Source organism: Gavia stellata, chromosome 4 (assembly GCF_030936135.1).
Source record: "Gavia stellata isolate bGavSte3 chromosome 4, bGavSte3.hap2, whole genome shotgun sequence".
Classification (NCBI taxonomy): domain Eukaryota; kingdom Metazoa; phylum Chordata; class Aves; order Gaviiformes; family Gaviidae; genus Gavia; species Gavia stellata.
Window position 1 is genome coordinate 15,446,646 of NC_082597.1, and position 61,300 is coordinate 15,507,945.

Here is a 61,300-nt window from a genome sequence, read left to right on the forward strand (position 1 = left end):
CCTGGTGAACAGAAAACAATAGGACCATAAAGTTCCTAAATTAAAGCTCTCAAGAGGCAGCACGGCTGCATTTCTAAATCAAAACATTTTCTGTGTCCCATCCTCCATCATAAAAGAACACAAGAAAAACATTTCCAGTATAAACTACTACTCAAGTAATGTGCAATGTTGGTATGTTACATGTCTCCCTTGTTGTGGTTAGTCTTTTCGTGATAGTTCAGTGTGATAGGTCGGGCAGCAGAACACTGTGCTGAAGTTTTGAAGGCTTTCTGCTTAGAAAGTTTAGATGCATGAAAAATAGTAATAGTTGAATGTTAAAAAGCAGATTACATATTTACCCTTTGTTTCCAGGCTAACTTTAACTTCACTGGTTCAGCTGTGCTCCTGTATGAATATACTTGTGCCTGTACAGAGGATGGTAGAAACAAACAGCTGATGATGGAGAAAATGGTGAGACTTTTTTCTTTTATCAGAGGAGTCGTTGGCTTAAAGTTAACCTTGTAGCTATGGCTATAGAGCAGAAACCACATCAGGGTCCCAATCATCTTTTCAGCCACTCGTGTGCAATTCTATTTACTTCAATAGGAGGTCTGCATGTAGAACTGATTGGACAAGTGGGTCTTAGATAAGTACGGTGAGCTTTACTTCCATCAATAGGATTATAAATTCGTCAAATCTGGAGTCAGGAAGGAATTTCCCTCAAAGGCATAATGTCAGCAACATAATCAGGGCAAGGGAACAATCTGCTAGCGCACAGAGAAGGAATTATGTTAGGACTGGGTGGGTGTACGCTACACAGTCAATTTCTTTCCATTCTAATGGGCACATATTTTGGGACTGAATTCTTCCTGGTTTTTGTTGTTTCCTCCCCACCCCACCCCCACTGAAGAGCCATTCAGAAGATGTTCATGCAGAAGTGCAAAAAAGTCACTGAGACTCTATATGTATGTATAGAGGATTCCCATGTGCAATTATTCGCCATTCTTATTTCAATATGTATCTTGCTGTGTGTAACTTCTTTTTCAAAAATAAATGATGAGTCAAGAGAGAAGACAGGCTGAATAGCAAAAGAAGGCATTTGTAAAATCAGTATACAACATAAATAAAGAACTGTGGACTGGGTCAGAATGTATCTGTTTCTGGCTGTCTCCCTTTGAACATAATATAGGAACAGGTGTCTGTTTTATTACAAAGATTAGCATAGAGCTCATTCACTGTGGGAAAGGGCTCTATGAGATTTAGGTGATATGACTTACCCAGAAAGGAGGGATGACAGCAGGGGAAAAAAAGGAGAAAATATCAAATTATGGAATCATATTTTTACCTGTTTATAATATAGTTTGGACCAGTCACCTGACACCCCACAGATGTTTGGTTTGTTTCCTTTTCACCTAGCTTTGAAATACCCCACTTACACAAGAAGACATTAACTTTTCAGACACAAATGGAATACCTTTGTACAGAATAAAAAGTTAGCTAGCAGCAATCCTGTAAACATGATATTGTCATCTTTCTGAGAATAATTCAAAATTCTACCTTCAGCAAAGGGATGTTAGAAGCTTTTGCCCTAATTTCTGTACCAGTTCCTTTCAGCACTGCTTTTCCCACCGTGTGGTAGCATGCTCTCTGAACTGCACTTTCTCAGAAATCAGGATGTGAGCCAACTTCATGCTGCTCTTGCACAGAATAGAACAAACAAGAAATAACACATAAGGCAGAGGAGGGAAAAAAAGATGGGTGGTGGAAAAAGGAAAAAGAACAAGGTAGTGAAAGGAAATTCCCAATTAAAGGAGAGTTCTTATTAATATGCAAGTCCAGCCTTCTCATCCTCTCGCCTTTCATGGTTGTCTCTTGTTCCTTCAGTTCCCACCCCCATTCTGCATTTCTTTAAGTATGATACACTTGTGTAGGCATACAAACAATGAGTCTGCCCTTCTCTTGTTCACTTAAAGAATTTTCTGGCTACCAATGTGCTTTTTTTTCCCCCTCTGGTACATAAACAAAGCAAAGAGGACAATTCTCAGCTTGGTTTTGAGCAATGCAGAGAACAAACTTACAGATAGGAAGTATTAAGCAACAGTAACTAATAAGCTGGGTTTGCTTTTAAAGTCAGGAGAACTGTTGGCTCATCACTGCTTGAGTATAACCAGTTAACATTAATAGGAACAATGCACACTTTAAACAAGAAAAGTAGTCTTGTTATCTATCTCAGTAGTGTAATGAGAAAAAATAGCAGGAAGCATGAGTTGGGATTTCCAGAAAAAACAGGAGGTCAGAAATTCCTTAATTTAGACTCCTGGCTCATTCACTGATTCATTGTGCTCTTCCTAAAGCAAATTACATGACTCACCTGACTCATTTTCTTCATCTATAAAATGGTACAGTGTATGCCAGCTGCACAGAGTTAACATTGGTAGAGAATTCTTGTTTATCAAGTTAATTGGGGTTACTAATAAAAGAAGAAAGATACAAAGGACAAAGCAGACCAGTATAACACCAATTTGACATGAAATTAAAGACCTACCTATGCCTAGAAATAGCTGCATCAACCCAGATACGTATTGTACGTAGTCTAAAATAGGGCATGAACTGGCATGACTTAACTCGGATCTGAAATAGGATTAAAACAGACTGTGGCAATATTTTTATGATAATATTTCTTCTAGTGTTGAAGTACCCAGATTTCCAGAATGACTCATTCTACCTTCTCCCATTACTTCCAACAGGCTCCCAAACACCCCTTCAGTTAAACTTCCTCCAGTTTCCTGGGTCCTTGTCTTAAATTTCTTCATTAGCCCCCTCTCCTCCTGGTTCCTAGCTCTTTACCCAGCTTGCCCTTCTCATCTCAACCTCCCTCATCTCCTTCTTCCAATCTATTGCCTTTTTTTTTCTCTCTTTAAATTGGATGGTTTCTTCCTTCATGCTGATTGAAGGTCAGCAAGGGAAGAGAGGATCGCTGAGAGATTAGTGACTGCTCTCAGTTTCCTGATCGAGCACAACACAAGTAATTATAGGGAAAGTTCTTCAGCAGTGATGCAGCAGTGGTTTGGACTCATGCCTACTGTTTCTGAATGGCAGCTGTGCAGTCTGGTCATGTGTGTGAGAGATTTATCTACTAAGTGAGCGTGGAATATTTTGAGACTTAAGTATTCAACTTTCATGTCTCTATCCAACATGTGCAAAATGCTGTTATACAAAGTCTCATAATTTGGCCAAATTTGTGAAGATTTTCATAGGGATTGCAAAGGCACATCTTTGATATTAAGACCTCTTTCTATGAAATCTCAGCTGCGTACTCGAAGGTTGGGTTTGCCAGCCAATGAGATGAGAATCCATTAGAAATCAGATGCAGGGCTTTCCCAGTTTCCTTTTCTCTTGGCTAGGACTACACAAACAATAGTCACAATGAAAACAACAAGGGACCAACTGTAAGCTCAAGCTTAATGTAAGAGGAAGCAATTGACTCATTCTCTCTTGAAGAATAAAGCCTCTTTCTTCTCCACAACCTCCCCTGTACTTTTACTTGATACAAGATGTTTTCACAGCCTTCAGAAAAATCAGACACCAGCTGACTAGTAGGATGATGCCATGTTATGTCAGTAGTGCCCCAGATGTCCTTTCTTCACACATCCTTCAGTGTGACATCGCCACAACACCCTCGCCAACACCTTTGTGGGAAACTAACAGCCATTACCCTATCGCATCTCAGCAAGGACCAGTGTTCCTTTACAAACTTTCTGGTTACAATGCATTCTGAAATAAACTTCTATTAGTGGAACGGCCAGTAAAGAAGCACTGGCCAAACTGGTTTGTCTGGTTTCACTTCAAGAACTTCATCTTGACAGCAGAGTAAGCTTGTCCTGTTTTGTAGGAAGTAAGCATTTGATAAACAATGGCTCAGTTACACAGGCAACATGGATTAGCAGCTACAGTTATCAGTACACTATTGTTTACCATTAAGGCACAGAACAGTGCCGCTTTTGGTTAATTAGTCTTGACTACGTACTGGAGCCAAGGAACGACTGTGATAGAGGGGCATTTCCAAGAAGTATCTCAGGATTCTTTTAATATGATCAAAACAACATTCTTTAAAAAGTATGAATTATTTCATTACTCAGCATGGAATATTTCATCCCATATTATTAAAATTTTATAAAGTTAACAGTAACTGGATCTTACAAAGTGAAATGTCAGCCAGCTTCAATAGTCACTGGCATTACCAGCCTGGTTCATAACATGTGTGAACTAGCAATTCAGTTTCATTCTCTCTGGATATGTCCATACCATATCTATACCATGTAAACCAGCAAAATTAATTTTTTAAAAGCAGAAAATGTTACAGCTGATCGTTAAAATAAAAGCAGAACTGGCTTGTCTTGTTAGCCAACCAGGATTTCTTTCCAGCCTTCACAAAGAACACTCATACATGAACTTTGTTACTTTCAGAGAACTGAATAAAGACTGATTATCCACCTCCAGGCACGTGACATCCCCTGTGCTCCTACTATAAGATGCGTGACATCAAGTAACAGTGAAAATATTATAAACAGTCAGCTATGTTCATTCAAAGCACAGAGAATTAATCCATTGCAATTTGGCCTTGTGCACTGTTTCTTAGAAATTAATTCAGTGGGATTCATTTTTCAGGTTTGATTTAATCATGTTTTACACCCACTTTGCCATTCATTGTAGTAACACAAATGACTGTGGTAGGAAATATTCACATGCTTTTGCCTTCAGAGCTGCAAAATACAATAAACGTTAAGAATGTCAATATTGTCACCAAAGAGTGTGTCTTCATTGCAGTATTTACTGAAGCCAGGCCTTTAAAGTAACTACACTGTAAAACTGCATTCACACAATATGTCCATTTATTTACAGTAACTTCTAAGTATCAAGATTTTTACCCACCTTCCAGAGCACTCAGTACTTTACTAGCTGGGCTGCCCTGATACAGAGAGGGATTAAGCACAAAACTAAAGGATTATGTCTGTTTCAATTCCTAGTGAGGAAGAAATCCAGTGTAGGACAATGACTTTAACCTATTTTGAAAATAAGGGCTTTTATTCCCTTCAAACACTCGTTACAATAGGCATATAAGTCCATTTCCTAAAATCTCCTCCTCTGTCCTAATTTACGCATGATTCTTAAAGTAAGAACTCAGTTGCAGAAAACAGCAGAAAAAGCAGAATGGCAAGAAACAATTGCAAAATGGTAACAGAATGCACATCTGATTAGTTGATGGTAGGATACATCCAAATCTATTTACCCATATTCTCAGTGCTGTTTGCATTCAATGGAACAATGCACTGTACCATTTCTGAATGCACTGTACCATTTCTTTGGGGACAGAAGCAAGAAATGATACTGTGAACTCATTATGGTGCTAAATCCAGTGCATACACTCACAGCATGCCTCTTATCACTGAAAATCCAGGAGAACAGAGTATGCCTTTTCTGTCTCTTACTTTGAATTGTAGTTGAAATCCATGTGGAAATGTGATGTTGTGAATGGTTTTGTCCACATACCAATTTATCTAATACTGTTCTGGTAATAGTATCTTTGTCTGCCCTGTTCAAAACTTTGAATAAAGCTCTCTGTCTCTTCTTCCCCCAAAATGATACATAGTTCAAGATCAAGAATTCTGTTGCAAACTAAAGTACTTTATGAAATAGTACTGGGAATCTACCTGCAAATAAGAAAAATATACAAAACACTTATTTTCAGTGAAATTAACAATAATCTCAATTGTAATGGAAATCTGCATTGCCAGCATGCTATTCTGCTTTTCTCTATAGTTAACCTCGTCCTCATGTAAAAGAAGTACATCTGTCCAGGTGGTCTTCCATTTCAGGAGTTTATGGTTGGCTATTACCCTTTAAAATCTGGAATTGCTGAGACAGCTGGAGAACCTCATGATGTGAAGTATGTGTCCCCTGTATATCACATACAGCCTGGTAAAGATGTGGGGGCTGCAGCTTATTGGACATGAGAGGAAAGAGCAACTCAGGAAACTACACTTGATTTTGTAACTTGTGTATTCCAACTTTCCAGTTGTTCTTTAAATTATTTGCAACCACTTTTTCCTTCTTCCCTTCTCTTTCAGTAGAACTCAAGATGCACGTTAGGCCTGTGTCCAAGGCTTATTTGCAGCAGGTTATCCTTAAATCTTTGTTGTTTTGGTTTTGCTTTAATCTTTGATGGATCAGGGTCCTTTTCACCAATAAGTATCTGATTTTGCCCACAGAGAGAAGAAAAGAGAAAAAAAAAAGTATTACCCCTGTAACACTTTGTATCATACTAAGCCTTAAATTAATATTTTATGTGCTTACTGTGCTTTCATTTCATCTCTCTTTTCTGTTTAGAAACAGTTATATCCCATGCTGCCAGTCTACAGAGCCTATAGTATTTCATATTAATGCATTCTGACACAGAATTTGTGATGGATAGGAGGCCCTTGCTGAGGGACTGAGGCTGTCAGATAAAAGGGATGTTTACCAGTTATGGTTTCAAACAGCAGTGCCATGAGAATATATTAATCAGTTGGAGGTCCCAGATTGGAAGAAGAAACAGTTTTTCGCAGCATCTGGTAGAAGACTATTATAATCTGGTGAGCAATTAGCAAACCACTGAATGGAGAGAGCCAATAAGCTGTAGAACATGTACAGGAAGTTAGCTCTCTCCAGCAATTTCATTGACAACTGTGATTTTCTCGTATTTCAATCATTTGTAAGACTCATCAAGCAGGGAAAAATATATAGTTGAACATTACAAGGATGTTGAATTAGGATGCCAAGGCTAGCTAAAAATAAATCTGATTCTTATCTTTTTGGCTGGAAAGCACACTGTGAACTACAAGTGGCAGGAGACCACACACTGCAAGCACACAATTATTTCTTCACTTAATACAAGCAGGACTTGGCCATGGACGCTCCCTGGAACAGTGCTTTAATGCTAGTACCTGTATAACACGCACAGAATTCAGTAGGTATAGATAAAAAGATAGGCACTTGGTTCTTGCTAATCCTCTAATCCCAGTTTTGAATAAGTTTAATAGTTACCAGTTAAACCATGGCTAGAATAAATCATTAATTGCGTAGGTAAATTTTCCTCAGTTGGAATTTATATTGGATCATATGTGCACATACTCACTAGAATAAGGGGCCCAGGGAGGAAAAGGAGACAGGGCAGTGATGCAACTCCTGTCCTTGACCAAAGGAAGGGTCATACTATGCTGTCTGCTGTCCCCCACACTAACACCTGTGTAGGTTATACAGTAGCGATGCTGTAATTCTATGCATAACAAAGAACAGACCTTTTACCTGATGGCTCTGTCATCAGTTCTGTTTCTACGTTAGTCCGTCCTTTGATAAATCCATGGTCTCTGTCCATTTGGTTGTTTCTGAGGTCTGCTCCATATCTAGGTTACCACTTCACTACCTCTGCTGCAGGAGTTTCCCACAGTATGGCCCTTTTTGCCTCAATCTAAAAGCTGAGACAAACTGTTCTGCCTCAAAAGCTGTCCAGTGTGATTGTGCCAGTAGATGCATTTGAGGGTTTTAATTTTCTTTTTCTGGCAGTGAATTACTCTGTGCTTGATCCTTTCCTCGCAAACTTACAAAAAGTAATCATCTGTAAGAGTGTGCCATCTAGAATGATTTTCTTTGCTGTGCTCACCCCAGAGGACTACTAGAAGCTTGTGCAAGTATCCAGCTAGCTCACAGCATGCTGAAATACAGCTGCCCAGAGATTGTCTTTTTGCATTGCTTGATTGAAATACCTGTACAGAAATGGAGAAGGTCATGTGAAAACAGGGATGCAAACTGCTGTATGGTCCCTCATACTCAGGAGCTAAATGGAAAATTAGTAAGTAGACAGATGAAAATAGAAGTTGTATTGAATTGTGCCGACCCCCAGAATAGTTTCACAGTGCACACGCCATAATTCATGTTCACATCACAGAACAGGTGGGATGGATACCAAGTAAACAAAACTTGAGTTTAATTTATCCCCTTAGCTATGCAGATAAGGCTAGACTCAGAGGACTTCAAGAACATTTCCTAATATGACTTTTTCAGGAAGAGATCACAAGGTATAAAAGTGTAAGCCATGTTTCCTCTCGTGTCTTATTTTTGGACATCAGTGGCCTTGTGTAACTCTTAACTTTTCCTCTTTCTGAGCCTAGTAATTTTACTTTTCTGTTGTCAGGATCAAACACGCCTTCCTGAATTTCTTTTAAATACCCACTGCAGACAAAGATACAGGTGCAACTTGCATAGGCAGGTCTGTGTTAGCTTTAAATGAGCCAGCCTGGGTACTATAGCAACAGTCTGTTACTGGTGACCTGTGGTTACTCTGTGCTAAATTATTGAATTAATGAATTAGTAACCTAGATAATCAGCAGGCTACACTGCTGGATAAATGCAAGCTAACTAGTTAGCTTAAATTTGTTAACACAAGCTGTAGTTACACAGGATCTGCAGAGTTGAGAACTGTTGCTGTGATCTTAGACCCTAAATTACAGTCTTTCATGTAGCAATACATTGCAGTCGTATTGGCCAGTAGATCACTGTGTGCACAAAACAGTAGATCACAGTATCCACAAAACAACAAGTAGGATTGCAACCTTGGACTTCAGCAGGGCTAACTTTGATCTCCTCAAGAAACTGCTTAGAGAAATCCCATGGGTTTGGGCTCTAGAGGCATAGGGGGTCTCAAGAGAGCTGGATGATATTCAAATCCCATTTCCTCCAAGCTCAGGATCGGTGTGTCTCTAAGAGCAAGAAATCAGGCAAGGGAAGCAGGAGACCTGCATGGTTGAGCAAGGAGCTTCTGAAAAAGCTCAAGTGGAAGAAGGAAGTTTACAGTATGTGGAAGAAGGGACTGACCACTTGGGAAGATTACAAGAATGCTGTCAGAGGATGCAGGGATGAAACGAGGAAAGCCAAGGACTCCATGGAATTAAACCTGGCAAGGGATGTCAAGGTCAACAGGAAGGGTTTCTTCAAATACATCGGAGGCAAAAGGAAAACTAGAGAAAATGTGGGCTCGCTGTTCAATGAGGCAGGTGCCATGGTGACAGATGATGCAGAGAATGCGGAGTTACTGAATGCCTTCTTTGCTTCAGTCTTTACTGCTCCAGCCAGCCCTCAGGGGTCCCAGACTTTGGAAGTAACAGAGAAAGTCTGGAAGAAGGAAGACTTTCCCTTGGTTGAGGAGGATCAAGTTAGAGACCAAATAAGTAAACTGGACATCAACACGTCCATGGTCCTGATGGGATGCACCCGCAAGTGCTGAGGGATCTGGCTGAAGTCATTGTTGGAGCACTCTCCATCATCTTTGAAAGGTCCTGGAGAACAGGCAAGGTGCCTGAGGACTGGAGGAAAGGCAATGTCAGTCTTCAAAAACGGCAAGAAGGAAGACCCAGAAAACTACAGGCCAGTCAGTCTCACCTCCATCCCTGGAAAGATGATGGAACAGCTTGTTCTGGGTGTCATCTCAAAGCATCTGGAGGAAAAGAAGGTTATCAGAAGTAGTCAACATGGATTCACCGAGGGGAAGTCATGCCTGACCAATCTGATAGCCTTCTGCAATGGCATGACTGGATGGATAGATGAGGGGAGGGCAGTAGATGTTGTCTACCTTGACTTCAGCAAGGCTTTTGACACCATCTCCCACATCATCTTCATAGGCAAGCTTAGGAAGTGTGGGTTAGATGAACGGACAGTGGGATGGATTGAAAACTGGCTGATAGATAGAGCTCAGAGGGTTGTGATTAGTGGCACAGAGTCTAGTTGGAGGTCTGTAACAAGTGGTGTTCCCCAGGGGTCAGGACTGGCTCCAGTCCTGTTCAGTATATTCATTCATCAGTGACCTGGATAAAGGGATAGATTGTGCCCTTAGCAAGTTTGCTGATGACACCAAACTGGGAGGAGTGGTGGACACACCGGAAGGCTGCACTGCCATTCAGCGTGACCTGGACAGGCTGGAGAGTTGGGCAGAGAGGAACCTTATGAAATTCAACAAAGGCAAGTGTAGGGTTCTGCACCTGGGGCGGAATAATCCCATGCATCAGTACAGGTTAGGGGCTGACCTGCTGGAGAGCACCTCTGTGGAAAGGGACCCGGGAGTCCTGGGGGACAACAGGATGACCTGCAATGTGCCCTTGTGGCCAAGAAGGCCAATGGCATCCTGGGGTGCATCAAGAAGACTGTGGCTAGCAGGTGGAGGGAGGTTATCCTCTCCCTCTACTCTGCCCTGGTGAGGCCATATCTGGAGTGCTGTGTCCAGTTCTGGGCTCCCCGGTTCAAGAAGGACAGGGAGCTGCTGGAGACAGTACAGCAAAGGGCTACAGAGATGATTAGGGGACTGGAACATCTTTCTTATGAGGAAAGGCTGAGGGACTTGGGTCTTTTTAGCCTGGAGAAGAGAAGACTGAGGGGGGATCTTATCAATGCTTAGGAATACTTAAGGGGTGGGTGCCAGGAGGATGGGGCCAGTCTTTTTTCAGTGGTTCCCAGTGACAGGATAGGAGGTAACGGGCACAAACTTGGTCATAGGAAGTTCCATCTAAACGTGAGGAGCAACTTCTTTACTTTGGGGGTGGTAGAGCACTGGAACAAGTTGCCCAGAGGGGTTGTGGAGTCTCCTTCTCTGGAGATCTTCAAAACTTGCCTGGATGCATTCCTGTGCAACCTGCTGTAGGTGAACCTGCTCTGGCAGGGGGGTTTGGACTAGACGATCTCCAAAGGTCCCTTCCAACCCCTATCATTCTGTGATTCTATGATTCTATGATCACTGAGTTGATCTGAAATTCAGGATCCAGAATCCCCAGCTATTTCTCAGCCTTACATTGACATGAAATCCAGCCACACACGACCTTCTCCACCACCTGGTTTTGATGGGTGAAATAAGAAAGCAGCTGTACCATGCTCTGGTCTGGTCTCCACTCTGGAGGAACTAAGGGAACAGAGTTAGAGTACATTGTGCAGCACAACACTTCTGCAGTTTAGACAGGACTTGAGAAAGTTTAGACCATTTTAGATTAATAATGAGTTTGTTGAATACTGTGTGTGTAAGAATTTTTTTTTCTTAATTTAATCACTGCTTAATCATGCCTCCCCAGCAGACAGTAAAAGAGCATAGATATTTCAGATTCTTTCCCTGTTTTTCTTAAAGTAGCATATCATTAATTTCCTGTTTCTTAAGAGTTATTTTTGTGGGGGGTTTCTAGGCTTGACCTCTGGCTAAAGGAATAATCCCTATTTGTATACAGCAACAATTCACCCCACATATTTAAGCACTTAGAATTTAAAAACAACTCTATTTTTATGACATTCATCCTTTAAGGAAGGTTTAATTTCATTAATGAGGTCATGCTACGCAAACTCTTAACTTCTGTTTGCAATATCTGAAACTTTGCAAAACAGCTATCTCAAAAGTTTCATGTTTGTTATCATGCTGCATTTCTGTTTGTTTTCTAAGCAATAAAACAAAGACATCTATTAATGAAGACCAGACACTCCGTTAACCACAGACATAGTTTTTTATTCAAGTGGTGTTTAATTAAATCGGAAAATCATGCTTTTGTAGGGCCAAAGGTGTTGAATCTAAACAGAAATGTATGTCAAATTGCTCCCGTCTGCATAAGTACTACAGCTTGCAACACAGTCATTTTAAAATGCCAAGAAATGCTAGCACCAGAACATTTGCAAATGTCAGAAATTTTTAGTTAGATTCTTTTAGTTAGATTCTTTTAGTTAGATTTTTAGTTAGATTCTTGAAAGTTTTAACTTTCAATAACTTATTCAACTCATAACTCATTTAACCTCTTTCTAGATATAATATTAAGCTTTTTTTCCTGAAGTGGAAACTTACTTATTTGTACCAAGTGCAAGCTATCTAAAACTCTAAACTGATTAAAATATCTAAATGAATCATCCAAGAATCATCCCTAAAGCTACTTTAATTGCTATTTTACTCCTGGTTTAATTTTTAATAGGATTTGTATTACTATTTTCTTAGCATATTTTCTAAGAAAACAAGGTTTGTATTTCTATAAGGGTTGGTCCCCAACTGATTTTTTTTAATTCATTGTCCAGTTTCACATGAAGCTGGCAGAAGGTTAGAAGTCTCAAAGTTACTATGAGGGTACTAAGAATAGACTCTATTAATGTCTCCATTGACAGCAAGGGAAGCAGAACTAAGGAGCCTTCTCTCTTTGGCAGGAGTTGCTGCATCCTCATCGGTGAGTTAACCCTTTCTTCTACTGTGGTCCAGGCAACAAGCTGGAAAAGGGCAAACAGAGGGCAAAGGTGGCATCTAGAATGATGCACAAATGAATTAGAAATATTACAATGTGGGAGGAAGGCATCCAAGATACAGAAGTGAGCTGAGGGTATTGGAAGGAAGTGCAGGAGGCAAAGAGGAGGAGTGGGAGAATATTTTGATTGCATCATGGTGGGAAGATGTAGGGAACACAAGATACAAATTTATCAAAAAACAACCTTCATTGGTTTTATTACTCATGAAGCAAGGTAGTGGTTTCATAGGCCAGCATCTTAGTAGTTTTTAATGGAACCTATCGGCATCTTAATTGCCAAGGTTGTTTGAAAATGGGACTTCTGGCTGGGGTTTCTACATCTTTTTTTTTAAATGTACCTGTTGAACTTAGACTATCTCAAGTTGGAAGGGACCCATAAGGATCATCAAATCCAACGCCCTGCTCCTTGCAGGACTACCTAAAACTAAACCATATGACTAAGAGCATCGTCCAGACGCTCCTTGAACTCTGACAGGCTTGGTGCCACGACCACTTCCCTGGGGAGCCTGTTCCCATGACTGACCACCCTCTCAGTGAAGAACCTTTTCCAGTCTGAACATGAATCAGTATTTAAAATTAGAAGAGATTGGTATAAATGATTGTGCAATTTGGACACTGTCTTGGGATTTCCATATCTTTTTCAAACTTGAGAAAACATGATTTGCAAATCAGAGTTCTGGCTTTATGAATTTCATAAGTTGAGTGATCAGAAATTCGTTCAAGTATCATCACATTTATTTTCAGCTAATGAACATATTGTGATTTATAAGTAAGAGAGGTTTTAAAATGGGCATTGAACTTTACACCTTGATTCTCATTGAGGGATGCAAGAAAAATTGCAAGATTATGACTCTAAGATAATACTTTCTTGTTTGCACCAAGTTCAGATCTTCTCATTTATTCTTTTCCAGACTAGCTGAACCACATTCTTCCCAATGTCTATATTCTGTTCACATTTTTACCAGTATGTCTCAAATATATTTGAAGTCAAATAAATACAGATCTTTTGTGGGTATTCTTAGCTCGCAAAGTATAACTGTCTCTATGTCAGTTATGTGAACTGTCAAGTCTTACAATATAAAATCAGAATTTGGCATCTTGTTCTTTAAAGCAAATCATGGGTTTGTTAGTCTGAACTGCAACTTTGCTTAAGGCGCATTGTTTCAATTGCAGCCATGCAAGCTGCCTGCTTGTTGAGTGTGTATTTACATGGCAAGTCGTACTGAGAGAAAAGTGAGCATGCTTTTATCAATAAGCAGTTATTGAGCAGGGTGGTATTCATGCAACTTGCCCTTATCATGTTTGCAGTTTTTGTAAAAGTTATGAAAAATCCTGAACCTAAATTCTTTTAACTTGGGTACAGCACTGTGTGCTGGTTACCTTAAACTAGCTAGAGCCAATTCAGTTTTCCTCAACCTACCTGGGGCAGAGCTCTTTTAAAAATCTGTCTGCAGTGTGTTGTAGGGCATTTTTTCTTAGTATCACATCAATGGCAAATACTGTACGCTGCTAGAGGATGCAGCTGCTGTCCACACACTACGTAAATGCATTGCATAGAAATAGACACTTAGTATGGATTTTTTTTTGAGAGGATCTTTTCTGATTGTATCCTAAGTGAGTATGTGATTGAACAGCTGTGTAGGGGATGCTTCAAGATGCAGGAAGAAGCTTTTATGGTTTATTAGACTATATGGTTGTCAGCAAGAGAGAAAGCATTGGAAATACAGTGCATTTGTACAAGATAGTCCATGTTGTAATTGACAGTCTATCCTCAACTGTATTTCTGTAGCAGGAAAACTAAAACCAAGAAGATGAGTGGAATTATTATTTGTAGACCAGTGATGGCTAACAGTGGCATGAAAACTTAATGGTCCCATGCGAAGAACAGGCTATCCACAGAGGAGTGTGTTGTGCATAGGAAAGTCGCTGTACAGAAATGGGCCACCTATGGCTGCTGTGTGATGTTGCAATGTAGCAGTGAGCCACAGTGTTTCTGTGAAGGTTGTTTACTTAGCATGGCTATCATGATTTTCAAATGGGATCTTCATACTGCACTGGAAAGAGCTTTTCACATTTTCATGGTTTGTAAAGGGCAATTCCGGACCCTTTTGTAGGGAGGAGTGTAGAGCCAAATAGCTGCTGATTGATGCCTTCTGTTTTGTGCCTGATTAATTTTATGGATTACAGTGAATAAAAAGCTAATTTGTCTCCTATAGCATATATTGATATAAATGTGATCATTTTTCTGCACTACCTAACTTGGGTTAATGGAATGTTGCTTTAATGTATTGTGTTTCTGGAATGTTCTGACTGTATCAATAATGTCTTTGTGTGGCCTGAACTTCCTATTCATTACAAATGGGTGAGCAGCAATAAGTACTTCAACAAACAGATATTTCTTAAGCTGTCAAACTCAAAGCCTGAGTAACCTAAGAAGGAGTGCAATCAGACCTGCCAACTGTAAACACTTTTCTAAAATGCAGAATGGCTTACAAATCAAATAAAACTGAAAAGTTAGGCTGAACTGCAACTCAGTTGTAGTTTATGAAAACATTAATACACAAAAGAATGAAGGCACCACCAGTGCCTGATACCAACTGCCTGCTTTTCTGCTTTTTTTCTCTTTTCCCTTCCTGCTTGTTTCATGCACAGCGCAACACACTATGGGCATACAAAGGGAAAGGGCTGCAGGGTTCCCTGAGTTGTTCCAGTTAATTCCCTTCATGTTTGACCGCTAACTCCCATGCATAGAGATTAGAGAGAGACTTGAAGAGATTTTAATGTTTTACTACGACGCTGAAGCAGCAGCAGTGCAAGAAGTAGGTGTTCATTGCTCCATGCAGAGGCCTGAATATGCACAGCTACTGTCCCTGTGAGTTTGGCCCTTCCCTTAAGTTTCTACCTGTAAGAAATTCTTCTGAAATTCTTGGGTCTGCACACACTTATACCTGAATTTTAAAAGATAATGTCATTTTCTTAGTTACTTTTCCCCCGTAATCTCCATTCTTGCAAGCTGCTTTTTCTGTTCCTTTCTCTTTTCCTTCAGTAATTCAGAATTCTCTACTGAACTTTAGACATAATGGTATGTGCCGCGCATTTCCATTTGTTCTTCTGTGGCAGCATGTGCGTACTGAGGCTAGACAGGAAATTGCCCAGGCTCTCCAACCTGGAGTCACAGATCACAATGACAGTCTGACCATTTTTTGTGTGTATGTCATAGAAACAGACCCCACCACCATCTTCTACAGAGTAAGACCATCAATCACAACTGTATCGTGTTAGAATTCTTACCCTGACCCACAACCACCGGTAGCAGGCAAATATTAACAACAGAAAAAAGTCACAATATATTCTTTTGTTAATTTAGATATTATTTTTATGAAAGATGTCTTATTCTAGGAGAAAGCAGTATAACTGTCAGTGAAACAGTTATCAGGGAAGAGAAAATAAAGAGCTGAGCTTATTAGTCAAGGCTGTCTGTCTTTCATATGCATATTTTGGAAGCCCCAGAATGGTAAAAAGGTGTCTTTTCAGTCTTGGAAGAGGAGAGTGTCCTTTCAAGGATACAATGGTGCTTTTCAGAAGACCAGTGACTGTGCAACATGTCTGTCAATGGAAGGCTCCTTTCAGAGCAAACCTTGCTCTACCACTTTAGGTAGCTATTGACTAACATTACTGATTGACTAAAATTCTTGTTGCATAAAAAATCTGTAAATATCACCTCTTTAATATGAGTAAAAATCAGGGAAAAACCCAGATAAATTGCTTAAGCAACCACTTTTTGAATAGTGTCTGTTGAACCTGACTCCTCTCTCACCACAAGTTAAGGGGAGGAGGGAAGAAAACTATCTGGACTTCAGCATTGAGGGCTTTCTTGTCTGACTTACCCCAGCTGAAACTGTGACTGGCCAATGGGACTTCAGCCAAAAACACTTCACCTCGCCTTCTCTCACCCCTGTTTTTCCTATTCCACTCCAACACAGAGTTTCCACAGAAACAGAGTAGCACGAATAGTACAGGTTTTGGGTGCCTTTCTGCAGAAGTAAATGTTTTTTTAACAAAAGAGTCTGCATATAGTGTTGACTAATTAACATGTCATTTTGGTGAAAAGCTTTGTTAGAGTTTAGATTCAGAGATTATCTGGATACTAAAAATTGCATTTGGAATTCCTCTCAATATTTTAAACCTTGTGTACTAACTCCATGGATTGTCTGACTATCTGGCAGCAGAAATACGAAACTAATATTCTATCCCTTGGTTTAGGGCTTTTTCAGATTTCTTTTCCCCCTACTATTCATCAGCAACATTGGCAAGCGTCTGACCCAAGAAACAGAACCAAGCAAACCACTGTATCAGCCCACTATACGGCTTCCAATGAGCCCCCCAGCCAAGCTTAGATTCAAAGCAGAATCCTCCCTAACATTGTACTTATTTCATAATTACAAGGTAATTTTGTACACTGAAAAATACACTGAAGATGGTTGCTCTTAGGAAATAGTCCATGTTCCCAGCTGACCACCAAGCAGGTACCTGAAAGATGGAGTTCACTGAAAAGTGTACTCTGAAGTTGGCCATTGAGCCAGCCTCCTGACCTCCTTACAGACCTTCCAACTGCCTGTAAATAATTTCCCTGTCAGAAAAATGTTGTCATGCCAGTCACTAAGCTCAATGATTAAAAATTGGCAGGTACCTCTTGCTCCATATAACAGGCAAACTTTGCTGGGATATTTTCAGGATTCTGGTCCTCATCCTTAGCTACATAAGAGAGCTTATTTGTGTGCTTCCAGTACCGATGCACTGGCCCAGTGAATGCCCAGCTAAACAAGCTGCTGTGAAATGACACCGTGCTGGAATACGTTCCTGTTACCTATTTCTTATTTGAGATCATGAGTGTTTACTGTACTCCTTCTAGACAGTAGCCTGAAGTCAGTTGTGCTCCTTCTGTCAAGTAGCCAGGAGGACCAGGGATTACTTTCACCAGTGCTAATCAGTTTGGACAACTCTCTAAGTGAATGAAGGATCAATAGTACCTCCAGGCAGCAGGAAAGAGAAGGGTGATAGAAAGGTAGAGGAGTGCCTGTATTCTGGATTTTATCATCCACAAATTACGTGAAGAATTAGGCATGTAAAGAAGGAATACTACAGTGTGGCTACAGCCTAGAAGCAAGCCAAACATAGGCATCAGGATTTTCTGTATGGATGATGGGGAATGAGATTTTAAAGCCGTTCACAGCTATGAGTAAAAAAATACTGTAGGTATTGCCATAATCCATTTTAGTTTAATGTCTGTCAATCTTTGACATGAATGTTGTGACTTCTAGTGTTTTTAGTGAGCAGATCCAGTCGTACTGAGGACAACAGGCATTTTACCAGGAGCTTAATAGGGGACAAAATTTCACACCAATAACAGTGATCAAAAAAAAATCCATGGAAACCCAAGTGTGACAGCAGTCACAGGCAAAGCAGGCAGGCGTATAAAGAGCACATTCTGCTACCCTGCAGGCCTGCGCTTGAGCAGCATGAGCTGCCAGGATAGCTCATGTTCTCCCTCCACCTTTGCAGCCTCCCACTTTTCCTCCTGCGTGTGAGGCAGCAGCTTTGCTGGAGGAGACGGTCCCACCCAGCACTGCTCTGCATCCTCACTCTTTCGGCCCTTGTGAGCGCAGTGGGAGCAGCCAGCCCTGCTGTCAGCTCATACTGCAGGCTCTGCATCCTGTCTCGGCTGTTTCCCTCCTTCCATGCACTTGGCACTAGCCCAAATACACAGAAAGGTCTTTCAGCCCTTGGAGGTGAAAGGCCTTTCAAGATAATTGTGGGTGGGGGCAGAAATATATAATTATTCCCCCAGCTCACATTCCTATTTCTTGTAATACGTGCTCTTTACTGTCTTTGAAAAAAATGGACACTGCCACTCAAAGATGCTTGATCTGTAGGCGATAACATCCTGTTTTGTCTACGCTGCTACAAAGCTTTACAGCATCCCTGAATCAAACTTCTAACAGTGAAACAAAAGTACAAAAAGAAAATATATTTCACAGTTTCCTCCCAATCCTATGGTTAAGGTTTTACTTAATCTTTTATAGTCACATACATTCTTAATTTAAAATTACCCTGTACAGTACGGTACCTGACAATTTGTTTACAGCTACCTTTATGTCATTAATTTTTTAGAGAGGAACAAACTTGGTGAAAGAAACCCCAGTCCTCTCTACCTAAAATTCTCATTGTCTGGCTAGATAAGATGCTTTTCCACCTTTCTCCTATTGTAGACTAATCGACCAAGGGACTTGGAGAGATGAATTTGAAAAAATAAGCAGCTTTTCATTTTAAAACTAGAATAGGGAAAGGGAAAAGGGGAAGAATCAACTTAAAGGTGATGGTCTATTAAAGCACTATAAACCTTGATAATTTGTGTTCTCTGAAAACCATTTTTTGACGTTATTTTGGAAATCTGTATGACTCTTTTTGGACTGTTTCCAACATTCTTCAAAGAACCTCCTCACTGAAATTACTCACCTTGTGCATTAAGTCCTCTATCTCAAAAAAAACCCATTTTTTTTCATAATATCATACTTTCAGATTTTGCATGCTAATGAATTGTCACCTCCACTTTTCGCTTCATGCAAGGCTTCAAAATAAGCATTAGAAATGCAAACAACCTACATATGAAAAATACATTAGGCTTTTAATAGTTCTTTCATTTTAATTCTCTGTGGTGCTATTAGTGACAGGTAAAAAGCAGATCAGTTAAGTGCAGCTGGTGCAAAGAGGTGTAAAATTACAACTTATCTGCCTGATTGTCTGTGCCCCTGGGAGGCATAAAACTAAAGAAGAGTGAATGCAGTTATTGCTGCTCTATTTTATTAGTTTTTTCTATGGAGTGGGAACAGCTCAACTTTGTAACTTTGGGTTCTTGAGGAGCATCTTTGGAGGAGACTGACTCAACATGCTTCTCACTTGTGTTCTCTTCCTAGCCAGATTTATGCTCCCATCTGCCAATACGTCCTATCCTGATTTCCCCTCCTGGGGAGTCTGAGAGTAGGAAGACATTATAAACTTATTACAGGCCATAGCTATGGTCAGTCATAATTTTTTTCCACACAACAAACTTCCTTTAGGTTGCATTAAAAGTTTCTATGGGAATGTACTGATATTCACATTTTAATTGAGATTAAAAAAATATTTTAATGATACCGCCTGATGGGTATATTAGACCATTTATAATAGAGTATTTTTGATTGTTAAACCAAACAGAGGAAAAAATAAAGCTGAAGTTGCAGCCGTATCATTATTTTCTTATTATATTTTACACTATACTTCTGTATGTAAGAGGAGCACTTTACCAATGGAAAGAGAAAGTGGTGATGACTGCGTGCCCTTTGCCAGCCCGCACTTGGAAACCATGTTAGGGGTAGACTGTAACAGAAGGTGACTGAGCATGCCATCTTTTAAGTACTGATGGTCTCCACTTGCCAGAATAGCTCAGTTTTATCTCAGAAGCACAACTAGAGATTCCCCCCTTCCAGCCCCTGGACCATAGGAAGGATGGTCTCAAGGATTTTGTCTGTAGATTCTCAGACACGGGCAAATAGTTCTTTAATATGTCAGAGACTGCTTACTGGTATTGAGAAAGGTGTAATAAACTTCGCTGAATATATTAGAAAACTTGAGAAATTCTTAGTAGTGATATTATTAGCTATTTACCTTGTGGTAGCACCTGCAGGTCCTTCAAAATGCTGGTTCTTCGCTGTATGAGGTACTTCATACCACTCCAAATTCTATTCAATCCAAGCTGATGGTAATGGATGATAGATGAACAGAGTCAACAGGGAGAACTAACAGTAGGGTAATTATCATACCAAACACAGCTTGTAACATACAAGCTACTTAATTACTGACAAGGACTTTGTAGACAGGGAGGTACTTAATATAGGAATTTGGAGGAGGAAAAGTAAGTATTTTAGGGAACTTCTCCTGCACAAGATGAAAGAAGCAAAAAGTTACATGGGAAAAAAAGTTGGACCAATGCTTGGTAGAAGTCTTGCTGAAGGATCCCCCCAACCAGATATTTTTAGCCGGATAATATGTTTTTGCCTGGGAGAGGTGAAGGAACTACCTTTCAACATCTACATACCGTGGCTATAGTAATTGGTCAGATGACAGCAATGTTCAAATGACACATAGCTCTTTTTGTATTGCACCTACCACCAAGAGACCCTGGGAGTTGGGCAATGGTAGTCCTAGCTCTGGATTCCTCAGTGATGCTACAGTCTTCAGAAGTACCATACTCTGCCTTGTCGATCACTAATGTCTATCGCTGTTTCCAGTCCACTGTTGACCTGTTCACAGGAGCACATTAAACCCGTTCCTGATACCCCTGTTGGTTTCTAGTAGGTTACTTAAATTCGAAGTGTAAAGGGTGGACAGGGGGTAAACTAAAGCTCTGGGATAAAGACCCAGCTTTGATCCCCTAGTACTTGATAAAATAAATCTCTATGGATCCATCTCTGCTCAGAAGTAAGGATAGCCACAAATCTTTGCTCCTTGCTTTCTAACTGCAACATGCATTTCCTTGATGTGGTCTTTCATAAGCTACCCATAGAGCAATGCATGCGTACGTGTGATTTTTTAAATCCAAACCAAAGCACTCCATTGTGTTACCTCCCCTCTTGGAGCAGAATAAGAAAGTAAGTATAAGGGATGAGAAAATAAGTCACCCATATATGCGTAACAGTTTAAGTCTCATGACATATGAGTGTGATGAACAGAATGCAACTAGAGAATGAGAAGTATGAGAAACTAAAGAATGGCATTAATAGCCTGGCAAAGAGGAAGTCTGAGGCTGGCTAGGATTAAGGTATGACATAAAGGCTCTTAAAAGTAAAGACAAATTATACATGTTGACATTAATGAAAGGACGTTCTTTGCACCGCTGCTTAAAATAGAAAGGAGGGTTAGAAGATGACATTCTGACAATGTCAGAAAAGACTTACAGTACAGATCCAGCCTGGTTATATTTAGTTTTAAAATGGTAGCATGATTTGCATAGATATGGTGTGGGTTTTCAAATGGTACTCGAACATGCCAGTGTCCTGGGACTAATGTTCAATTAGCGCAATCTGTTTCAAATGTTAGGGGAGCTCAGGAAAGCCATTATCTCATATGCATCACTCTCTGCTTTGCCTATAGCTATATTTTGGAAATTAAACTTTTTCTGTAGAGTTGCTGTTCTTTTGGAAATTCTCGTCTGCTTCCCCTAGATGCTTCTGGTTTTTACTGTCAAAGGAGGCCTCAGCAGGCCACAGGCGATGGAAGCCTGTGCAAGAGCAGCCCCTGGATGGGTACTACCTCCTCCCCTCCCTCCCGCCCCCACCTTGCCCTCGCTGGAAGCAGCCGGGGCCGCCGCTCCCCGCCATCCGCCCTCGCGGCTGGCCCGGCCTGGGAACTCTTTCATTAAACACGATTACGCTGTCGCAAGGCGCCCCGCTAATGACACCCCGCCGTGAGGGCACCGCCTTCCTCCCGCGTTAGGACTCGACCCGGCGCCCCCGCGGGCTCCAGCCGGCGGCCAGCGCCGGGAGTTATTCGCCGCTTTCCCTCCGGGAGGCGCGGCCGAGCCCCCTACCGCAAAGCGGCGGCTCTGCGGGGCTCTGCCGGGGCACGGAGGCGCAGCCGCCGGCAAATGGTTGCGGCGGGCGGGCGGCCGAGAGCGATCCCCGCCGGCCGGGCCCTGCTGGGCCGGGCCGCTCTGGCGGCGGGGCTGGCCGGGGGCGGGCGCAGGCGAGAGGCCGCCTCCGCACACGCGGAGCTGGGGCGGGTCCGCGCCGCTCGCGCCCGCCGCCGCCGTCTGTTTCCCCGCGGCGCTGGCGCCTGGCCCGTCCTCCCGTGCCGGCGTGCGGGTAAGTGGCACCCCCTCCCCGGCTCCTGCCTGGTCGCGGGCGGAGGCGCGCCCTCCCCCGGCAGCCGCTGCCGCTCAGGGCTCCTCGGCGGGCGGGCGGGAGCCGCGGCCTCCGCGGCGGGGCCGTCTCTCAGCTCCCGCTCCCAGCCCGGGCGCGGGGCCAGGGCGGCGGGCGCGAGGGGGGGGACGACTCGGCCTCGGGGCGACTTGCGCCGGGCTTTCCCCGGCCCGCTCCGGGTCTCCCGCGGCCGGGCAGCAGCCGCGTGGCGCCGACACCCCAGCGGCAGCCCTTTTCTCTCGCCTCTTCCTCGTCCTCCGGCCTGCCCCAGCCCCTTCGCTTGCTCTCGCCCGGCTCCGGCAGCCGCGGGGCTGGCGGCGGCAGAGCTGGGCCGAGGGACCTGCCGCCGCTCTTCCGGGCCGGGCCGGCCCGCCCGGAGCGCTGCCTGCTGCGGCTGCCCGACCCGCTCCCCCTGCCCGAAATCCCCGCCTATGTGCCGAACCGCGGCTGGCTTCCCAGCCGCACATGGCTGGGAGGCGCGTCTATGCACCCAGGCGGGTTCCCCGCTGCCTCCTGCGCCCGCCTGAAGGGGTTGCTTTCGGCCGCTGCTGTATCATCGTACCCTCTCGTCGGTCGCCTTTTAATCCGATTAGCCTCGTCTCATGAGAAACCAGCTTCATACCCAGCGCTGGCGTGCACCTACTCTTTTATTTATTCTTTTAAGTGGGAAGTACCCGTAGCCCCCACCAGCCTGTGTGTCTGCCTGACAGGTACCACACCAGAAGTAATCGTCTAGCGTTTCTTGCTGGGGAGAATCAAGCCCTTTATTTGTAGTAGTATGTTCAGTCTCAAGTAAAACATGGTGTCTGTTGAAATTGCTGTGGAGTTGCTGTTTGTGCCAATTCTGGCTTTTATGTAAACACCTGTTTGCTAGGAAAAGGACCAAGACAGTTGAGCAGCTGTCAAAAAATAATAGGTGCCTCTCACTAGCATTCTGCACATGTGAGACAGTATGTGCCCCACTCACTTCAACTTGCTCCTTCAAGTAATTATCCTGCAGAAATTTTCCCAGATGACGGCCACCGTTTGGCACAGGATAGTACTTTGCTTTATGTGAGTCATTCCTCTGCTGTGAGAATAGGCTGCATCTGACAACTTTGGAGCATTTGTGGCCAACGTTGAATTCTTCTAACAGTTTGTATCATTCAATTACTAGGTATTACAATTTTATTTTAGAAACACGAGATTTGTCTTGTTACCTCCTTTGGCAGGTGTCTCAGAGGATTTCACTGTGCCAGGTGGTGTTTTGTTCGCCATGCGAAGGCATTCACAAGCCATCTAGAAGCCTTTTCCACATCAGTGCTTTATAACCTGAGCTCCATAAATTTGGGAACATAGGAGAAGAATCTGGAAATGCTGGTGAATTGCTTCTCTTGGCTATGATTTTTTTTTTTTTCTTTTTAACAAGGATTTTATGTACTTTAACTTTTATTTCAGGACAAACCGAAATTGGTGCTTTCTGCTTGAAGGTACATTGATTTGCTAGTGGTTCTGCTTTTTTCTGCATGTGTTTTGTCACTCCTCTCCTCAGGCATCACATACACTTTTTGTAAGTCTCCTTATTTCCCTTTTCTCCATTCTTTTTTCTAGCATCCATTTTCAGTTCTTCATTTGAGCAAAATATTTCAAGTGTTTCCAAAGCAGTTGTTCCTGCCTGTTTACCCTAAGTTTGTGACCACTACAACAGAAAGTCCAGGCAATGAAATCAGCAGTGGCTAACAGCGAACTGGTAACAGTTAACAACCCAGCACGTGGTGATTATCGAGTTAGTAATGAGTCTTCCTTTAAAAACATACCCTTTAAAATTAAATAGAATATGCTATCTAGTGTCTGGAGAAATAATACAGGTTGATGTGTGTAGCTCTAAAATACTGCTCTGTGCCTATATTAATTTCTTAGTTGAATCCTGTTAATTTAGAAACTTGCCTGTTCTTGTGGGCAAAACTGTCTTGAGTGACAGAGTTTAATTTAATTTATTGCTAGTTAACATAAACTTTTAATTACTGATCTGGCTAGTGAGATACAAAGACAACTACCAGTTAAACAAATGCTTGGGGAAAATTCCTTTCCTCCCCCCTCCCTAGGCTCAACTTCACTCCAGACACCTCCCCTCTCCTGGCTGTCCCCACAGGTTACGCTCTTGTCCCTTGGGCGAGGCAGCAGTGGTGCAGGAGGTTGGGGTTGTGGCACGGTGGTTTCTTTCTGCTGCTCCTTCTTTCTAATTTCTTCTGCTCCTATGTGGGCCCTTCCATGGGCCACGGTCCCCTCAGGGGTGCCCTTGCCCTGGCGTGGGCAACTCCACAGGCCACAGTCCCCTCAGGGGTGTTCCTGCTCTGGTGTGGAGACCCTCCTTCCACGAGTGCATCTCCAGCTGCGTCCCCAACAATGCCCCCTTCCCTGTGCCTCCCCCCCTGCCCCATGTCTGTTTTAGCATGCTATCACATGCCGCCTCCTGTGCTTCCAATTGCGCTTTCTGCCACCAGCGGCTCCTCCCTTTCTTAAATAAGCTGGAGCAGAGGCACTGTGTGGTCATCTGATGAGATGGAATTTTGGCAGACGGTGGGTTTGGTACGTTATGGAGCCAGCTGGAACTGGCACAGGGTAGTTGATGGCCTCCTCCCATGCAGCCCTGTGCTACCAAAACCTGCGGTTTATCCCCAACACACTGGTGTGCCAGTTGGGTGATGCTGGGAGAAAGGTCCTGTCATTGCCTAATTATAGGGACTCTGGTCTCCTTTCATAAACACAGAAATAAAACCAAACTTCTCTGCTGTAGCTTGCTAAATCACAATATTGTGTTATGTGACTAGGTTGGTAACACTTTTACGTTTGTATTTGTTATTAACTTGTCTGTCTGAGTATTGTCTGTTTCTATATAACTGCTGATACCTGGGTTAAGAGGTGGCCGGTTTCTGTAATGATCACATTCATAGATGTTTTCATAGTTGGGTTTTTTTGCCTAAAACTTTCTCAAATAGTTAGTTTTCATCTGTTTTTCAGATCTGAAGGTAGTAGGTCTGCTGATGCAAAGGTGGCAGCTCAAGTGGCCAGGGAAGAGTCAGAGCTCTGCTCCATCAGTGTGAGTATTCATGTTCTTCTTGGAGATCATTTCGCTTCCTTGTTGTTTTGTTTGTCCCACTCACTCAGCAATCAAGCCATCCTCTCTCAATCCTTGTAAGATGGAATCTTGGTAGAAAAAGGAATAATTGAGAGTAGTCATGCTTAACAGGGCTTGGGAACAAAAAGTTTCTTAAGCATTAAATTGCTTTTGACGGCAGAGCCTGTGTGCATAGGACTGGATGCATCTGTGGTAAGAGCAGGAATGATGATGGTGGTACATGGTTGGTGTAGTATTGAATGTTGCTCTTCTGTAGCCTATCATGCATGCTGCCTTGGGTGGGTGTTAAGTCCCCTTAACACCTCCCTTCTCTCTTCCCAAGTACATATTGTTTCTAGCTGTACAAAATCTTTACTTGATGTTTAACTTAAAAATGCAGAAAGTTATGTGGTTTTCCTGAACTCTTGCAGGGCGCAGAGTCCTTGGAGTGAAGAGACTATGTATTGATACTGCTCTTTAAGCAGACAGGAAATCAGCCATTCTTCTTGCTCCTCAGGGCTTTCTATCCTACGCTGTGCCTTAAACATTGAAACTGTAGAAATGAATAGTGTATCCTTGAAACGTCCTCGCTCTGAGGATGATGTGGCTAATGCAGACGAAATTAAAAGACAGAAGATCTCAGAGAAGTCTAAGACAGGGAACGACTCTGGGCAGAGTGTTGAGACTGTAACAGAACAACCTGAGAAACCTCTGCTTGAGGACACGAAAAATGAAATAATCCCCAATGAGGAAAGTGAGGAGCAGGAGGATGAGGAACTAGAGGACGGTGATGAAGATGGAGATCCAGAGAGCTTTGCAGACATGATGAAGCATGGACTGACAGAAAGTGATGTTGGCATAACTAAATTTGTTAGCTCTCATAAAGGGTTTTCTGGAATCTTAAAAGAGAGGTAACTCTTTGTCTTGTTATGTATGTTAATTCCTTGTGTTAAGCAGCTGTTTTTCTCCATTTTCCTTTTCTGACTCACAGGATGCAACTAGATTATGCGCTGCCACTCAGGAGGTTCATCACTTTCTCTTCCTAGTGCTGAGACTGAAAGAAAGGTTTAATTTGGGACTTTTTGATTGTTTTTCTCTTTTTTTCTTCCTTTTTTTCTTTCCTGTCAAATGGAGCTCTGAAGAAAGAAGCTGTGTATGGATAGAAATACATGATTACACTGACCTTTGCCATTTGTCTTGCACTCTGGCAGCAGCATACGGCATAAAACCTTATGCAGTATGCCCACCTTTTGTACCACTCTTCAGTGCTGATACAAGATGTACTGGAGAATGGTATTGAAACCATCCCTCTTTGGTGGTTCTTTGCTTTTCCCTGACTTTTTCGTGCTAATGTCTTTAAACACATATTGTCAGATGGTCCATTAGGCTTTAAATTATAGTCTGATCAGTTGTAATGTCATTCACAAAACATAAAAGGGAATTTTATAACTCAGGGTATGGAATTTTACATTATAAACTTAATAGATGTTTGGGTTTTAGCTTTTTTCTAACGAAACTTCTAGGTTTTTTAAATTAAATAACGTATTTGCATAAAACAATGCAAATACAAAAACTCACTGAAGTGAGAGTCATTGTTGCCCTGGCTTAGCAAAGCAATTAAAGGTGCTTTGTTTACACACCAAGAAGTGCCTGTTTTTAAATGCTGGCTTCATATATAGATCATTTAACGTAATAAAGTGTTATGTACATGTTATGTATGTATCTTAATATGCAGCATTAGGGAGCTAGCATAATCCTTCACTGGGGAACGCAATCTGCGCTGAATCTCCTTCTGGGAAATCTGCAAATTTTGAAGCAAGGTGGCCAAAGGTAGCCAGGTGGTAGAAGCATTCGTGGGCTCATGGGTTTTCTTTGATCCTGGTTTATAACACCTATCATTAATTTAGTCCTGGCATTTTTATGGTACCAGTCACTAGCATGTCTAGACAGCTAGAGATAATAAGAGAGAGGACACATAACGTTCCTCAGGAAGGAATTCTACCGATATGACGTATGGCTGCACAGAGGTATGGCAAATGAAGGCTTGGGGGAGATAGAGTAGAAATGTTCCCATGGTGAAGTTTTATTCATCTTTCGACATTCATAGACTAAGAATTCCGCCCCCCCCCCCCCCTTTAATAGCGGATGCTACTTAAAAATCATTTAGCAATTGCAACATAGACTGTCTGTGCTCTGTTAAAGTCAGGATGTTTTTATTACTGGACATAGTTACTTGATCAAAAATGTCACAGTCAAATTCTTTGTTGCTATCATAGAGTATGCAGAGTAACTGTTTATTTGAAAGATGTTCTCTGTAATTGAATATACGTAACACAGCTAAATTTGTCCTGCTTTCCTTAAAGAGTGGTTCACATGCACTTTATTCTGCAGGTTATTTGAAGTGACAGAGTTAATGTGTTTGTGTTCACGTTGTAGCAATGCAGTAGAGTCTTAATTGTCAGAAATTATTGGGATTGAGGATATGCATTACTGATCTCTGCAAGCTAGTAAGAAAATGACTCAGAATAACTACAGCAGGTGTTTGGTTATAAGCAAAGAAGTCTGCTGTGTTTAGATATGTCAGACTTTCTTCTATGTTCTTGTGGTATCCTTCTGAGGGGTGATAATAGGTACAGCTTTCTCATGGTTGAATTTTCTTTTACATTAATTGAATAATGTGAATTCAGAATTCTTGAATGAATTCTGCTAACAAACGGCTTCTTGGGAAAGGACTTTGTGATGTGAGATTTTTACTTTTTTACTACAATTTTCATGTGTCTTCCTTCCTATCAGATACTCAGACTTTGTTGTCCATGAAATAGGCAAAGATGGACGTGTGAGCCATTTAGATGACTTTTCTGTTCCAGTGGATGATGAGGTAAATTTTGAGGTAAATTTTGAGGTAATGGCTATGCTCCTTAAGCAAAAATGTCAAAAGGCAGAAAGTTGTTCTGTGAGGGTTATTGGATATTTGTTTTCCCCTCCCGAAATGTGTATTAGGACCCGTCAGAAGAAACATTTACAGTTTTATCAGACGAAGACAAGCAGCGTTTAGAGGAGCTCCAGCTTCTTAAGAATAAGGAAACTAGTGTTGCCATAGAGGTAAAATTAAGAAATGATATGATGTTTGGAGTGGGGGAGGTGGATGAGAGAGTGAGTGAGTGGAAGGTTCATGCTTTCTAGTGCATGTAAGGTATAAGACCAGTTTGAGCGTGATGCAACAAGTAATACCGAAATGTTTCCAGTTTGGGGTTCAGTTCTGTAAAGCCTTAAAGATATATTCAAATTCATGCATAAGTTGTCATTTTGATTTCAGTGGGACTGTACACATGAACTCAAATACACGTCTTAATTTCCGTGGTGTTGAAATTTTCTTGCAGTATTTTGGTTTTCTGTCTCGTAGTATTTTATAGGATAATTATGTAAGAAGGATTAAATAAAACATCCATTGTGATGAAAGACTATTTTCAAGGTCAGTGTTTAGTGATTTAATAGAAAAGAAAGTAAATATGCTCTTCTGTAAAAAGAAAAGTAAGAAGGTACAAAATGAAATTAAAACTTGGTATTTTTAAACATCCAGATATTCCATATACTTGAAGAATAACTGTTGAGCTAAATTTGGGGGACAGAGATGAGTAGGATTAAATCTGGTAATTTCAAATAAGCATTCACACATTAAATAATCTTATCTAGATTTTTTTTCCTTTAATGCATATAGAAAACTTCATTTTGCCAGAGTTTTCATTAGAAGAGGGAATTTTATTAAGCACAGAAGAGAGGAATGAATCGTGAGAATTTTTTTTTGTGAATGCTGGGACTGGGGTTTGTAGAAGAGTTATTTATTATTTTTCAAACTTATTTTAATAAGTAGGCCAGACTTCTAAAAGTATACCTATTCAGTACTTTAGTGTGATTTGGTAGGTTTTCTTTAAGCATGCAAAATTTAACTCCGAGAGAATCCCTCCTCTTTTGTATTACTTTATTTGGTTTCTGTATGCATCTGTATTAACACAGGTAATTGAAGACACCAAAGAAAAAAGAACAGTTATCCATCAGGCTGTGAAGTCCTTGTTTCCTGGACTGGAGACTAAAACAGAAGATCGAGATGGAAAAAAATACATTGTTGCTTATCATGCTGCTGGGAAAAAAGCATTGGCAAGTGAGTTTCAGTATCACAGCAGTTGCGTAAAGTAAATGCTAAAGTTATCCCCATAACAAAGATTGTTAGTAAGTCCTTCAATTGGAGCATACCTCCTAATGTAGTCTGGCTTTGCTTTTTCATCTTTGCAACTGATGCTGTGCATCTAAAATCACTAGGAATACAAGGAGTGTCTCAAATTTAAATTTCTACTTGTTTTTCTTTCCAAACCATTCATCAAATACAACCATGCTAGAAGTAAGAGGATCTTTTGCAGTTTCAGTGGGAATAGGCAAAATAGGGGTTTTATTTTCAGTATTGTTTGACCTTAGCTTTCATGAACTTACCTGGATGTGTAAGCGTGCATTGTGGAAGTAAGAGGTTGTAGTTGAAATGTGTACATTACACTGACGGTCAGTATAATCTTAACTGTCTTGAAAATCCATGACAAAATTCTCAATGGCTTGAATAGAGACAAGCACCTATTTGTTTTCTCAGAGTTACAGTTTTGTACAAACATAATACATTTACCATGATATTTAAAGCTACTTCTGCTTCCAAGGCTAATCATATTTGCAGAAAATTGCCTTTATTCATTATAAAATACAGTTACTATTTTTGAATAATCAAAGTAATGAAGGATTTTCAACATGAAGTGTTATCCGCCTTAATCTTGTCAAATACTGTTTTGATTACTGGGGATAGATTCATGTGTCTTACATCTTTTAATGTTACTACAAATTTGTTGTTACTCTAAGTTCAGAGGATTGTCTACATGCAGAATATTGCACATCTAATGAAAAGTATTAAGGTTTGGTTTAAACTGATTGCAATGCTATGTCATTTCAACCTACTACAAATGACAGTATGTAAACCTAGCCCTTACGTTTTAAAGATGAACGAGGTGGACAAAGGATAAGGAGATAATTTAAAACTGGAGATAACACCATCTCCACATTCAATTTAGTTATTTTTTAAAGCAAATATGGGAATGTTTTACTTTTATTGGTACAATTATAATGTATTTATGTATCTTGTTTAACCATGTTTAGAAAATTTGTATGTTTGCATGCTTTATGCATGGAGTATGTATACTTACCAGCACAAAATCCTCCTCAGACAGTTTTGTTCTCTGTTGGTTTGTAATGGTTTTACCTCAACCTTTTCCTTCTGCTGCTTGTATTCTTTAACCATTGTTACTGTCAAGTGGTTGTTATTAAGCTGACCAGTATGACTTACGAGATACTGTATAAAAGAGTAAGTATTTGAAATATGCTGAAAAGAATTTAGTGATGTGTCTCTAGGATTAAAACATTATCTGGAGCACCATCTTGTGATGCAGAGGAGCATCATCTATTTAAACTTGGATTCCTAAGTTGTGATGCTGCAGACGCCTGTGCATGTCGGTGGAGATGTGTGCAGTTTCAGTGAGTGTGTGTAAATGCTTATGAATGTAGGATTTAAGAGTTCCTTTTAGTCAGGATTTCGTGTTTCTATAGCCACTGAGACGTCTTAGTCCTGAGTGGGTTTCCTGGGCAAGAAACATTTCAGAAGTGTAGAATATTTGACTATTAGCTATCTGATTACTTTTGTTGATAACGTAAAAGGTTGCCAAGCATACTTTACTAAAATTTAAAATTAGAAGCTGCTTTGTGTCTGTAGTAAGTTTACACCCAAAATACTTAAAACACTGCCTTACTAAATGGTCAGTAAACTGCTATTTCATCATTGTCCACAAATGAAGTTTGTTGCATCTCCGATTGAAGCTTTCCGTATGTTCACTGTTTGCCTCTGCACGATTCCATTGCATAACTGTCTAAATTGCTGTCATCCACCACCTAACTGTTGGATGCTCTCTAAAGCATAAACAATCCCATAACCATAAACCTGCATGTTCACCTCTAAAAACCCTTCGACAGTCTAAAAATTAAATGCTACTCTTTTGTGCTCTTTATGCTATGCATTGGGACAGAGGTCAGAACTGCAACAGGTAAGAGATGTTGACATTTCATGCTAACAAAATGAAATGCCAACCATTACAACCTCCTAAAAAGTGACAAGACTGGCCAAACTAGTAACAATTAAAAAAACCCTGCACATAAGCAATGCTTAAAATTCCCTGAAACAGCCAAGAATTGGGCTTGTGCTACCTCTGTTTCCTAGTGCAGTATGGGCAGTAGTCATTCAGTGCAGAGAAAGTCTGCCAGTAATAACTGATGTGAATTATCAGTTTTGACGATACCGTTTGACACGTGTGGTAAATTTTCCATTGATTTCATTAAGCCAAGCCTTTGCCCTTCAGCCTTGTATTTCAGACACCACTATCTGTATTTATACAACTTTAAAAGTATATATCATACATCCTGATACTAAAAAAGACCTTCCAGCCCTCGAGTTGCAGCAAAAGGTTTGGAAAAAGGGCTTGGAAATGCGATTTTACTGTCAAAAATGTAACATGACTCTGAAACATAGCAATAAGGACTGCACACTGTCCCTCTGGTCCACCTACCCAGTTGAATACTTTGAAGTATTGGGTGAGGATTGGTTAAATATAGAGACTGTAGCTGCAGTCTCCCAGTACTCAGCATGGCCGCAGTGCAGTGGATAGGCACATGGCTGTGATGCCCAAAGCATGATGAGCCCATTGGTATATATAGTATCTATAGAGTCCTTTTAGTCTAGCCCAGATTAGGGCTCGCTTTTTGAAGGGTGTTGAAATGACCATGTGCAAGATGGATTAGTTACATTTAAAGAGTAATCCCAGCTGGAAAAGACCTTCCTTGTGAATCATGCTCTGTCTTCCTCTCTTCCCTTCTGAGTTCTTCATGAAGGACCTTGCTCTTCCAGCTGAATGCAGTGTTTCATTGACTGTGTTTAAGAACAGTGGTGGCTCAGAAGGGAGACGAGCAAGAGCATGAGGTCTCTTAATAGGCGTTGGACCATACTGCTCAGTTTAGGTCCTAGGAAACTCCATAGGGAGGGGATTGCTTAGAAACTGGTGGTACAAGGCAAGCGTTGCAATAATTTTTAAGTGATTAAAAACTATGTGTATAGTATTTCATACTGTAGCATGTGAAATTGTTTTTGCGGAAGTGTGTGTATGGATGGCAGCTTCTCTAAAAAAGCAAGAAGAATTATCTTTTACCAGAAAGTTTCACGAAAATTAAGCATATTCACTGTCTGTGTGGGATATCTGGGCTTTATTAAGCTAATGTGAACAAAAAGAGTAAAATTTCCCAAGAACTTCCTTCCTGCATTGGTGTTTATGTACTGGAATAGGACTGGCTTTTTCAGTTATCTTTTGTGTTAGGAAAGATGCTTAAGCCCTTTTTGTACAAAAACAGGAATGTCTGCTTGGTGGCTACTAAGAGATAAGGTACTTGTTATTTAAAACAAAACAAATCCTTAGTTTTGTTCTTATAAAACAAAGCACCTCAAAATTGGTTGCGAAACCTGCGTAGACTCAGTCCCCCTTTCCAGTAATGCCATCAACAGTGGATGATTGTAAAAGCAAGATTTTATCTCTGGAAGCTTTTATGTGAAACAAAAGTTTGACAAATACATTGACAGTTTTTTTCCCTCTCCAGAAAATGCCAAATAATTGTACAGAATTGTAAATTAGTTGTTAGTCTGCAGGAGCTGAAGTTATCTCTCCCTCTGGCGTTGTCTAAACAGGGGACAGTATCTGGCTTGAATTATTTGTTAATGTCTCTATTGTGCCAGATTTCTCTCTCCCATAGGACTTTTAAAAAAAAAATTCTCCTTAAATTTTTTGAGAGTATATTTTTAGGCTTTTGTAGAGATATGACCCATGCTTTTGTGACATGCAGAAAAAAATCCTACAGAAATAATGAATATGTTAGTACTATAAATAATAATTGTAGTCTTCCCACAAACAGGGCTCCAGTGGTCCTCATCTGTTAATTACAGAAGGCACTAGATGAAATGTAGAGTGGCTTTAATTGCTGAAAGTGTAATAATAACGTTTTTGAGACATTTAATCAGGCAATATGGCAGTTAAATGACTAGGGTATATTTTTAGATAATTTCATGACAAAGGAACTGTCAGCATTTCATTCAAGATTTTCTAGGTGACAGAATTGTTACAGCCCAGTGGAAAGGGAGGTCTTTTTCAATGTGCTTTGCAGCTTTTGCTGTTAGTAATTCACTTTTTTCTTTTTTTTTTTTTTTCAAAAGCAGATGGGAATTAGCAGAAATTGATCTTGCATATTTGTTTTAAATGTAGCTGCAATGGCAAAGATACTAATTAAATTAAAAAATTACTCTTCACAAATTTTAACCTTTTGTTTTTAAAGATCCAAGAAAACACTCTTGGCCAAAATCTAGGGGAAGCTACTGCCACTTCGTACTGTACAAGGAGAACAAGGACACTATGGATGCCATTAATGTCCTATCCAAATTTTTAAGGTAAGGCTGTTGTTTCTGCCAGCCTGGCTAGCGTGCAGTCCTTCCTCCACAGTGTTTCATGTTACTGTAAATGTTATGCTTCAGAATTATGTAAGAACAACACAAGTGTTGCCTAATTTGCAGCCAGTGGTGGTTTTTTTTAAAAAAAGATATTCTAGAATATGAAATTTGAAACTTGTAAGTTTTGGGATCATTTTGTTCCATTCTCACCTCCTTCCAAGTACCCTACTACTTCAACGGAAAAAGGTCCACAATTGAAGTTGGCTGATCTCAGAAAGGCTCGGCAGCTCAAAGCCTCAATTTGCGTAACTTGAATTAAAAGCCATTTTTTTCCCCCAGTGTGTGAATATATGCAAGTATGTTATGAACCTGTCAGATATTGCTGTGATAATATGCTGATCCTAAGTTACAGTTGATAAACTGTTGTTCCATGTATTAATTTCTCTATGGCAAAACAGTCTTAGTTCCTTTCACCCCATCAAGTGCAGCAACAAGATTTGCCAAAAGCATGATGTGAACACAGTGAATTGCAGAGGAAGGACTATTTTAAAATTGGGTCAATTCAGTGATCTACCCGTAGGGAAACTTCCCACTTCTCCCTTCCTTTTTCCTGTCACCCTTCCTTTCCAAAAATAAATGTAAACTAGTATACTGCTAGTATTTGTATTTGAGAACAGGGTGGTAGGAGCATAGTTCGGTGGAAAAATGTATGTAATGGCAATCGTGCTACCCCCTGCTGCCCATAGCTAGAATAACTGGAAATATTCCCTGCGTAACACAGGCTGTAAAGTACAAAGTGGAAAGGAAAGGGAATTTTCCTCTCAAGGAAATAAATGGATCAAATTTTAAATTAACTTCTCATATTCTCACATAATGTGCATGCATGGTATATTCAAACAGACATGTTATTTGAAGTTTAAGGAAGAAATGGACATGAATTTTTTTTTGTGAAATTAGTGGTGGCTGCACATTTGTGCATTGAGTGGATGTATATAAATAAGTAGTTCAAAGCTCATGTTCTGAAAGCACAGTTGTTTTAAAAGTGCATCTGTCTACACATAATTAAAACAGAGAAATTTCCCTGTGTTTTATGTACTTATAGATGAGATTAGAAAATGTAACACATATCCAGGGGTGTCAAATGGTAGCCTAGTTCTGGGGAATATATGTGTATTTTCTATTTTTCATATAGAAGATTAATAATTCTAGGTAATGATGCTGAAAATTATGTTTGATCTGTGGCTATTTTAATATACATAATGTCTGTTACTGTTGCATTTAAGAGTGAAGCCAAACATATTTTCCTACATGGGAACTAAAGATAAAAGGGCTATAACAGTTCAAGAGATCGCTGTTCTTCGGTAAGTGAAAGTATACTGGAGTATTTGTACTCCTACCATGATAACTTGAATATCTCACTAAATACCTTGAAGACTAAGTATACATGTGACACAAATGGTGGATTCAGGTCATGATCATGTAAAGCACATGTATTAATGAAGACGCTGCAATACTTTTTTATTCCATGGTGATTGCTAGTATTTTCAGTCAGTGGTGCTTTGAGTCGTAGGTTGGATACATGTATTTGGCTGAAGCAGTGGGCCATATTGCTGACGTGCTCTTACGCTGCATGGCTCCCATGCAACAGCAGAAAAACAGCATAACACGGTGAAAATTATGTCCCATTTGCTTCCTGACTTTTGTTTCCCCCTTCCTCCAGCTGGATTCCTATTTTCTTTCTCACTGAACAGCTCCAGAGAAGGCTAACCACTGCGTTTGCTCATCTGTGAGTAGCCAGAAGGGGCAAAAAATGACAAGGAATTTTTCCTGCCTTAACCTACTCCCAGAAGTCGCCTACTAAAACAAAATAAAATTTATTTTGTCATATTCCAAGATAATTATATGGCTTCTGGGCACTTGAAATTAATGTTACATCCATAACTGAGAATGATAAATGCCTCGCAGTCATATATTACAACATCTTTCTAGCTAGGTGGAATATTCTACCTGGACTACTACTTACAACTCTTTGAAAACCACGCTCATCAAGTGAGTAATTCCAGGGTTTCAGAGCCAGAAATTTTATCAATTCCTTGTTAAAAGGAGGACATTCACTACTTAATTGTTCATGTTTTTCCTCCCAGTGGTTTGCATGTGCATACGTTTGCACATATAAAAGGAATTACTAATTTGTGAATTGTGAGAAGCCCCAGATTCTTACTCTTGCAAGGCAAGTTTGCAAAGTGATGACCATTAACCAAACTTGTGGTGTAGCCATCTCAGGTGCTGTTTCATTTACTTTTAACATGATCACATTTAATGTTGTGTCCAAGAGTTTCAATGTGTTATAAGCATTGAATGGGGGGGAACATACTGATTTGTGGTATCTGTTCAGTAGTGCCACGGTACCTGACTCTCCTGCGCAGCCTTGGAGAAGGATGGCATAGGAGAGAAGACATTACCGTTATCAGCCTGCTCTGAGCGGAGTACGCTGGCCACGCTAGTTGATAAACTTGTCTATCCTGCTATAAATTTTAGTGGAAGTGTCAGAGAGCAGCTCGGTGATGCAAAGAACAGGGTATGCGTCCAAAAATATTAGCAACAAAAATGACAGATATCAGTGACAGATTGGATTTCATACTCGTTTATCTGCACTAAGCTTACACAGTGGCTCATTACTTTGTGTTTATGACTGTGCTAACTGGACTGTATTAATGGTGTAGTTACTCAAATAAAGCAGAGTTCAGCTTGTGGGGTACAGTATACATCAATATTGCAACATACTTTTTTTGAGTGCATACTGTAACGTTGATTTGAAAAGACAGTACTAACAGTCTTTGTCACGGTTTACATTTCCTCTTGTATAAGTAGCCTTAAGATTTATCTGTTCTTTTCTTTTAGATATTTCATTAAAATACTTTGAGCAGGCAACAATAGAAAATTAGGGAAGCTGGACTCACTGCTTTTTGTTTTGAAATGCCGGCATTTTCATATTTACTTAACTATCTGTTTTTCTAAGCATGGGTTGGTTACTGTTGTCTGTTTCTTTTCAGAATCACTGCACAAAGACTTGCTCATTTGAATAAATGTTTGATGAACTTCAAATTAGGAAATTTCAGTTACAAGAACCATCCACTGAAACTAGGAGAACTGCAAGGGAACCATTTCACTGTTGTTCTCAGGTAATAAGCTAGTATGTATTTAGACAGTTCTGTTAGAATTTTTTTTCTTTAATTAGGTGAGGGATATCAGTGCATCTTGTGTTACAAAAAAGAAGAAAAGTTCTGCTATTGGCAGGAGTCTGTTGAATTTGATAAGTGCTATATAATGTTGATGTTGAGCTTTAATATTATGGGGATCACAAAATAGTGTAAGCCCTTAATAATCTGCCTATAACTTTTTTTTTTAATGCTAGAAACATAACAGGAACTGATGATCAGATAGAGCAAGCAATGCACTCTCTCAGGGAAATTGGATTCATTAATTACTATGGAATGCAAAGATTTGGAACCACAGCTGTTCCTACATATCAGATTGGCAGGTATGTGTTGTTTTCATCCCTTTTTTTGATTTTATTTTTGTCCCTGTATAGCTTTTAATGTATTCTTGGGAACATTTTTCTAGCATATTGCATGTGCCAGTTTTAATTTTAGATTCAAGAAAGAACTTGTTTCTGAACTTGCTTCAGCAGGTATCTTGCATAATACCACTACTTTTAATACTGCGTAAATCTAAACACTAATAGTTCTTTTTCTGGGTAAGTTGGCTAAGTCTCCTTAAAATATTTTTAGTCAGTTCTTAATAAACTTTACTGTTTGAATCTTAGAGCTATTCTACAGAACAGTTGGAATGAAGTAATGGATTTGATACTAAAACCACGGCCAGGAGGTAAGGACTGAAAAATGGTACATCAAGTGTTTCTGCCTCTCCTCCTCCAAGAATTGTGTGTTCAAGAAAAACACTTCTAGATTTTCATTCTTTTAATTTGAAAGGATGTTTCTGAGGACAGCTTTGCACGTGCTAAGCTTCAGCCGTTCAGCAGTGGGGAAGCAATCTTCAGACTCTCTGCCTTTCTGCTTCTCTTTCCTTGCTGTGCAGTTTCTTGAAGTGGGGGTGAAAAGGGACCTGAATACTTACACGCAGAGTCTGCTCAGACTCCATGTCAAGCCTTCCAACCTCAACTATTCTGTGATTCTCTTAATCTGTGTAATTACCGTGACTGAAACTTTAATTTTTCAACTGTTTGAACAAAAGGTGAGATGGATGCTTTTTTGGTGTGTAGTTAAAGTATTTTTATTTTACATCCTTGTTCTAGCTGAAAAGGGATACTTAGTGAAATGCAGAGAAGAATGGGCAAAAACTAAAGATCCAGCAGCAGCCCTCAAGAAACTACCTGTAAAAAGGTGCGTGGAAGGACAGCTTCTACGCGGGCTCTTAAAGTATGGAATGAAGAACATAATCTCTGCATTTGGCATAGTGAGTGTGAAAGTGCTGTGGGGTATTACTTGAATAAATGTTCTTTTGATGGTAACATGATGAATTTGAAATAGACTCATAGATGCTTGATGAGTAGAAGGTTAGGTGTAAAATCTTTACATTTATCCTGCCTTTTTGCTTGAAGTACTGCTGCATGGTAACTGACACCATCTGTAATTAATGTATGCCTAATGAGCTTTACAATTTATACGACAATCTGTCTGGTACTTTGGAAGAAATATAATTATACTTAGTAACCATGTATAATACACATCGGAGAATTGTGCAAAGGTTCAGTATCAGAGTTTTTCTGTTGCTTTGAAAGTATAAATCAAACTGATAGTGTGCTAATGAATCAGCTTGGCATAGAGGTGGTGGATTCACTGTCATTTTCAAGTACTGTAATCAAGATCAAGTCTTTGGAGAAAATACCTCATCACCAGCAAACTACTGGCTCCTTTGTAGGAGCCAAGGAATAATTTCTTGTTTATGAAGAATTAGAATAACACTGTGCTTTCACATCTGCAAAGTTTACTTAAGATTTCAGGAGGCTGAGTATGAATTCAGTGTTTTATAATAGCCCAATGTGTTTGAGCTGTTGAATAAAAAAAAATTTTAGAAAAAGTGGGTTTTGGGGTTTGTTTTGGTTTTTTTTTTTTTTTTTTAATTTAAGCCCAGGGGTTTTTGTGTGGATTTCAAATGTATAAAAGCATTATTTCTTCACGTACCCTTTTCCCAAATAATGAACAAAAATCAAATCTGTGTACCAAGAAATAGTTAGTCTTGTTGCTGGAGAAGGTAGCATTTTAAATAAATGCCTTTTTGGTTATGATTGAGAGAAAAAATATAAATACACCTTTCTAATGTTTCTTTTTTTTTTTTTTACCTCTAGATACCAAGAAATAATCGTTTAATGTATATTCATAGCTATCAGAGTTATGTGTGGAATAATATGGTGAGCAAGAGAATAGAAGAATATGGGCTTAGAGCTGTACCAGGAGATCTCACACTTAAAGGAGGTAAAATCAGATAAACAAAAAGCCAGTGTTGCTGTGTAGTTCAAATTCCTAGGAAAACGAGGCACATCTGTTTCTGTGATACTGCTTACATATTTTCTTTTCCCTCTCGCCCATTTTGGTCCAGTGATTTATGAATCCATTGGCCAGTTTTTAGTCAAATTTTGCAAGGAATTGGAAGTTAGGTATTACACTTCCATGAGCTGTTGGTTTGCTTGTTTTTCCAAATAGCTGGATAGGGGAGAGACACTATGAAGGGTTGATTGTTCTCAAGAATGAACTCAAACCTATTTGAGCTATGGAGAACTATGGAGGGATGTTATGAATGTTTTAACCACAGAAGTTTTTGTTTGCATTAGTCTCTTGTAAAGCAGAGGCTCCAATCAGTTAAAACTTTCTTCACTTGGATTTGCTCTGGCATTTCCCTGGAGTGAGAACATCCACAGTATTTCTCCTTCATGTATGCCTGGTGCCTGGTAGGGGGACTGTTCATCTAGCAGCCCTTAGTTCATTCAGCCTTAAAAGTCACTGGAAACCAGGCTGTGACAGTTTTGAAGACTGTTACTTCTTTTCTTGGAGATGTTGTCTATTAAGCGGAGATAAAACACGTTAATTATCTGTCTCAAAGTACGCTTGTTTCAATCAAATGGTTCATTTTAAATTTAGCTAGTGTTAACTGTTACAGGCATCCATACTGACAACTCTTCATTTTTCTGTCCTGATTGTAGCCACAGCTGTTCATATCGAAGAAGGAGATGTTGAAAACTACACTATCCATGATGTAGTGATGCCATTGCCTGGATTTGATGTTATTTATCCAAAGCATAAAAGTAAGTCTGACTTACATTTTCAGAGTAAGTACATAAGTTAAGTCTGCTTTAAGATTGTTCTTAAAAGGAAGATTAGATCTATGTAACCTTGATGACCATTAAAACAATACACTATTTCAGATCTCAGATACATTACTGTCAGCTTCTCCCATTGTGATAATAATCGTCTGCATTGTAACTTGTTCCATTTAACATAAATCTGTTTCATAATTCTTTTTAGCTAGTAGCTTTTCCAAAGAAAGACATTTTTTACTGAGGCAAAATTATTTATCTCGGCACAAGGGGAAAAAAATGGTGAAATGATAATTGAAAAGTGTATGCATTTGATTTTTAAATTAGAAAACGTAACAAACTTCTGGAATTTGTAACCCAAGCAGACACTTGAAGTTAGGAAAAAGAACCGTGTCTCTTTAATTAAATATTAACCAATATGAATGCTTTAAAAATAAAAAAACCCATATCTTTTATTTCCTGTATATACAGTGTATTAGAGTTAAATTGTTTTTAATGGAATAGGTTGAGTGATCTATAATTATCTGCATGGAACATGATGTTATTAAGGGATCGAGTTGTAGAATCATTTCAGTTGGAAAGGACCTCAGGAGGCCATCTGGTCCAACCTTTTGGTCAAAGCGAGGTCAGTGCTGTATTCAGGCCAGCTTGTTCAGGGCTTTGTCTGAAACTTTCAAGAAGAAATAGTCTGTAAGTTGTCCTCTAAGTCTTCTCTCTCTAAGGTAAAGAAACCCAGTTCTTTTAGACTCTCCTCACAGGGCATGGGCTACAAGCCCTGGCCATTGGGGTCGTCCTCCATTGGACTCATTCGAGTTTATCAGCATCTGCTTTGTACTGGATACACTATTTTAAGTGCCATCTCATGAGTGCCCAGTAAAGGGCAGTAATTGTTTTTCTTGGTGTAGCTACTGGCTAAGCTCCTGTGGCTATTAGCTTTTGTTGCTGCCAGGGTGCTCTGTTAAGTCTCCTTTCCACTGGGAGTCCCAGGTGACTGTCAGCAGAGTTGCTCCCTGGCCTGTACCATTGCAAGGAGTTAAATCACACTCAGGTACAGGACTTTGTCCTTGCTGAATTTCATGAGGTTCCTCTTGGCCCATTCCTTTAGCCTGCCTAGGTCCCTCTGAATGGCAGTCCTGCCCCTAAGCGTATCGACTGACAGCCCAGCTTGATTTTGTCCACAAACTTGTTGGGGTGAATTCCAGCTCCTCCTCCACGTATGCTGATAAAGGTATTTAACAGGACATGTCCCAGTTCCTTGAGGAACTCTGCTTGTAATGAGCTTTTGGGTAGAGCTCAAACCAGTAGTGACTATTGTTTGAGATGATGAGCCAGACAGTTCTTCACCCATCTAGCAGTCCACCCACTGTAATGTTCTAACCTTGGATACAAGGATTCCTTGAGAACATGTCAACAGCCTTGCTCAAGGCAAGGTAGGCAACAATCACTGCTCTCCCCTCATCCACACGTGTAACAATTTCATCATAGAAGGCAGTAAGGTTCGTGGGTTTTTTGTTTTTCTTTTTCCTTTTCCCCCTTTGGTTAAAACCACGCTCACTGTTAATCTCATTGTGTGCCCAGAAACATGTTCCAAGAGGATTAGCCCCATTATTTTTCCCAGGGACCCAAGTGAGTGTGACTGGTCTGTAATTCCCTTGCTCATCCTTGCCCTTTCTGAAGATGGGTGCAGCACTTGGTTTTCTGCAGTCGCCTGGGACCTCCTCAGATCTCCACAATCTTTCAGAGATAAGAGAGAAGAGCTTTACCATGACGTGAGCCAGCTCTCTAAGCCTGTATCTTCTTCCAGTACTGGTAGTCACACTCTTTCCTGAACCTTGCCTCTAGAACATAGGCAAGGTAGACCTTGCTGGTCAAGACTGAGGCAAAGGAGGTGCTGAGACCATCAGCCTTATGTCTGTCACTAGACCACTTGCCCCGTTTAGCAGCTGGCCAACATTTTCCTTGTCGTATTCTTTCATTTCTGATGTTGCAATTTAACTCTTGTTGCTCTTGATGTCTGTTGCTCATATCAACTCTAGCTGAGCTTTGCCTTTCCTAACATGCTGAAAACTACTAAATGTAAGGGAAAGAATGGTCCATGAAAACTGGCTGTTTCAATTGGCCGCACTGTGGTCTCTCCTATTAAATATTTTCCTCTTGCAGTTGGTGAGGCCTACAAGGAAATGCTAGTAGCTGACAATCTTGATATCAACAACATGAGGCATAAGATCAGAGATTATTCACTTTCTGGAGCATACAGAAAGATTATCATTCGACCTCAGAATGTCAGTTGGTAAGTAGGAGGATAAAGGAAATAACACTTGAATTGACAGCACAGAATATATGTGGGATGACTAAGTACGAGAACTATTAGATTGACCCACAGGACGTACATGTAGACTGAAGCATAGGTAGGGAGGAATCTCTGTGCATTTCCCTTGTTTTTTACGCAGCCAAAGTTGAACCATAGCCTTACTTCCTTGGTCGTCTGGTTCTGTGATGCATGAGTGTCAAGATGTCTGTCTAGTCGCTACACTCCTTGCAAGGGCTTGCCTGAACACTTCACAGATAATATTTTATGTTGAAAGTATGATAGTATTCAAAACAGGGTTTTCTGTAGTCTTGCTATGAGAAAGTTGGTCTCCAATTACCTATCTGTCAATCACAAAGATTAGTATCACTTAATAACAGTGATTTAGCAGGTTTAAGAGATACAACCTAATTGTCATATGGCAACTGAATAAATACCTTTTAAACAGGTGACTGTACAAATGGTGCAGAAAGACTTGATCACTGATGCATAGAAAAAAAAGTAGAGGTTTTAGGAGGGAGACAAAAAATACAAATGTTTACACTTTATTTTAATTAGTGCTGATGTTTAAAGCTTATCTACTTCCCAGTTACTTTTTCAGCCTTGTCATTACATATGGAATTTCTGTTAAATGAATAGCATAAAGAGTAGAATATGTATTTAAGCCCTTTCAAAGAAATTTAGATGGCTTTCTTCAAAATTAAGACTTCTTTTTTCCCCCCCTAAGTATTCTTAAAGTTGACACCATTCTTCCCATAATTTCATAAACGATACTTCCTGTATAGCTGGAAATCCTGACAGCCCTTGAGGGAAAACAGATGAGTTATGCAAAGAAACTTCTCACTAAATTTTTTTTTTTAATAATCTTCATCAAACAGAGGCAAGTCTTCTACATAAAGCTTTACCAGTTATTGCACCATAAATGCCACCTTACCTTATTTTATTAGAAATTCCATTTCAGTTGTAGCTGCCAAACTGGAACAATAATAAACAATATTATGATCATGAAATACATAATTTTATATAAAATAATACATTATGCAATTTTATTCTAATTAAGAAGTAATAATTTAAAAATCTTACGTATCCTATAAAGGGAGGTTGTTGCATATGATGATCCCAGAATCCCGTTATTTACTACGGATTTAGATAAGCTGGAAGGAAAACCATTACCAGTTCTTCCTACAGGTAAGTTGATCTTTCTGCTGCTGGCTGCACAACAGAAGTTTCATCTGGCTGTTGCTTTGAACTGCTACATATTGAAAGCTCTTTTAAGAAAGAGCTTTCATTTAACTAGACAGTTAAGCAATGATATTAAAGATAGCCAAAGTTAGGTGTCTAAATAAGGACCCTTATTTCTCAAGAGTGCAAGCAATTCTTCCAGCAGTCTGTACTGACTGTTACATTTTCTTGCAGACATACGTAAAATCAAGTAAAAGCTTAGCAAGAAATGTCTGTGAAATGCATGAAGGTGCAATTAAGCCACAAATTGTCTGTATGCTTCAGCATTAATTATTTGTGCTGAACATAAGAGACTGCTCAAATACTTAACAGCATTCAATGGAAATTTTATGTAACTCTGGTCACAAGGTCTTTTGACACTACTTTCCAGAAAAAGTAAAGAGAGGCTAGGAATTCAGTTTTCAAAGAACAAAAGTTTATTCTGCTTTTAAAAGAAAAAAAAAACAACCCAAAACATCACTTCCTAACAGAAAATGTTAAAAAGAAGTTGTTTTATGAAATTCCACTGTGGATTGTAAATTGGAGTGTGGTGGTGATTGTTTTGTTTTATGGATGGCGGGGGGGGGGAGGGTTGGTCATGGAAAACTTTAGTCCAGTTTAGATGGCATCCAGAATAAGCATTACTTATGCCCTTAACAACAACTTCTTGCTTTGTGTCTCCTCTTACACCTTATGATAGATGGTAAATTCAGGGCACTAAAGATGGAGTTCTCCCTTCCCCCATCCACTTACGCTACCATGGCGATTCGAGAAGTTTTGAAAATGGACACAAGCATAAAAAACCAGACACAACTGAATACTACCTGGTTACGCTAAACGAACTGCAAAAACGACTTAGATTTTAACATATATAAAGTGTTTTCCTATTTACATGTTCTGTACAAATCTTTAAAGACTGGTAGTAAGAGATTTGTATTTTTTTAAGTTTTTATTAGTGCTAGCATTTAACTTCAGTAGTCAGTGGCAAGATGGTGGTTGTAATATAATACAGATCTTAGTGGCTGGTGCTTTTTAATGAATGAGTAAGTTGCCTGAGCTGTAACGTGGGTGCGTCTTTAAGAAATGGGCGTATAATAGTTTCAGAACTGGAAGAATGTTTTAGCTTGCTTTTTTTTTTTTGCAAGCACTGAATGTTTTCAAATACATGAAATTGCAGCCTAGGAAAATGAGTTACAACAAAATTAAGATATTGATAAACATTTATATCGCAGGAGTTTTTGCTGGTACTGTTTACGCTGATGTGGTAGAGGATTCTGTTAGCAAGGCTTTTCATGTGCTGTAAAGATGGACAGCTGTTTTAATTAGTTGGTCTTTTCATTAAGAAAATACTTGTGTGTATTTTCCAGCTTTACTAATACCCATACAAAAGAACAGGTACTGAAACTAAATTTAACCTAAACGTCTAGGCATGTATCAGTAACTACTTCCCTTACACATCTTGTCTGTCCATTGCTGGCAGGGGATGAGCTAGGATTCTGGTAGGAAAAAATATTATAAAGCTGTTCTAAAAAGACATTGCATTTCAGCCTCTTTCTAAACAAAATAAAAAGCTCGCGTTGCTACAATCATGTAACTAGAAGATGGTCACCACTGTTGCATGCCGCGGTGGCTGGAAGGCCCTTCACGCCCGTGCAGTACCTCAGGAGAGGCCCTTCACGCCCGTGCAGTACCTCAGGAGAGGACGTGTCTCGAGCAGCACCAAGCGGTGAAGGCTCCTGAAGCAGCGGGGCTGCGCTGTCCACAGGGGAACGAAATCAACTGCCCCTCGACCGCAGCCGAGCCCCGCCTTCCTGAAAGCACGACCGCCGCCCCGAGCGGCTGCCCGGGGCGCTGTGAAGGCCGGCAGACCGTGTGCCTCCGGCGGGGCGGGGCGGGCGCGGCGCCTGGGCTTGCTGCCGCACCGAGCAGCTGGCTGCCACCCTCGCACATGCGCGCTGCTGGCGGAGGGCAGCAGGCACCGCCCGCCGGGGCGCCTCACCCGGGCAAAGGAAAGGGGGTAGTGCGCATGCGTCTTGCGCACCGGCCGCCCCGCCCGCAGGCGGTGCTGCGCGCACGTGACCTGCCGCCCGTGGGGCTGTGGGTTGCTGACGCGGCAGGGGTGGGACTCCGGCGGCTGAGGGCGCCGCGGTCCTGTCAGCGGGGCTGGGCTGCGCCTTCCCGGGGCGGCGGGTGCGTCCCCCGCCGCGGGGACGGCGCTTGAGGGCACCCGACCCAGCAGCTGTTCCTCCGGCGGGCGGAAGTAAGTCCGACGGGTAGCGGCCGGCCGGGGGGAGCGCTGGCCTGCCTCGGCGGGCCGGTGCGAGCTCCGCTGCCCCTCACTCCGAGCTCCGCTGCCTGCGTCCGCTCGCTGGGCGCCGTCCAGCCTGCGAGGGAAAGCGCCGCCTCGGGGCAGAGCCCGGAGCGGCGGAAGAAGGGCTCACCGAGGCGTTAACGGCTCGCGGGGAAAGGGGCTGCTTGGTCGCCTGGGCCGTGGGCGGCAGAGGGCCTTGCCCAGAGCCTCGCCGGGGCCCGCAGCGCCTTTTAACGCTCCTTGAAAAGGCCTGGCCCTCTGGCGAGGGTGGGTGCAGAGCTGCGTGCTTGAGAGGGAGGTAGTTGGAAGATGCTCCCCAGTGTCCTATTCCTCTCTCCTCCTGTATTCTGATGCTTTCCTTTAGCAAGAAAAGAGCACCACTTGGTTAGTAGTCTTCTGCCATATTATTTGTTTTCATTGCTGCAAACAGCATGGTGCTTTTTACTATTCTCTTTTCTGTACTTGCTGCTTCTTCAGCAGCACACTTGGTCTCCCAGTTTGTTCTTGCTGGTGCTCTCTATTGCTTCTCCAACTTTGGCTCAAGTTTTTCTGATTTTCTCATTCTTTCCTGTTGTCTGGTTAATAGCGTTTTTCACTTAATCGAAGCTTGTAGCAGATAAAGTGCAAGTGTATAAATTTCATTTTTAAATAATGTTTTGAAAGTGATATTAGTTGAGAATTGAACTAGCCAAACGCTTGTCATTGTTGCCTTTTTTTGTTTCACTGTACATGATCATCCTCTCAATTTCAGGTCTGGTTTTCTCTGGATGCTGCCAGATGTGTAGATCAGCAAGTGCCTGCCTCTTCTGTTATACAGTGTGGGTCTTCTTACAAATATTTCAGTGATGCTTTTACTTTACAAATCATTGCAAGACCTGAGTGAATACTTTGCTAGTAATACATCAGTCACCAGTTGATATTTCTGGAACATCCTAAACTGTATGAAAAGGTAAAGCGGAACATTGTTATCTTACTTTGTATTTTACAAAAATTTTTCCGTTGTTTTTCATTAAGTTTTCCATATTACATGTGTAGAAACTATATCTATAGTGAACTATTTTTAATAAAATTCAGACTTTTGGGGAAGTAAGAAATTAACAGGCATGTTTCTCTTCAGTAATTAACGTATGATAAATCACCAATTGGCTGTGTAAGCAAGGTTTTATCATATCTCAGCTAAGACTTATGCCAGTAGATTGTCTCATCTAAAGCAATATATTTATTGAATGTCGTATTTAAGTTTAAATTGAAACTGAACTGCCAGCTTTTCATGGAGTTTTGTGTCCTCAGTAGACCAACAGTTGTTTGTGCTGTCTTAGTGGTGACTAATTAGAAATTGTATAATCAGTATTGCAGAGAAAGAAAACATGGCAACCGTTGCTGTTAGAAAGAAAGAAGTCACTAGGGATCTAGATCATTGTGATATCCCATACTATGTTTCTGAATTTGTGGAAAGAGAAGTTGGAAATGACTATGATTCTCTGGGGAAGCTAGACAACCTTATTGATAAGCTGTCTGAAAATAAGAGGCAGTTAGAAGAACAGGTAAACATCTTTCCTTTTTATTTTCTTTCTGAATATGCTGTGTGACTGATTAAGTATATTTAACTAAATTTAATCAATGTATTAATATCTCAGATGGTACTACTCTACGTAGTGCAGTGTTTTATGCTAGACTTAATACTTCTCTGTGAATGTAGGTACTTACAGTTTCATCAGAAGTTCCTAAAAGAATTCAGAATGCCTTAAAGAATGCAGAAGACTCTAAAAAGTCTCTGAGTCGGCTTCTAGAGGAAGAAACTCTTCTATCTGATTCAATCAGTAGCCACTTACTGAAAGCACAGCCATGGATGGAGGATCTCGATGTACTGATTAATCAAGTAGAAGAGATTGAACGACACCTGTCCTATCTTAAATGGATTTCACGAATAGAAGAGTTAAGGTAAAGTTTGAGAAATGCATATATGTTCTGAGACTGGTAACCTAGTTTGTCCCATTGTTAAAATGTTTTAGATTTGAGAAAGTATTATCTTCATTTTCAATATACAAATTATTCTTTTCTGTTATCTTTAATGAATTTTTGGCTTTGACTTTTCTTGTGTTTTATAGTGATAGCATTCAGCAATATTTGATGACCAACAATGTTCCAGAGGCAGCCAGTACTCTAGCATTCATGGCAGAACTGGATATTAAACTTCAGGAGTCATCTTGTTCTCATCTTCTTGCTTTTGTGAGAGCCACTGTTAAATTCTGGCATAAAATTCTTAAGGACAAATTGTCAAGGTAAGAGATGTACTGTCACTCCCTCATCTTTGCATTGTACCGTAAGTTTGTGTTACAGTGCTTGTTTTGCCTTGCAGCGACTTTGAAGAGGTACTAACCCAGCTCCGCTGGCCATTTGTGGGGCCACCACAGTCTCAGGCATTTGGCCTTGCTGCACCAGCCAGCGCTCCTGATGTATACAACAATTTGGAGATGTTGTTTTGTCAGCTTCTGAAATTGCAAACCTCGTATCCTTTTACATAATTGTGATATATTTTAGTAAGAATAATAAATGTCATGCACATTCTCAAGGAGTATTATTTAAAATTTTGTTCTCCCTAAAGACAAAAGATAATTAGAATTTATGTTATTTTGTGTTAACATTAGAATGTGTTGGGGTTTTTTTTGTTTAGAAAATGCTAGGTGCCAAAGTCATCCTTTTTCGCAGTAGCAACATTGTAACCCCAAGTCATCTGAGCTAGTGATCTCATGGTAGCTGACAGTTCAGGTTTCATGAGGATCAGGCCTTACACGCTTCAGCAAGATTACATGCATTAATAAAAATATGCTAATGTATATTTTATTTTACACAGTTAATGCTTTTCCTTTCATAGCCTTATTTGAAATCCGCCTTAATAATTTTAATATGTCCCATCCCAGAAGGAAAAGAGGGAAAGCTAAAGATACGTGTCTCGGAAGGAGACTTTGCAAAAAGGGGAGACTACAGAAGGATTTTCATTGTGCAGCAATAGTAGTCTGCCTTTGAGGTTAATCAGAAGGCACTGCTGCTCATTCTGTTCCTTTTTTTTGTGAATTAAATCATAATTGAAGCTCAACCAAGCAGTTTTTCTTGGAGTGGTTGTAGCTGCCTTTTGTTTGTTTGTTAGGGTTTTTTTTTTCATGGCATGGGAAGATACATGGCCATTCTACACAAACCTGAGTTGGTGACAATTTTGGTCTGGCACACTGGGTCATGTAAATCAGTTACATGAAAATGGGAAATCACATATTGCATGTTTTAATCTCATGGGTCTTTTATCCTCCTTTAACAAACATGAGTAAGCGTGTCTCTTGGACAGCTCCTATGTTTGGTACTGATAATGGTGGTTTTCTGTGTTCTTTTTTTTTAATGATACTGGTTTCTAAATCAAACTGACTTAAGTGACTTGTATTGTAATTGAATAAATAATCCTTAGTAGCCTGAGTTGTATTAAATATTACGTAAACTGAAATATTTTGAGTATCCTTCATATTTGAGGAATTGTATTGATTGCATAATACTGCCTCCAGCCAATGAGGTACAACTAAGAAATGTTCATTTTTATAAACCCATTCTATTGAAATGATGATGTTGGGAGAATTCAACACTTAAATTCATCCTTGACTGTCAAACTTAGAGATGAACTGTTAACCAAACCTAAACAGTTGCCAGAAAAGTACTCTTTACCCCCATCGCCACCCATTATCCTTCCGATACAGATCATGCTGAATCCTCTTCAGAAAAGATTCAAGTATCATTTCACTGGAAATAAGCAAACCAATGTTTTAAACAAGGTATGGGAGAAAGCAGTTTGATTTTTTTTTTTAATTGCTTTTTTTAAGCAACAGATAGATTGCTGTATTTAAATTGTATAGCTTTAACACTTTCCTTTCTGAAATTAAGATTCTTCAAAACCGTGCAGTTCTTGTGCCTACCTAGGTGTGGACAGACATCAAGATAGCACTTGGAGACCTTTCAGAGGCACAAGCATTTTCCCTGGGCGGGGCAATATTTCTCCCTTGCCCAGATCCTTTAGAAAGCATTACTACAATCTTAGACTGACTCCCATCGTTTCAGAAGTTTTGATGAATTTCCTCTGTCTCCTTGCAAACAGTTTTGCACTGTTCCTTATTGCTTGAGCTCAAACACTGTGCAAAGCTGCAATTTTGATTTTTGGCATTGTGTTTTGCTACCTTCATATATCTGAAAATGTTGGGTCCTGCTGTTAGTGTATGAAATGTGATTAGTCTAAAGGCACTGTTTGTATAATTAGTTTTCTGGGTTAAATTTTTTAATTGACATACAACAAGAGATGTCCAGTTTACCAGTTGGAAACTGACTCACTTTCTGTATTAATTATCTTCAAAGACTGAAGATTTTTATCTGAGAGTTATCACTGGAACAGGTTTCAATGTGTTAATGCTGCTGGAATACATCTGCAGCAGAGTTTGAGAGCTGTTTTGTTACAGTTTAGTTGCACAAGTCTGTGTGCTTGTGTTGACAATCTTGGGTAAATGTAAATATATTTGCAATCTTGATAGTCGCTACTACAGTGCTTTTTAAAATAATGTTACGTATGTTAGTGGGGAAGAGGTTTTTCAGACATGAACGAAGTTATTTTATAAGCAAATGGGAAAATTATGTTCAAGAGGTGAAATTTGTGAACAACTATTCTTCTAAAAAACTTGTGAAGAGAAGTTTACAGGTGTCAGATCAGAAAGATATTCCAGCAGGGCCTTGCTCAAATTTGGGTTGGGTTTTTGCTTTGTTTTGGTTTGAGTTTTTTAAATAATAACTTGGATAATGGAATAAAGAAAATACCCATGTAAAATATTTGAAAGACCTCAGCCTGGAAGGGATTACAAGTATTTCAGAGGACAGGGTCAGAGCTCACAATGATCTTGGCAAGTCGGGGAGGGAGTGTCAGAAAGAAAGAAAGGAAAAAAAAGAAAAAAGAAAAAAAAAAAAAAAAAAAAAACCAAAAAAAACCCCAAACTCAATAGACAAGTGACAATTGATACAGAAATGAGAAACAGACACAGAAAAAATGAAAAAATGTGAGTGCAGTTCAACAGAAGGTTCTTCGGCTATTGCGAGTGAGGAGGACAGGAATTGCTTCCACATGCACTAACATTGAAAGAAGCATTTATCAAAAACTACAGCCCATATTTTTAGGTGTGGAAACTGAAATTAAAGGCATTATAATGTGAAATGAGAAGGTGATAGATTCCCCACTTCCAGTGTGGGTTGAGGTTGGGTACAGTGACAGTAAGAACAGAGCTACTGGGAAGGGTTTTTCTCAGGAGTGCATCCTTTTTGCTGTACCAAGAAACAAAGACCATACAGGAAGTATGCGAAGCAGAAAAGAGGACCTCATGAGTGAGAAAGCAATAGAGAAGGGGGAAATAAAAAATGGAGCTTTTGCTTGAGAAGAAACAGAATAATTGGTGCATTTAAGACAATTCAAATCCAGAAAAACTTCTCTGATACTGCTTTTATGAAAATCAAAGCTAAGGAAAACACGATGAAAGACTTATCTGATCTGAAATCAAGAGAAGGCAGCGGAAGAGACTGGTATTTTTAGAAGTTTGTCTTAAAATATTAGGAGCATTTGGATAAATGTTGTTGGATGCATTTCATGTTTTCTTTTTTAAATAAGCCTGAGTGGTATTTAACACAAGTACTTATGTGGATTGGAAATCACGCAAAGTTCCTTGATGAAAAAATCCAGCCAATACTGGACAAAGCAGGATCTTCAGTGAATGCTGGGGTAAGCACTTTCATGGTTTTATATCTATGAATATGTAAGTCAACTTCTGATAGATATTTGTGCAAGCCCACTTCCACTGATTTCACTAAGTGTGTGGTGAGACTTAACTCAGTCTAGTAGCAGTTTGTTATGTACATGTTTGCACATGTCAGTACTTCCTATCTCTGACACTTTATTCACTTTTTTCTTTCAAAAGCTTGAATTCTCTCGTGCTCTAGTAATGCTGATTTTGGAGAAGCTGGCTGCTGATATTCCATGCCTGTTGTATGATGATACACTCTTTTGTCACCTTGTGGATGAGGTACTTCTATTTGAGAGAGAGTTGTACAGCGTTCATGGTTATCTCAGCAGCTTTCCCAGTTGCATGCATATTCTGTCAGAAGAATCCTGCTTCCAAAGGTGGCTAACAGTGGAAAAAAAATGTAAGACTTCCAGTGGATTTTGTTGGCCTTTATATTGCACAATCAGAAAGAAAGTATGTGTATACTTACACGAAAAGCCTTCTCAAATCAGATAAGCCACCTGGAGAGAGCTGCTACATAAGACACATGTATTTTCATATTCTGTGATTATTTTGACTAAAAATTGGTTAGACTCTAATAGTGCTTCTGGAATTTGTAAGACTCTTGCCGCTAAGCTGTATGGACTCCAGTAGCCTTATTTTTAGACAAATTTTACATGTGTGCAGACAGGGATGAACTTTAAGTTGGAACAGGGGAAGGGTATTAACTTTTAAGGAATGAAGAGGAAATATATTGGAAAGGAGCGAGCCAACTATTAAAAAAACAAAACAAACCCCCCAATCAACTCTGACATAGTTGTTAACAGCATTGCAACTGCAGATACATTGAAGCTGGTTTTGTATGAAGCTGGTCATCAGTAGTTTTTATAACCTGAAAATGTAAAATTTAACTTACTAGAGATAAGGCTTTTATGTTTATGTATTTTAGAGGGGGTTTAGTTAGAAATTTTTTTTTTTATTAAAAACCTAAACAATTTACAAGTTTTGTGCATCTCAGTTGCTCTTCAGAAAATGGACTCTATGCTTTCATCAGAGGCTGCGTGGATATCGCAATACAAAGATATCACCGATGTAGATGAAATGAAAGTCCCAGACTGCGCTGAAACTTTTATGACTCTGTTGTTAGTTATAACAGGTAATTATTAATCTATAGGCATTGCTCTTGTTTGTAACGAATAGTAAAAAAAACTTCAGCTAACAGTTTTCTTTACTAAATATCCATTGTCAGCAGTAGTCACCAAATAATGTTGCAAAGTTGTGATGTTTGCAATTTAATAAAAACTTTCCTGTTTGTTTTGTATGTCGGACTTTCACTCAAGCATAAATAATCTCGAGCTAGTGACATGTTTACAAAATAATAATTAAAAAAATACATTTGATATTTAAACATGTTCATACTTCACAGAAGAATCACAGAATCACTAAGGTTGGAAAAGACCTGTAAGATCATCAAGTCCAACCATCAACCAACACCACCATGCCCACTAAACCATGTCCCACAATGCCACGTCCACACGTTCCTTGAGTACCTCCAGTGATGGTGACTCCACCACTTCCCTGGGCAGCCTGTTCCAGTGTCTCACCACTCTCTCAGTAAAGAAATTTTTCCTAATATCCAGCCTGAATCTCCCCTGGTGCAACTTGAGGCCATTTCCACTTGTCCTGTACTTGAAAGAATGTAATTTGTTACAATGCAGTAATAAAAAAATCCTCCTATTCCTTTTGACTCTGACAATTTAGAAGCTATTAAGTAGTGTCTGCTTTCTTGGAACAGAACATAAGAGCAAGTAAGTTTTCAGGAGACACTTAATTGCATATTCAATACCTTTATCTTGCTGTGTGTGAGATACTATATTGTGAGATACATGTATTGCTTAAAGTATTAGAATACAAAATACTAGTGGAATCGGGAGGGGGAATAATGTAATTTCTGTACATGTTTACCTTTTGCATTGAGTAGTTTCCCTGAAATCATTAAAATGTCAGCTGTTTTAAATACTACATGGTGTTCCCATAGGTGTAAGATTGTGTAGTAAGATGACTGTAATGTTTCTTTTTGAACAGCTTTTATTTAGTGTTGGAAAACCTAAAAACATTTTATTCATGTCTTTCCAGACAGGTATAAGAATCTTCCAACAGCTTCCAGAAAACTACAGTTCCTGGGACTACAGAAGGAGTTAGTTGATGATTTCAGGATACGATTAACTCAAGTAATGAAGGAAGAGACTAGAGCTTCCTTAGGATGCCGATACTGTGCAATCCTTAATGCTGTTAACTATATAGCAACAGTGTTGGCAGACTGGGCTGACAATGTGGTAAGTAATTATTTTACTTAAAAAAAAAAAATGTAAAAAATGGACTTTGGAAGTTTGTTTCATACAAACTTTTCATTTTCAGCACTGTTTATCTAAGTGTATTCAGAAGAATGAATTGCTGAAAAAATAGAATGAGATGTAAATTCAGATTTAATAAAAAGTATAAATAAGGGCAGATTATTGTTTGAGATTAAGCTATTTAATTATATTAATATATATAAAATTGTTATCTATATCTTTTTATATATCATTATAATATATATAAGTATTAATAATAAACTTTCTAGGGAAATGCAAAGAGAGCCTGGGGGATGGAATGATCTGAACAGACAAAAAAGTAGTCTCCTTTACATGCTTTGTATCGTAAAAAAAAAAATAGTGAGTTGATTTTGGAGATCTCTGAGCCTGTGTTAACAGCATTGACATTGAAATGCATGCAGTAGCCTATGCACAATGCTTGAATTACTCCCATGGCAGGTTAGCTTAAATGGACTCAGCATGGGTATCTGCGTTGCAACACGATTTAGGTGTTGCTCAGAAAAGCCGCTTGCTGATAACTGGGAATTGGGAATTAATTATTTTGCTATATAATAGCCTGGTGGCAGCATGGCTATTCTGTAACATTTCAGCTTTTCTGTGGTTATTGGTACAAAAGGTCAAAAAAACCTGTTACATGTAAAGTGTGTAGAAATAGATACTGTGTGCGAGATGGGCAGCCTCCAAATTCTTTTTGTCTTCACGGGAAACCGTGGCTCTAGCAAAGGATAATCTTGACTTGGTAGGACAGCAGCCTTCATGTTGTGTAGCTGCGTCTCTGCATCTACTTAAGCGTCTTGATCTGCTTGAAAGCAAAACCAACAAGTTGTTACCACTATGTCACGTTAAACTTGGTCCATTTTCTTTCTGTAGTCAGCCCAGCAAATTTATGATTTAATGAATGATTATTTCTAAAACAAATTACAATTAAAGATTCTAGTTTCTTTTGCAAACATTAAAAGGTCAAAATGAGGGGGTTTTTAAACATTCTGCTGTCAGTCTTAAAATATCTTTTTAGTATTTCTCTAGATCTGTTCCCGTGACCTATCTGCTGTTATATCTGAAACTCGTATCAGTTCTATCACTAGGATTAAACCACCGTGTTTTGTTTTTCACTAAATCAGGGCCATGGTGAAAGATAAGAAAGTGTTTTTAAAGTCTTAAAATTTTAAGTTTATATATGTGTCAGGAGAGTGTTTTCTAGAAATGTACCTATTAAAGTACCAATTAAAAGTTCAAGTGGTAAGATTATTTTTTGTAGTATTCATGTCTGGTTTTGTTTCTCTAGTTCTTCCTGCAGCTACAGCAGGCCGAACTGGAGGTTCGTGCAGAAAGTAACGCTGTCAGTAAACTGCAGCTAGGGCAGCTGGCTTCGATGGAGAGTTCTGTCTTTGATGAAATGATTAACCTTCTGGAACGCCTGAAACATGACATGCTGACTCGTCAAGTAGATCATGTCTTCAGAGAGGTCAAAGATGCCGCAAAGCTGTACAAAAAAGAGAGGTGATTCTGTCTGTTTAATCTCCTCCCATATTACAATATTATTTCCTGTTAAAAATATTGAGGTAAATAAAGGCAGGAATAGCTAATAGGCAAAATTATTTTCCTGAATAGCACTGGTGCAAGGTAGTAAGTTTTGGAAAATTCTCTTAACAGTTAACTTCAAGACTATTTTAAGGCTATGCTTTCTGAAGTAGTTCCACAATTAGTGGGCATGTTATCTTAAAAACCCTAGGAAGAATTCTGGATCACTCCAGTTTGGACAAGAATTATTTTCTTCATAGTAGTATTAAAGAGTTAATACGAAGTGGCCTGCAATGACTGTTCTGCCTTCAGACTCATAGGGCTTCTTGAATGTTTGGTTAGATTAGATGAGGTTTCTTTGAATGGCATGTTCAGAGATTTATAACTAACGCATGAGTTTAATATTAAATGAAATTTAAACATAGCATTAGACCGTGATTACTTTTAGATTTGAAATGGGAAAGGAGAACTCTCTCTGAACCATTGTAAATGGGTAAGATTTTTTCAAAGGATAATTTTAACTTCCGTTGTTGTAATACGAATAATTTCATTATAATGACTTCAGTGCAATAATTTCTTTCAGGTGGTTATCTTTACCATCTCAAGCAGAGCAAGCAGTAATGTCTTTATCGAGCACAGCTTGCCCAATGTTGTTGACCCTACGAGACCGCTTGCTACAACTAGAACAGCAGCTCTGTCACTCGCTGTTCAAAATTTTCTGGCAAATGCTTGCAGAGAAAGTGGATATATACATATATCAGGAAGTAGGTATCAGCAAAATGTGACCTATCCAATACAGCATAGGTGTAACTGACTGGCCTAAACAGCACATGCATGTCTTTGTGTTTGTAGATAATTATGGCAAATCATTTCAATGAAGGAGGAGCAGCACAACTCCAGTTTGACATGAATAGAAATCTGTTCCCTTTATTTTCACACTACTGCAAGAGGCCAGAAAACTACTTCAAGCAGTAAGTAGGCAAACTTCTGCTCTATCGGTATTTCAAAATTGAATGTCCAGATGAATACGTGTGTTTTACGTATCACCAAGATTTTTTTCACAGTTTTGATCCACACTTAAAATACATGGATCTTTTATGCTTCCAATGCTTACAGCTAAGAAGGTTTTGATTCTGCAGCATGTATTCAGACAGCAACTGACTGTGGCGTGTGTTCTGGAGTATTTTGTGCAGTCAGGATGTCTAGATAAATTAACTTACAGAAGGAATATAAGTAGCACAGACTTCCGAAACTGGGGCCGAAGAAACTGCCTAAAGATACAGTTACAACACAGTAAATTTCCTTAAATGTTAGAAGAAAGACTGCTTTAAACTATGTTCCTGCTCAGAATTGCCTTGTATAGCAGTCTAGTCTTCTAAAGAGTCCAGCGCTAAACTCCTGGGCTAATTGGGGCAGAAGTTAGTCTTACTTAATATTTTTAAATCAATATAGAGCATGGCATTCAGTCTTGAACTTGAAGACAGAGTTTATATATTGGCATTTTTTAATTGGAATGTTTATGTAGTGTGTTCAGGTTTAAGGGTTTTTTTGAGCACATCACCTTCATAAAGGTAACTGATACATACATATTATTCCCAGCATAGGAGGACACAGATGCACAAAGGAACCGTAAAAAATAATGCATAATGGGTACATGGCTATCTATTGTATTTAGACTAGAAACAATGTGACAAAGACAGGGTATCTGTTTGCTCCCTAATGATATTAATTAGGGAAAATGTTCAGGTTCTAGCAACTGTCCGTTAAACCGTGCTCTTAAAATATACTGAATAAGAAGTTTCTAATTACCTTAGGGGATAATGTAGTTAGGGAAAGCTCGACAAAATTCTATTCTGTATTTTTAATACAGCAGTGGGAGGCAAAATGCTGATGTTTGTGATATACACATACATAATGGAAAAAGCTTAGACAGTAAGAACAAGTATACTATTTGCCTTGATCTAAGCAGTACTTTTCAGTTCAATACTTCTGATCCTTTTCAGAAGTCCATGAAGGTTTTTTTGTTAATCACTGTGTGCACAAAATTCAGTGTATCTCATGGTGCTTCTTGTATTAATCTGTATCTTTTTCCTCTAGTGTAAAAGAAGCCTGCATTATCCTGAACCTGAATATTGGCTCTGCCTTGCTTCTGAAGGATGTACTACAGTCAGCTTCAGAAAATGAAACAATGTTAAAGCCACACCAGCCATCTGCTACAGCAGCACTAAATGAACTTGGAGTTTATAAATTAGCTCAAAAAGATGTTGAGATTCTCCTCAATTTGAGAGCTAGTTGGCCAAACACAGGAAAATAAAAACTTCTTCAGAAGCGGTTAATAAGTTGGTCTAGATTACTTATTTCAAACAAAAGCAAAGCAAATGTGTTGTAATATACTTGGGTTGTTTTTTTCAACACTGTATGCTGAACAACTGGTTTAATCTACTCTTATGCCCTATTGTATACAGTTTAAAAAAAAATATTTCAAAATGCTTCTGACTTGGCTTCTAACTGCGCAGATCTTGTTTTCCATGGCCACCTTGCCATTGCATTTAGAAGCTAAAACTGTCTTCATCTCTAATGAGTATGTCTGCCTTCGCAATGTTGTGTGCTGTAACATCATTTGAAGGAATAGAGTATTTACAGTGTAAATACACCCATGTACAATGTGGACAACTATTCCCTATGAACTGGTCCACCTTCACTAAAACACAGATATTTTACATCTCTAAATCCCAGGTAGTGGATGTTCTGTATTAAAATGTGTATCAACAGAACACGGAAGGAAGGAATATATCACTTTGTTTTCTTTATTCATACTCATTCAAATTTTTTTTTCTTTACTGTACCAGGGTCTCTCCTAATTTTTTTTAAAATTTCTCCTTAAAAGGTGCATAAATGCTGTGTTTTAAGTTTGAAACAAGCATTTTAGTTGGAAGCACTACCTTTCTTCAACTGTGGACATTTGTCATAACTTGCTGAAGTTCGTCTTTCCTTTAAAAAAAAGCCACAACACAAGCCCAAAACCCAAAACCAGCTTAAGAAACAGCTCAACTCTTAAAGCTGTTTTTATTCAAAGGTAATGAGCCAACAAGTAACAAGCCCTTACTGTAAGCCACACACTGAAGGAGGAAACTAAAAACATTATTTTAGTTGCGTAAAAGAGATCTCTACTTCTAACTCTGTAAAAAGAGCAATTCTCAAAAGACACCCCTACAGTGCCTGGTAAACATGAACAAGTTTTTGTCATTTGTCCTTTTCAGCTGGTTGCTCAAACAGGGCAGAGGAAATGAGAAAAAGAGAGTACTGCTTAAAATCAGCTCTCCACAGCTGACAAATGACAGGAAGAATTGAGCAAAATGCCTATTTTTATGTAACAGACCACTGCTCAAACTAATACACAGCCCAGCTCTCCAGCATCTTTTTCTTCCTAAGACAGAAAAAAAAAAAAGAATTCCAGTTAGATAACAATGAGGATAATTAGTTCCAGTTATCTTTCAGTACTTGCAACAGTTACCAAAAAATTGCCCCTAGAGCCATACCTTGATCATGAGAAAGTGTTACAAATGCTGAGCTTGTTTCCTCGACAGATGTGTTACTACCTCTGGCAAAGAAGACAACACTGCTTCACTGTTTCACATTTCTAGATCAATATTTGAACCCCTGGACTACCTGATGACGGCCTGTCTGACCCAAGGGGTTAGGTAATCTGAGAGATCTGCTTTGAGAGGGTCCTGGAACTGAGGTGGTGGAAGAAAATGCCGAGTTTGGTTCAGGTTACAGCAAGCTAAGCAAGGTCAGGCAGTAACTGACCTTTTTAAATCTTGCAATGCAAAGTAAAGGGGCTAAGCTTAAACCGACAAGTCCTTTAATTGTATAGCTTTGTACATAAAAAATAAATCTCAGTAAAATATCTCCTGTGCATATCCCCCCCAAAACCCCTTTCAATTAAACTTACACTTCTTCCTTGAATACGTCCAGTGTGATATTCACGTCATCTCCAAACTGCACATCTTCAGTGCTGAGTCCCAAAGTTTTAAGAGCTAAATTTAAGGAAAGAGAATTTCCTATGCAGGTCTTGGAAAGCTTAATTTAACCTCTTAAAGTGGCCTAGATATAATAAAAGGTAAACATATGTAACTTAAAAATATGTAACTTTTGTAACTTTCCAAGTTCCAGGTTGTGTATTGGCAAATGTGCAGATGCTTTTAAAGTATACCCATGTGTAGCTTTGAAACTATTTTAATAGTTCTGCGCAAACAAACACTTCAGTATGACCTGCTGTTCAGGTGAGACGCACCTTCTCTGTACTGCGCCGGCGTTATGTGGCCTTGGCCTACAACATCCAGCAGCTGGAACATGGCGGCCAGGTTGGCCTCGTCCATGAGGTGAGGGTACTCCCCCTCGGCTCCTCTTCCGGCCTTCACCCTCTCCAGCGCCTGGATCAGGAACTCGCGTGGTCTTTCTGCAACGAAGTGAAAGCGCCCACAGAGGCAGGACAATCAGCGAGCGACCGAAGGCCGCACAGTCCCTTCTCGCCCCGCCCCATCCCCACCCCGCTTCTCGCGGGGGGGATGGGCCACAGCTGCCCAGGCCGAGACGGGGCGCCCGGGCCGGGCCTGCCCTGCCCTGCCCGGCCCTGCCCGGCCCCCGGGGCACGGTGCCTGCCCTGCCCTGCCCGGCCCGGCCCCCGGGGCGCGGTGCCGCACCGGGGCGGTGGTAGAGCAGCAGCGCGCCGAGGCGGTGCAGCAGCTCGGGGATGCGGTGGCGCTGCAGGTAGTCGCGGCCCTGCTGCTCGCTCGCCGCCATCCCGCGTTGCTGGGAGACCGCGCGCGCCGCCCCGCCGCCGCGCGCGCCGGCCGTTAACCGTCCCCGCCCCGCCGAGAGGTGAGCCCGGCGGGACGGCCTCTGGGAGCCGGGGGGGAGCGGAGGTGCGCGGGGAGGGCCGGAGTAGGAGCCGCTCGCACACGCAGGAGGAGAGGCGGCCTCAAGGACGCCAGCGCAAGGAGAAAACGGGCGCGGGGCCCGGCGGGAGGGGACGCAGCTGCTCGCCAGCGCTGGCGGGGCCCTCCTTCCGTCAGCTCAGGGCGTCGGGCGGAGTGAATGGGATTAGCGGGACTTCGCTGGCTGCGCAGCCCCGGCTTTAACGGGTAGGAAGTGGGAAGGAAAAATTAATTTGCCTAGATGTCATCACGTTAGCACTCGAACAGAAAATCGCTTCCAGCCAAGTTACTAGTTTGTCCCGCAGATGCATTACTTCATGGGGAAAGCAAATTCCACGCTACTGCTGTTAAGATTTGTGCAAGTCTTCCCAATTCCAGCCACGTTTCCTTCCACAGGCGGTAACGCAGTCGACGTCTTTTGCTTTTTCCCATGCAGGGCCCACAGCCCGGACTCCCTCGCTAAAGGCGGCCTTCGTTCATCCGAGTAAACGCGGGAGGACAGCAAACCGCGCAGGTGCCAGCTGGTGGGACGTGGTCACGTGTGCTCGCTGCCGGT

At 40.3% G+C, this 61,300-nt stretch overlaps 3 protein-coding genes across 3 annotated transcripts; 2 read left to right on the forward strand and 1 right to left on the reverse strand.

The window, feature by feature from the left end:
• Positions 1-25,847: 25,847 nt before the first annotated feature.
• PUS7 (pseudouridine synthase 7) lies at positions 25,848-45,341 on the forward strand (the record flags this gene model as incomplete). Its single annotated transcript, XM_009813379.2, has 15 exons — positions 25,848-26,287; positions 28,170-28,254; positions 28,377-28,478; positions 29,391-29,535; positions 33,831-33,942; positions 35,226-35,303; positions 36,996-37,124; positions 37,358-37,483; positions 37,769-37,830; positions 38,258-38,418; positions 39,311-39,437; positions 40,163-40,264; positions 42,437-42,566; positions 43,681-43,772; positions 44,506-45,341. Coding segments are annotated over 15 exons (2,028 nt in total), but the record flags the coding sequence as incomplete, so codon positions are not given.
• A 1,532-nt stretch (positions 45,342-46,873) lies between these two features.
• On the forward strand, positions 46,874-58,283 carry RINT1 (RAD50 interactor 1). The gene is made up of 14 exons (XM_009809188.2): positions 46,874-47,065; positions 47,465-47,660; positions 47,816-48,057; positions 48,225-48,398; positions 48,476-48,625; positions 49,775-49,931; positions 51,797-51,907; positions 52,104-52,329; positions 52,927-53,064; positions 54,045-54,244; positions 55,569-55,783; positions 56,388-56,568; positions 56,657-56,775; positions 57,902-58,283. Exons 1-14 carry the CDS (start codon positions 47,058-47,060, stop codon positions 58,116-58,118), a joined length of 2,334 nt encoding a protein of 777 aa, XP_009807490.2. The 5' UTR covers positions 46,874-47,057; the 3' UTR covers positions 58,119-58,283.
• EFCAB10 (EF-hand calcium binding domain 10) lies at positions 56,513-60,610 on the reverse strand. Its single transcript, XM_059816265.1, has 4 exons — positions 60,511-60,610; positions 60,102-60,266; positions 59,761-59,844; positions 56,513-56,559 (listed from the first exon to the last, which is right to left on the reverse strand). The coding sequence occupies exons 1-4, from the start codon at positions 60,608-60,610 to the stop codon at positions 56,513-56,515; spliced, it is 396 nt and encodes a 131-aa protein (XP_059672248.1).
• Between the last annotated feature and the right edge of the window lie 690 nt (positions 60,611-61,300).

Excerpts from the sequence above, each read along its gene's own strand:
- RINT1 (XM_009809188.2), top strand. Across the intron at positions 49,932-51,796 it reads AAACCAATGTTTTAAACAAG|CCTGAGTGGTATTTAACACA; the intron begins GTATGGGAGAAA and ends TTTTTAAATAAG. Across the intron at positions 56,569-56,656 it reads ATATATACATATATCAGGAA|ATAATTATGGCAAATCATTT; the intron begins GTAGGTATCAGC and ends TTGTGTTTGTAG.
- EFCAB10 (XM_059816265.1), bottom strand. The coding sequence starts at position 60,610 with ATGGCGGCGAGCGAGCAGCAGGGCCGCGACTACCTGCAGCGCCACCGC. Across the intron at positions 60,267-60,510 it reads GCTGCTCTACCACCGCCCCG|AAAGACCACGCGAGTTCCTG; the intron begins GTGCGGCACCGC and ends ACTTCGTTGCAG. Across the intron at positions 56,560-59,760 it reads GGACGTATTCAAGGAAGAAG|TATGTATATATCCACTTTCT; the intron begins TGTAAGTTTAAT and ends TACTTCCTGATA.